At 41.2% G+C, this 72,089-nt stretch overlaps 2 protein-coding genes and 1 long non-coding RNA gene across 5 annotated transcripts in view; 2 read left to right on the top strand and 1 right to left on the bottom strand.

The window, feature by feature from the left end:
- The window catches only part of LOC146523683 (peroxisomal acyl-coenzyme A oxidase 3-like), a 34,864-nt gene extending 30,246 nt beyond the window's left edge, over positions 1-4,618 (top strand). Inside the window, exons 7-13 of the mRNA XM_085153993.1 lie at positions 176-298; positions 409-522; positions 2,251-2,366; positions 3,081-3,255; positions 3,335-3,402; positions 4,084-4,170; positions 4,365-4,618. Coding sequence (XP_085010119.1) covers positions 176-298; positions 409-522; positions 2,251-2,366; positions 3,081-3,255; positions 3,335-3,402; positions 4,084-4,170; positions 4,365-4,484 — 803 coding nt within the window. The 3' untranslated portion in view covers positions 4,485-4,618. The remainder of the gene's footprint in view (positions 1-175; positions 299-408; positions 523-2,250; positions 2,367-3,080; positions 3,256-3,334; positions 3,403-4,083; positions 4,171-4,364) is intronic.
- An 8,957-nt stretch (positions 4,619-13,575) lies between these two features.
- LOC146523682 (uncharacterized) lies at positions 13,576-17,066 on the top strand. Its single transcript, XR_014873109.1, has 2 exons — positions 13,576-16,698; positions 16,730-17,066. It is a non-coding gene; the product is annotated as an uncharacterized LOC146523682 (long non-coding RNA).
- Positions 14,652-58,110, bottom strand: nat16 (N-acetyltransferase 16). Of its 3 annotated transcripts, XM_085154003.1 has the most exons (6): positions 57,776-58,110; positions 30,643-30,818; positions 25,621-25,846; positions 24,334-24,558; positions 23,898-24,241; positions 14,652-22,879 (listed from the first exon to the last, which is right to left on the bottom strand). In XM_085154003.1, exons 3-6 carry the CDS (start codon positions 25,834-25,836, stop codon positions 22,651-22,653), a joined length of 1,014 nt encoding a protein of 337 aa, XP_085010129.1. In that variant the 5' UTR covers positions 25,837-25,846; positions 30,643-30,818; positions 57,776-58,110; the 3' UTR covers positions 14,652-22,650. The 3 variants fall into 3 exon arrangements, with proteins under 3 accessions (XP_085010129.1, XP_085010128.1, XP_085010130.1); XM_085154002.1 differs by lacking the exon at positions 30,643-30,818 and having other exon boundaries at positions 57,776-58,106; XM_085154004.1 differs by lacking the exons at positions 30,643-30,818; positions 57,776-58,110 and adding an exon at positions 25,972-30,628.
- Between the last annotated feature and the right edge of the window lie 13,979 nt (positions 58,111-72,089).

Below are 72,089 nucleotides of genomic sequence, written 5' to 3'. Positions count from 1 at the left end.
CTCTTCATGACCGGCTGTGTGTTTGGGCTCGTTGTCCTGCTGCAGAATACATTTGGGGCCAATAAACCATCATTTATATTTCTGAAAGCTTTTTTGTTTGCAGCATTTTTCACACCTGCCTAACACTTGTGCACAGTACTGTATGTATACGTCAGTGTTTCCTTTTTAATTTCAGTGAATCGGCTGGGTGATCTGCGTGATGACAATGACCCAAACTGCACATATGAAGGAGACAACAACGTACTGCTGCAACAGACCAGCAGCTATTTGCTCTCCTGGCTCCATGCAAAACAGCGTGGTCAGTCCTCTGTTCACCAATAGATTATAAATACCTGCAGTAAAGGTCAATAAATGGGCTGGGTCAGTCACTAACGCTTCTCTCTTTGGTGTTTGGTTATGGGGGGTCAGATGGTGTGCGGATTGAGTCTCCCTTTCACACCGTGGACTTTCTGGATGAGTCTCAGGAGATCCTCAAAAGCAGGTTCACTGCACTCACAGTGGACGACTGTGTGGATTCTGCAGGTACGTTACTTTCTGCTACAGCTTCAAATCAACTTTTACATGAGACAGTGGAATTTCTTCCTTTCAGATCCTCTTATATACTAAACCTTTTAAAACAGAGCGAGATTTGCAAATGAGGTAAACATATAATTTTCAACATGTTCCACAAATGAGAGTATAGTGAATTTTAGTCACTTAGCCCTAGAGCTGGGCGATATGAGATTTTATTTTCATATCACGATATGTTTTTTTTTTTCATTTCAGGTGATAACGATATATATCACGATATAAGCCAAATAACTATATTTGTAAGATTTAAATGTGCCGTTGCTCACAAGTAAAATGTGAAATAATCAGCAGCTTGTTTTGATTTAAATATTTATTTCCCATAATAAGTTCAACAGGGTAGATGTACTTAAGGAACATGAGACTTTTTCAGATAAATAAAGGCAAATATTGCAAACTACACAAAAGGCAGCCGCTAAAGCGTTTAAGTTTCAAAATAGAACAAACAAAACAGACTACTAAATTGTCAATTCCACTTAGAAACAAAATATTAATTCTAAAAATAAATCTTAGTTTGTTTTACAGAAGAACAGACAAAATTGACTAACTTTTGTCAATATCAAATAAACTGAGAACTAAAAGGAAATTCTCAATCTCTCCTTGTTGTATAGCTGAGCTTTTCAAACAGTTTTAACAGTTACTTTAGTCTGACAAAAGCCGAATGACGAATTAGCGCTTCCAGTCAGAGATTGAGCATGCACCGCTTTATTGTATTTCCAGACTTGCTTTCGGCACATTTACAGTGCACTACTCTGTTTTTGTCAGACTTGAAATATCAGAAATACCTTCACACTACGCAACTTCTTTGGCTCTTCCGTTCGACAATCTCTCCGGCGTTGGAACCATCATCGGTTTTCTCTTCGGTAACCTTCGGTCACGCTCTCGGTTGATTTTTCTCTAGTCGGCACACTCATTTCCTCCATTACCCGGGCGGCACGGCGGCTGGCTGCTTCCCAAAACAAATACACATGTGCAGCTTGACACTTGTGCTGTATGTAACAAGTCACGTGACGCTGCAGCTGTGATTGGTTCGGCTCTGCACTAGTTAATTTGGATTGGCTGTTCTTTTTTTTTTTTTTTTAAAGAGGACAAGAGCGGTGAGGCTTATCGCAATAGTTTAACTTTTCTATCGAGAAAAAGTTATTTCACAATACATATCGTTATCGTTCCATCGCCCAGCTCTACTTAGCCCTGATATTCAGCTTTACATTAAATGAACAAATGCAGTCTGATTGTGATCTGTTGTTTAAGTTTTGTTTAAAGTTAAACAGTTTAATTGAGCAAATTTGACAAACTTTACCACAAACACAAAAATATCAGTTAAGTTCATTTCCCTGCTGACCCAGTAAGAAACAGGCTCCCTCCTCAGGATCTGGGGTCAGTTCTCTTTCTCAGCCCTCTGCTGTGGGTCTGAGACGACCCCACACTGCACGCTGGTCCTAATCCAACACCATCGATGGGATTACAAAGGAGGGGAGGTGGGGAACATAAATAAAAAGGGGAACCGATAGAGCCGCATGTGTCTGCTTCTCTGCACTGTAAGCTGCCTGATTGTGATTTTTAATAGTTGGCCATAAACATGTAAATGTATCTGCCTTTCTGATGTGACTGGTTCAGCGTGACTACAGACCATATTATTGAAACCTTTCCAGTGTAGCTAACATCCTCCCCCTTGTCTGTCAGTGCCTTTGGCAGCCTATAAGTGGCTTGTGTGTTTCCTGCTGGAGGAGAGTCAGAAGAAGCTGGAACAAGAGCGAGCGTTGGGCAACGATGACTTTGAAGCCCGTAACAACTGCCAAGTAAGACCAATGACTGTGTGCAGACACACACATACACCAACTTCACATCCAAACATCTGATTCTGATTCAGCATCATCTGCAGCTTCACTGGCTGAAGTTTGGACAGAAACTTGATGCTTTTTATCCAAATCAGACTGAACTAAAGGTCGTTTGATTTGGATTCATCGAGCGGAGATGAAGTCTGAGACAAACTTACTCCAGACTGGCATGAACCCAGTATTTGAGATGACCTGTTACAGCCGGTGCTGCTGTCAGTGATGGACCTCTTAGTCAGCAGGAAGCTTTTATGGTCCGGGGAAAAGAGTATGAACACTCTAAGGTTTGTCTGTCCACTCCAACCTTATATCGTCTACTCAGGATGTAAATCATAGTAAACAGATCAGGTCAGAAATATTCATAGCAGGCTGTGCAGCACCACGATGCAGACATTAGCCTGTATCTGCAGTACTGTATATACTGCACCAAAAGTTATAGAAACCAAACGGCTTCCCTGATTCCTCGATCCATGGATCAGTCAGTAGTGAAGCAGTCGGTGTACTTGATAATATCTGAAATGTGACATTTGTCAACATCTCTTTGCAGAATAAATGTCTTTGTTTCTCTGGACAGTCCACATCCACAGAACACAATATTTACACTGTCAACAGAAACCTGATGAAATGCCCCCATTACTGTCTGCAGTCAGCACAGTTTCCTCCACTATCCGTGTACAGGTTTACTACTGCAGGTCACTGGCCATGGCCTACATTGAGCACACCTGCCTGCAGAGATTTCATGAGCTGACCACTAATCAGGACACACCAGCTGGTCTCAGACCAGTATTAAGGAAACTTTGTGGCTTGTATGGGCTGTGGAGCCTCAGCAGCCACATGGCGACACTGTACCAGGGTATGTAGTGGGCTCGATGCTGTATACACGGAGAAATCTTCATCGTAGTGATGTGGTAACACAGTGTTGTTGTTTCTAGGTAATTACTGGAGTGGACGTGAGCCTGCTGAGCTGGTCCAGATGGCAATCCTCACTCTCTGCTCCCAGGTACACGAGAAAGGATCAGTTTATGGCAGATATACAGGAATTTGCTCAAGTATATAGAAATGCATATACATTCCTATGTATAGGGCACAGCTTCACTAATTATCAAAGCAATTACACATGTGGTTGCTGTAACAAGCACACGTGTGCATTTCTACTGTCGTGTTTTTGTTCTTTATTCAGCTGTTTGTATTTATGAGTTAAGAGACGAGAATAAAAACACACGAGTGGCTCCTTTGACAGAGTAAAGCAGATAGTCTCACACATTGATCTTAAACTTGACATTTGACTCTTTTGGTACCATGAAAGTCAAAACTCTGGTATGCTTCAGGGCGTGTAGACATTTTGATTAACATGTGGACACGCCCAGAAGATTAACATGTGATTAACATGTCCACCGGAGAAGGAAGAAGTATCCTGGGTCTCAGTCAGATTTGCAATTCACAACATTTGATTTCTAAACACAAAGACAGCGAAAAAACTCAAAGCTTCAGAATCTGTCGGTGACCTCAAAGCGACTCCATCCATCGTTTGGACCATGTATGGTCAAACAGCGCCTTTTTATTGGTGTTATCCGTCTCACTTGTGCTGTCCTGTACTTTGGGAATGTCTTCATAGAACAGAAGGACATTGAAGAAATGATGGCTTGACCTGACTGTAAAATCTGCTCTGTCTCTCTCACAGCTAAAGGATGATGCAGTGGCCTTAGTGGACGTCCTGGCACCCACTGATTTCATCCTCAACTCACCTATTGGCTGCGCTGATGGACAAGTAAACACATACAAAGACAGAAAATCTAGTTGTATCGTTAAAAAATTTGCTGTCCGTCAAATTTCAAGGACATTGAAACATTTCACTTTTATTTATATTTGGCTACATCGCAACACAAGTAATCTCAGGTAATAAGCGTAAGAATCCGTGTTAAATAAGTGAAGAAACACTTTTCCTTTGTCCTCTTCCTGCAGATTTACAACCACCTGTGGTCCACAATAATGCAGGGCAGCAAAGTGCTGGAGCGTCCATCCTGGTGGAAGGAGTTCTGCTCAGACAAACCTGTGCTTGGATCTCTGCGGCCAAAACTCTAAAACCCAGTCGTGCTCTGCAAAGGATCTCTGCACGTCTGTCCAGTGCCTGACGTTTGTGTAAAACTTGACATTTACACAAACTTGAAATGTTAGGAAATGTTGAACAAGCCCATTAAAAACTTTACAAACTGTGACACTCGAGATTTCAACAAGCTTTCATGAATCCTCTGCTCCACACGCCGACATTTTCATTATCATTTAGTTGCACACGAGTGCTTAAACTTTAAGAAAACTGTGTGCTACTCAACAATAATTAAGATTAGTTGCAGCCCTAAGACCTCGACTAAGATTGTTGGTTGATAGCTGGTATATTTTTGTAGTTTAACCGTCTCTGCGTCCAGTTTTTCTAACTTCACACCAGAAATGTCAATATGCTGATTTTTTCCATCACATTTGTAGATCTACACACAGACTTGTGTACATGTATCACTATAACTAGATATACAAAGATGCATTACACAGTATATACATGTGTATATATCATCAAATAAAATGTGGCGTATCTTCTGTACGAAAACATCCCTTTTCACCCTTTGCTCATATAAATTTTACCCAATAAGAAGCTTAAAAAAAAAAAAAAAAAAATACAGTTTTTAAATGACAGTTTAATTAAGAGAAAAAAACCCTGAAGCCTGATTGGTTTTGTCACTTCATGCAGCAAAAACATGAGTTTTGCTCTCTAACAAAGAGCAGAACCATCAGTTCCTGCTCTGAGGCTCAGACGCACTCTGGCTATTCAACAGGACTATGAGCCGAAACACGCCGGCAAGTCCACCTGCAAACGACCGAAAAAACGATTTTGGCCAAAGTCTGGACTGAAATCTGAGGCTTTGAGCTGGAAAACACTCCAGGGTGGCTGATTTCTTCATTTTCTTTTGTGTCATTGCAAAGAAAACTAGACCTAAGTATACAAAAGCTCCTCCACAGTAAGGTGAAAGACTCTCAGCCATTGACTGACAGCACAAACAGTTACCTGGTTTAGGGGGTGTTGTGGAAGTTTTCCACTTAAATAAAGCCTGCAGACGAGCGGTAGCTAACATTCTTTAATCCAAGCACACAAAGAACATACAACCAAGCTTGTGGAGAGCCTACATGACCACGGGGCAGGGTCAGCAGAGTCTCACTGAGCCTAGCATGGCTCTCAGTTAAATACCTTCTCCAGGAACAAAAGGCAGCACACAGCTGTTTCACACCGGTTCACACTCCCTTGCTACCTCCCAGAGTCCTCGAAGAGACAAAAGATTCCTTCCTGTGGAGTTGTCTGCTTCCTTACTAGACCCCCACCATTTGTCTTAAGTATGAGTGTCAGACATGCTAATACAATAAAATAATGTGATTAATACCTAAGTAAAAGAAATTCCTATACAGGGGACAATTATTCTATTTTATTTTTTTTACACAGGCTTAAGCAAGTTTAGCTTTTTCCCTTTAATAAATGCTGTTAATTAACAGCTGCATTTTCTTGGATCTTTACTGTCTAATATTAAAATGTGTTTGATCTGGAACATCTGAACTGTGACAAATATGCAAAATATAGTATAAATATATATACATTTATATAAATGTATAAAGAAGAGCAAATACTTTTATAGCACTGTGTTTAAAAAAAGCTGTTTCTGTGCTGTGATGAGCTCTGAAACCTGACTGAAACTCTTCAAATAAACCATTCCTCTGCAGATGATCTGTTAGCTGTTTGACAACTACTCTTTCAAGGATGTTTGATATAAAGGAAGGTTGGAGATTGGCCTATAATTAGCTAAGACTGCTGGGTCTAGAGATGGCTTTTTGAGTAAAGGTTTAACTACAGCCACCTTGAAGGCCTGTGGTACATAGTCGATTATTAGAGATAGGTTGATCATATATAAGATCAAGGAATTAATCAATGGCAGAACTTCTTTGAGCAGTTTTGTAGGAATGGGGTCTAAAAGACACGTTGATGGTTTGGAGGAAGTAATTATTGAAGTTAACTCAGAAAGATCGATTGGAGAAAAAGAGTCTAACTTAACATCAGTGGTACTAAGAGTAGCTGTAGATAGCAATTTCACAGATGTAACATTGAGTAATTTTTCTCTCTAATGGTTCAAATTTGATTTGTTTGTTGCTGAGTAGCTATGGCAGTTAATCTTTGGGCGTTAAATGTCATTGTTTTGTGCTTGGCTGCTGGTAAGTAAGAGATTCTTAGGTTCTCGATCCTTCCATCACAAACAGATGCTCTGAGATACGAACCCCTTTCACTAGTAGCTTCTACTAGCCACCAGCTATAACAACTGCTTTAATAGTCGTTAAAAACGGCTGTAACAGTATCTAATGCTTAATTTTAGCTTTAATAGTAGTTAAAGCTCAAATTAAGCATTAGATACTGTTACAGCTGTTTTTATCTCCAGCTCTTTTCTTTCCTTTTTTACTTGAGCTTCTTTTTCCTGTAAAATTTGCTTTTATGATTTGGTTAACAGAGTCGCTTTCTCCGACTCTGCCTTTAAACGACCAGATGATGCACAATGAGACTACACTGTAGCCATTTTAAAACCATGCTTTGATCATAGTATATGTGAGAGTCACCGTTTCATTTCTTTATTCCGCTTCATTAATGCTGTTCTCAGTAATGATCAGCCATCTCGTCCACGTGGATTCTGCAAAGTCCTGAAAAGAAGCGTCGTTGAAACTTTAAAGCAAGGTTGTTTGATCTTTGTTCATTTTTTCTTCAGAAACCTGTTGAAGCATCGCTTTAACACTGTTCACAGAAGTCTCCAACCTGCCGAACTCAACCATTGGTTTGTTTTATCTTGAATGTCATAACCCCAGAACGAGGTGACATAGGATTTTAAAATTCATACCAAAGCTGCAGTTTCTAAAATTCTTGGATAAGTTCACATCTCAGTGATCTTGAAGCCGAGATCAGGGATCAAGTGTCGTGAAAATCTAGATAACTGAATGTAAATGTGATAACTCACAAAAGCTCACCAATGATTTTCACATTTATTCTGCAAGAGCAACCAGAACTTCAATGTTGAGGTTGCCATTCTCTTCAATGTGCACAGCGCAGTCCAGGAAAGGCGAACAGTCGTCCTTTGTGTCTTCCCTGGTGAACTTGATGTTTTTATCCACAGCGTTGATGTGCGCAGTGAAGGATTCCACTTCTTGTGCCTTGATTTTGACCCAGGTGTCGTCTACATATCTGTACCACTGGCTGGGCACTCTTCCTTTGTAAGAGCCAAGAGCCTTCCTTTCCACTTCCTCCATGTAAAGGTTGGCTACAATAGGCGACACCGGGGAGCCCATGGCACAGCCATATTTTTGCCTGTAAAAAAACTTGTTGTATTTAAATGTGTGGTGGTGAGGCAGAGGTCTAACAGAGTGCAAATCTGATCGGGGTGATCGGTTCTGTCTTCTTGTAGGCTTTTTCTCACGGTCTCCACTGCCTCAGTTGTAGGTATGCAAGTGAAGAGAGAGACTACATCAAAGGACACCACAGTTTATCTGCCTCAAGTCAAAGTTTCTTTACCAAACCAAAGCAACAAGTACTGAGTCTCCCTGTTAATGTTCCAACAGTGTCATGAGAAATGTTCATCAGCACCATCATTACAACTGAGCAGTCCTGTCTTGTGACATCACAGCTATCGGACTCAAAAACAGGTCATTGGCAGCTGAAGTCATATAACATACTGCCAAGAGATGAAAATACTGGAAAATGCAAAGTTTTCAGCCATGAGATTATTGTTTATGCAATTTTAGGAAAAGATAATTTGAAAAAAAAACTTACGCTACTGGGGATGGTAATACTGTTATTAAAAATATGATTAAAAACATAAAAACCGCTTGTCCACATTTATTTTTAAAGTTTATTTTAATCAGAGTATGAATAGTGTAAAATTGGAGCACTTGAGAATCAGTCTTGAATGTTTCTGTGTAACCATGATTTCATTTGATTTCATCGCATTGCATTAAAAAATACATATTCTGCTGTTTGCCATAAAATAACTGATTTTAATTAATTCAGTGATGCCACGTTAAAAAATACAGATATTCAGTAAGATACAGTTTTTTTTCATAGGTGTTTCTTAACTAGACAGAATGAGCAGTTGGCACAGATGCAAAGGAAATATGCAGCTGAACACGTTACATATTTTAAGGCTGGTTAATGAACAGCCTCCGATTATCTGCATCATACTCAAAACTCATTGCAAACCATAAGATCTTCAACATCAGTGCAATAAACAAAGTTATGATCGGTTTAATAGAATAGAACAAGATCCTTCTCACAATACATATTAATAAAAACACTGTTCGCTGAGGAAGGAAGTGCTCGTCACAGAGCCTACACCTAAATAACTCAAATGCTTCTTTTGACAGATCCAAGTCTCACAGTCATATAAGTCATTTAACTCTGTTGACTGAACTTGAAATTTCAAGTTAGCCCAGGCAGTCAGGAAGTGCTGTGAAGTTACGTAATTGTCACTCTTGAAGCAGAAGCTGGAAGCAGAAGCTACCAGTGCTCCAGCGTCCGGGCAGGAACGCAAACTGCTGCGTACTTTCAGTGTTTGTTTTACAAATGGCGAAGTCCTCGTGTTGCTAGCTGGTTTGTGTGCTGTTACTATCAGCACAACAGCTTTCACAGTGGTAGCTCTGTGATGCTATCACTAGCTGATTTTTAGTGTGCTAGGTAACAAGGAAATTACGTAATTCAAGGCTGGCAATGCTCACTAGAAATTTTTACTTATTTTACTGACTCAAAATTTTAACTTAACGTCAATTTTTTTTCTCTTAAATTTCTACTTGTTAACTTGAAATTTTGAGTTATTCTTGGAGTTACTCCTTTGTTTCCAGTAGCAGAAACCAGCTACCACAGAATGTTTCAGACTGGTGTCATTGGAAGTAGGGCTGGGTATCGTCACTGATTTCTAGAATCGATTCAATTCCGATTCCCAAGGTCCCGAATCGATTCGATCCACGATTCGATTTAATTCGATTCGATTCGATTTGAATCTGGGAAATTTTGACAGTCAGAAATATTATAATTCAGATCAGTACATTTACATATTTTTGTATCTATAAAAAGGAAGCTGACACATTATCAAAGGTGTGAGCATCACAGCAGAGGCCTTTGTGTCAAAGTAGCTGAAGATAAAACACAGAAAAACATGAAAGTGATTTTCCTGTTCTGGGATTTTATAAAAATATTCTGCAGTACATCAAAAACGAAAGAAAACCATTAATCAACACATGAACATTACCTCTGAAGTTACAGCGGTTTTATTAGAGACACGGCTAAGCGTTTTGCATTTTGCATAATTTTAAAAAGTTTAAATTTGTTCAGTATTGAACGGCAGAAATTTGGTTTTCTTTTCGGAAGTATGTAAAACGAAAAAACCGTCGGCTGACAGCGCTGTAAACAAGGTAGACTTGTGAGTAACAAGCAAGCGAATAATGCAGAAAACAGTACAGAGAGAGAGAGAGAGAGCTGTGCATCGTGGTCGAAGCAAAACAGTAAAAGTCAGAGTGAATACATGACGATGTTTATGTGACGCGTGGTTTGGATCTTCTTTTGCTGCTGGTTCGGTCAATATTATTTGGAGAGACATCAAACTAACAGCTTTAGAATCAGCGCATAAAGGGCGTGAACACAAAGCGCGGAGCCGCCGACAGATCAGGTAAAACTGCCCCTCATCCTTTGCTGTTGACTCACCTCTACAAATTAATTCATTTTTATACTACCAAATTTACAACAGCAGCAGCAACAGAATCACCATCATTTGTTGATGAACAGAATATAGATATTTAACAATATAGATAACAGACTCCGATGGCCCGTCTCAGCAGAGCGGAGCTCCAGCTGTGAAAGGGATTAGAGCAGGATCCCCCCGAACCAAGATGCTGGTGGTGGAGATGAAGGAGGCTTGAATGGAGCTTGAGTGATGAGAGGTGGAGATGAGGTGAATTGGACAAAATGTGTCTGCAAAAGACAGATGCACAGTAAGATCTCGAGAACACAGCATGAATGCTGATTGGCCTGGAGAAGGTGATTAGCCGAGACACACAAACAGCTTGACACTGTGGGAAAGTCAATGTGATAAACCTTAGATTCATCCAGCAGCACCTGAGAGCGGACAGATGTAGGCCATAGATCTTCCTAATTCAATTTACACATAAGCTTCATATATATTTGTCATACTTTTGGGGACAAGACATCCAAAAGACACTTAGAGCAGCCTTCATGTCGCCAGCGGCCTGGATGTCAGTCTTCCAGTGGCATCAGTTTCCTCACTTGACAGCCTCACAAACATGGATAAAATATCACAATTGCCCCCTAGTGGCTTGCTGCAGTATAGGTACGATTCTTTTAACACTGACAAAGGCTGAGACCCTACAAAGGGTCCAGCCACCCTTTGTAGCAGGGGCTCTAACTCCCGTCCTCGAGGGCCGCTGTTCTGCAACTTTTCCATGTGTCCCTGTTGCAACACACCTGAATAAAATTATTGCCATAAGTCATTAACAAGAGTATAGAACTTGACTGCATGCTGACGTGGCAGCCTCTAACCCTACTCAAGTAAATTTAAGTGTTAGGAAAAGTGAACTTTTAAAATACTTGCACCATGTTCATTCACTCATGAGCAAGGCAGTCTGAACTTTTTCCTTGGCCTCACCAAACTCCTCCCACACTCGAGTTTTTGCTTCAGCCACTGCCTGAGCCGCATTCTGCCAGTACCCATCAGCTACCGCCAAAGTCCTGTAGGCTAACCAAGCCTGATTCAACGCTCTCCTCAGCGTGATGGCTCCCTTCTCTGGTGTCCACCAGAGTTCAGGGGTTACCACTGTGACAGGAGCTGAGTGTAGCAGTCTCAGCAATGGAGGTGCTGATGGTCCGTTCAGTGTCCCCAGCCTCCATAAAAATACCACCAAAGCTCTTCAGGCCTCTGCTATAGCTTTGGACGTGCCACGCCTGTCCAGCGTCCTCCCTGCCACCCGATCCAACTCGCCACCAGGTGGTGATCAGTTGACAGCTCCGCCCCTCTCTTCACCCAAATGTCCACGACATATGACAGCAGATCTGATGATATGATGCCACCCTTATGTACAAACATGGTGGAAAAACTGTAGTTTCCACAGAAGTCCAATAACAGAGTGTGAAAGACGCACGACAGACACGACCGCCGGGTTTTTAAATGTGCTATATAAATAAAGTTGTAATGTATTGTATGCCGTGCGGGTGAGTCTGCCTCCCCTGCAGACCACGCCCTGCACACAGAGCACTGCTCCAGTTCAGATCAGGTCGGCCGTTCCTCCCAGTCACGCTCCTCCAGGTCTGATCCGATGCTGAGAGGAGAGAGGTTGGGGAGAGAAGGGGCTTTGGGGTTATACGCCAACATGGCAACAATGAGCAGAGACAGATATAAAACTACTGTGTGAGTCCACAGTGTTCGGGCGATGGCTGCTCCTCTTCCAGCTGTGGAGTCCCAGGGCAGATCTTATCTTCTCTTCCTCATGTAAGGAAACCCCAAATGTTCCCAGACATATTCTTTTATACTCATTTGCCCACATGCACCCTCGTCTCCCTCCTCCCCTCTTTCTCTCTGAAAGTCACATCTCCTCCCCTGACAATCAGCCAGTGTCCAGTGTACCAGTGTACTCAACTTGTGTTTTAAAATCATGTTAAAAGTCAGGGATTCTTACATCTTTCTGTCTTTTACAATCTCTCTCTCTAACACACACACACACACACACACACACACACACTGTCAGATTTATATTATTGGATTGTCATTTATGCTTAGAAATATTTACTCATATGTTCTTAGAGTTTTATAATCGATGGCATATTGATGCATATGCATGTAACGTCAATGGAAGAGCAGTGTTACGGAGGTCAAACGACACTTGGCTGCAGTCGGCTCTCCCTCGTGCACGAGCAACATAAAGAACTTTGCCTGCTTGTGTCTTGCTTTGCTGTTGTAGTAAAATTGTCTGGTTCCAGCGAGGGGTTGTGCTAGACCAGGGGAGGGCAATCTCAGTCCACGGGGGCCGGTGTCCTGCAGGTTTTATATCTCACCTTGGGTCAACACACCTGAATCACATGATTAGTTCGTTACCAGGCCTCTGGAGAACTTCAGGACATGTTGAGGAGCTAATTTAGTCATTTAAATCAGCTGTGTTGGTTCAAGGACACATCTAAAACCTGCAGGACACCGGCCCTCGTGGGCTGAGATTGCCCACCCCTGTTATAGACAGACCCATCACTCACACACACACACACACACAAACACACACACAGCATATCTACCATGCTCCCAAACACACACAGAGACAGAGACACATCGTTGCCATAACAATGCCAATTTTCTTACTCATCATATTTATTCTTTATTTCTTAATAATACTTTGATTAGATTTGAGCAGGATTAACTGTTGTCACGATCACATGCAGATGTTATAGCGCTCTATCACCTGTTGTCTCTCTCTCAGATGTAATGAGAGGACTTCTATCCCACCTCACTCAGCATACCCCATGGTCATTGCCCGGACACTTTTTGACTTACCTTTTGTTCTTTGCATATAATCCACTCTCCTAAGTTACTCCACTCTTGCTTTTTGTGTCCTGTATAAATAGCATTGTTGTAGACAGCTCTGGGTTAGTGTATCTACTCACATCCACCCTCTGTGTGTTGGTATACCCATTACGTGCCAGCATACTTTAATAAACACATCACCAGTTAGGTTCTAAGAAGTTTTTGTCCAAAGCTGTAGAAATCCCTTTGCAGGTATAAAAATACAACGTTATATCCATCAAACCTTTTTATCTTGTATTTTTTGTAGATTTGACTAAAGAAGGGAAAAATATGTGTTTTTGTAACAAGCTGCTTATAAGACTGAAAATTAGAAAACACAAACAAAAAGCAGCAAATGACCTTCAGAAAGCTTTTCCGTTTATAGATGTGCTTGATGTTTGTAGCCTTAAAATAAAGGCAGCTAAATCGTGTTTTAATTTAAACTCCTGTCACCTCGCTCTCTAAAGACAGGAAATAACACGACTCCTTCAAATGTGGAACTATTTCTTAACAGATAACAGCTATTAGCTAATCCTCAGATTATTTAAAAACTAGGGGTGCAATGATACTCGTATCGATATTGAACCGTTCGATACAGTGCTTTCGGTTCGGTACGCATGTGTATCGAACAATACAAATTTTTAAATTTATTTTATCAACTTTCCTTTGGACGATGCTGTCTGTGTTGAGCGCTCAGTGGATCTGCGCTCGACAGTGCAGCCTAGGCGGAGTAGTCGAACACAGATTCACTGAGTGCAGGGCAAGCTAGCGAGACAGAAGTTAAGCTCACCTTGCAACATGGCAAATTGAACCTCCCCCACCCTCATTCAGATCTGGCCTTTGGAACTATTTTGGTCTTCATGTGACATATGACCCTGAAGGTAAGCGCGTCATGGACAAAAGTAAAACAGTATGTTGGATGTGCCACGCAATGCTCAATTACATGGTGGGAACTAGTGCGTTAGCGCAGTTAGCTCGTTAACGTGTTGACCCCGTCCAGCCCCATGCACGGGGCGATCCGCGGTAGCTCGTTAACGGAGATTTGCCGTGTTGTGGCGTTAACGTCATTTCAGATTAACGCTGACAGCACTAGTGGGAACACAACGAATATGACTGCACATTTACTCCGACATCATCCTAGTGCAAAGACAAGTGGAAGCAGAGAAAAACAACAAGCAGGCATGCTACAAACTTTACCTGAGTCATTTAGACAGCTGTTAGCACATGATTCTCCTTATGGGGACCTGATATGTTTAATATGCTGCTGAGAATATAGCCCAGAAGAAGCGTATAGTAGAGCTTTTATTTTGGAAAGAGCCATTTCTCTGTAATAAACTCTCTTTTCCAAAGATGAGTGATTTCTCGATGAGATAGATTTTTTTATTTTTATTGCTTTGTTGTTTCAGCAACATTAAATTTAAAAACTGTACTTTTGAGTTAAAATATATATTTATAATTTTAATAAATGACAAATTAAAAAGGCATGAACATTTTTTTTGTATCGAAAAAATATCGAACCGTGACACCAAAGTATCGAACCGAACGGAACCGTGAATTTTGTGTATCGTTGCACCCCTATTAAAAACATCTTAAACAGAAAGAGAAAAACAACGTCAAAGAAAACACAGACTCGTTACTTGCCTTTACTTAAAATACAACAAATGAGAAAGGTTTGTTCATGTCATTCTAGAGGTCCCAGGCCTTATCATTCAAGACATGTTTAAGCAAGCAATATAAATGAAGCACAGGGAAGGCTGAAAAGTACATATAGTCAAGATTTGCATCACTGAACACATGAAAAGAAAAAGGATTTTTGAATACTACACATTTTTGCATCACAATTGCTAATCTAACTTCTTAAAAATGTATCTTATTTCTATGTTGCATGTAACATTATTAGTATTTCAAGGTTTCTAATGACGACACAGCTGTTAATGCACGGGAGTAAAAAGAATAATATTTTCCTCTGAAATGAAAACGTATTGGGTTTCACAAAATGGAATCACACACACATAAAGTAGCTACGACACTAAATGTACGAGTATATTTTGTTATCTCCTGGTTTTATAATAAACCCAAACCTGCATCATAGTTTCAGCACACGTTAAACAATGTTTGTTCTGTTAATCTGTTAGTCTGTTTAGAGAATAAAATATATGATTTCATTTGTATGCGTCTCCTGTGACGTGGCTCACGTTCGAAGGAACAGACTGACAGAGTTTTGACGTTTTACATTATGACGCTGTATCATTGTTTTTGCACATTGAGATGTGTGACAAGAACGTGAGGTCGAGACTGCTTTACATATGATGGGAGCTTAGCTATTATTGCCAAAGACAATTAAAGTGCATGTTGCTTACCCACTAACTTAATGGCATATACAGCAATTCATAAAACATACATTAATATAATACTTTGCCCTATAATGCCTTTGTCTTTGTTTATTTACTTGTACACTAAGTAAACAATCCTCACATCTTTAAGACAAAGTGATATAACTGACCTCAAATTAAATAGGTTATTATAGGTTATTTAACAAACCAGGCAAAGTTTAAATGAATTTTCAAACAAGTCTTGCATTGAAAACAACAACAACAACAAAAATCGCCGCTCTTTCATAAATTCATTCAGATAACCAGTCCAGCATGAAATTTGGCACTTTTTCCAGCGTTCCTGTTGCACACACGGTTCAGTCACGAGCACGAAATCGCCTGAACATATTCTGTGTTTTTGTGGTATTTACTGCGTAAATGAGTCTAAGCAAAGAAAAGGCATGAAAGCGATGAAAACCTGTCTGATCTATGACTTAGTCGTTTAATATACTGTCCCCGATTCATATCCTCAGGCTTGAAAGCAGCACAGGTGCTAACGCCAATCTTAAGCTGATTGAATTGATATTAAAATATTTTGTTCCTATTGTCCGAACAATTAAATATGTCACTTGATTTGTGCTTCCTGGTGATTTGTGCCAGTGTCAGCTGTAAAGTGTCGTATTCTTAAACTGACAAACGGCTTTTTAAATATCTAATTGTCCAAAAGTAGCAATGAACCACCGGAACATGGACAATGAAAATCCCTTAGGTTGTGTGTATGTTTGTGTATTTTTCTAACCTCCAAGCACAGGATCCTGCAAATCACTAAATACAAAATCGTATGTATTGACTGTGCAACCACTGTCTTTTACAGAAGCTAGCATACGGAGGAATCATGGCTGTTTTCTCAACAGCAACCAAATTGTTGTGATTATGTCAATTTAGTTTGTTATAAGGAAATACGTTTTAGGTGGAGATCAAACTTTGCCTAACACTACGCAGCTTTTTGTGTTTGCATTGATAAAACTGCTTCATTTGCATTTCCTATATGCGCAGTTTGAAGTTATGTGTGAGGTTATGCCCAAATCTGTACAAGTATCAATGAATTAACACCCCAAACTTTTGCATTTAAACTAATTGTGAGTTTGAGTGTATAACAAATTTGTTAGACCACCAAATGTCACGTTTATACCAAAGTCTTGGTAATTTTTGTTTTCTGTGTTTCTGTACTGGTCAGTCCACCAGTATGCTCAATCTGTGTAATCAGAATTATATTTTAAGTGTTAAAATATAATTTATGTTGTTACCCATGAGTTTTCAAATTTACTGGTTAACACAAAAAACAAAATAATAATAATGATGGTAATAATTGTTATGGACTTTTTTTATTTAGTTGCCAAATTACATTTTTTTTCTTGCATTTCTGAACAAAAGTTTCACTGGTTGAATATTATGATTCATTCATTTTAGACTTTTTAGGAAAGTCCAATTTGCTGGATTAATTTTGGGTATAAAAATGTTAATTTAGTTTATTATTATGAATAACAATATGAATTTATTTGTAAACAGGTTTCGACAGATTTCTAAAATATTTGTGTTTTGTTCTTATTCTGACAGGAGGTCGAATAAACTTGTTGCAGAGCTGCCCAGTTTGCTAATGCATGTGGTCACACTCTCTACAGTCGCTTTCCAATAAATACACGATTTTTTTCAGAGCCAAACACCTTGTTCAGATATATATATATATATATATATATATATATATATATAGTATATTTTTATGACTAAGCATGATCCGCTTATTTGCCTAAGCTAGCCCTAGTTGCTATTAAAAGATACATTTAAGCTTATCAAAATGTTTATTTGATTGTGATTAAAATACGTAGCAACTTATTTAATATATGCTTCAAAGATTTGAATGTCTCAGTGTGTATTTAGGACTATAAAATGAACTTATTGTTGTTTTTTTCAGTTGTTCCCTGCAATGACTTCTTGTGATTACAAAAATCAACCAAACAAACTGACTTCTCGTTACACAACAGCAGTAGAAAGTTATGGTACATTATGAAAAATAGTGGTTGGTTGAGTCACAGCTGGGAAACAAATTTCAGTTATTTTGATTTAAAAGTGGAGGAAATATGGAATACGGGATTATTAACCGGCAGTCAGCTGTCACATTGTAACAAAGTATTTCGTTCACCAGTAAACTACAAAGTGTCTTGTTTATGAGTAAGAGAAGCAGCAGAAGAGGCAGACGTTTATAGGGTTGGCCAGGCTGAAAGCATTGCTTACAGCAGTGTGAGACAGAGGGATACTGTCAACGTTACTCTCTTCTGGCACACTGGCTTAGCTTTCTTTGGTTACAACCTATCGAGTGAAAAGCTGACTGCCTGTTTTGTTAGAAATGTGCTGAGGATGTGACGACTCAAAAAGCAGGATGAATTCTGTGTAAAACTAAAGATTTCTCTTTCTTAAAAAACAGACACAGTCATCCTTTCACGTATATTTGCATACCAGAAGAAGAAGGTAGTCAGAGTCAAGATTAAAGCTTGCCAAGGCAAGGAAACTAGTTTTTACAAATGAACGTGTATTTCTAAAAAGATACACACTATTTACCTTGTCTCGCTCTCTCTCTGTATTTGGTCATTTAAATAGAGAAATATAGATATAATTCATGGAGATGCTGATGTAATTTCAATTCTGTTCAGTGAAGGATTATAAAGAACAGTTAGGCCATAAAGCTTCCTCGTAAAAATGAAATATGCTGTAGATAAAGCACTAATGCACTACAGACAGGTGAGACTCTACCAAATTTAACACATTTGTGCTGGAATTTGATGGTAAAGTAACATTTTAGACAAACTAGAGCAAAAAAACTTTATATGATGATGGCGCTGATTTCAAAAGCCAAAGATTTTTCCTTAGAGCACTTTTCAGGACAATCATGCAAACACATCCAGCAGAGCACACTTAAATAGCCTATAAAAGTAACACTAAAGCTGTTTCTCATTGTGGATCGAAACATTTCGCATTAAAAAGCAGTCGAGTTTGTGTTTAAAGTGTTGCGATTTTATCGGGCGAGGTCTAGTTGTACACAAACTAATATTATCTTTGAAAAAAATCCTTGAAGGCTACTCGACGTTAAAAATGTAACAATGTACTAAATCATTTGTTAACGCAAACGTTTACTTTCATAACGTTCCTCTCTGTTTATACAAAGCCAGTAAGCTGCACAGTCATCAGCGAAGTATTTTTGAAACATTAGCATTTTTGTTTGGCATTGTTGTAGGAAAGTACTCAAGCCTAAATTCGTCTTACCGTTTAAGAAGTTAATAATGGTATTGCAGCAATTACATATGAACTCAGTAACATGTGTTTAAAAGAAAGAGCATAAACCTACCTATATTTGACCTGTCCATTCCTGCTGTTGACATTCCCAAGGTAATGCTGGTTAAAGATGATGTTACCCAAAATTAGTACATTACTAAAGCGCCCTTCATAATGTTTGGGACAAAGTGTTGCTTTTGTACAACTCCACAGTGGATTGTTAATTTTAAAATATACTATGTGTGATTGATGAGCTGATCAGCTCTAATTTAAAGGGTTTAACAAAAAAAAATCATTGAGTTGTTTTTCAGAGGTTCAAAATTTCTGGGATAACATAAATTTATGTCTTAACATCAATTTTAAGACACTTTAAAAAAAATTTCAACCAATGTCTGCTTGAAGTCTAGAAACAATGGACATCAGCAAATGTTGTTTCCTTTGATCTTTACTCAAGACAAACTAGATTTCCCTCTATGTGGTGATATACCACTTTGGATTTAAGCCTTAGTTATTATGAAACTGTGGCCCTCTTCCACAGTGTGTCCTTAGCTCTGGCTCTCTCTCCTACCCCCTGCTGGTTGCGACAGATGGCTGTCAGTCCCTGAGCCTTGTTCTCCTCGTTGGGGCTTGCTCTATATATTTTAGGGTCTTTACCTTAACACTTAAAGCTCCTTAAGGTGGCTGTTGTGATTTGGTGCTTGCTGGGTTGAGATCATGTGACAGACTTGGGACAATGTCCCGTTTCTTTTCCCTTGAGAAACTGTTGGGTTGCTTTTTCAGTATGATTTGGGTCCTAATCTGTTTGCACTGTTAGTGCTGTCTGATCATTTTCTGTCTGAGCATCGTTTGGTTAGGTCTGAGCAGAGCATAGAGCGCTGCACACTTCACAATGCTTCTATCAGCAGTCACATTGTCAGTGACCCAGTTTCCCTGGCACGATGCTGGCTCCACCATGTTAGGCAGATGCTGTGTGTAACAGTCACGATTGTGTGGTGTCTCTTTAAGACAACTAAAATTAATGTTAATGATGTCACAAGTGTGCGCCACTGCTCTCTGTGGAGTGTGGGAGAAGTGTGCTTGCACACTTACGTATGGACTGAGATGGACCTCATATCTTTATCTCCTAACTCAAAGTAACGTTACAGGTTGTATGAACACAACTTGCCTCGTAAGGTTGGTGAAGAGTGTGTTTATTAAAGGATGAGCACTGTGGAAATCCCAGTACCAGTGTGCTCGTGAGTGTTTCTGCCTTCCCCTCTCAACCACTGAATACAACTCACGTTGCATGTGGCATGCTTTGGATCATCAGCTGTTTCTCTCCTTATCTATACTTTTATTTCCTCGTCTTTATGGTTCAAGTTAGTCTTGGCTTTTGTCCTGTCTTCCTCCCCTAACCCCAACCAAGGGCTCCTGAGCCTGGTTCTGCTGGAGGTTTCTTCCTGTTAAAAGAGAGTTTTTTCTTCCCACTGTCGCCAAAGTGTTTGCTCATAGGGGTCATATGATTATTGGGTTTCTCTCTGTATTATTGTAGGGTCTATATTACAATATAAAGCAGCTTGAGGGGACTGTTGTTGTGACTGTACACTGTGTAAATCAAGCTGAATTGAACTGTTTTTTGTTTTTTAACATGTTTTCTGGCCTAATGTAACTTTCCTTATCTTTAGTGTAATCATTGGTTTGCAGCTTGTTATAAACCATTTGTGGATGTTGACAGTGTGACCTGCCTCTTTGTGTTTTTGACATGATTAGATGCACTTTGCTGGGATGATCAGGGGATTTGTTCTTTTTAACAATGCATGAGCCACTTCTGGAATTAGGTTTGCTTGGATTTTTCAGCCTAATGTCGACCTTCGTCTTGACGCATGCTCAATCATCCAGGTAAGTAAATCTCCAAAAGTTGATTATGTTCATCTGGACGTAGCGTTTTGTGGGAGAAACATTTTGTCATCATCCAGGTGACTTCTTCAGTCTCAGCTGACTGCAGCTTTCAGTCTTATAACAGTACATTTGCATAATGACTGAAACCAGCACCACTGAAGGAACAATGGGCTGGGAGGTCATGACCATTGATCAACAACCACTGATCAATGTCCATGAGTCCCATTCACAGAGAGTTGGGGAATGGCTGCAATCACAGCATTGTAAGATGGTGACAGATGTACCCTTAGGCCCCCTCCTTGATTCAGAGATGGTCTTTCCCTTTTCACGTAAATGGCCTCCTTGACTCCGCCCTCAAACCAGCGTTCCTCCCTGTCCAGGATGTTACATCCTCATCATTGAAAGAGTGTCCACTGGCCTGTAGGTGTAAATAGACTGCAGAGTCCTGGCCTGACGAGGTGGCTCTTCTGTGTTGTAGCCAGAGGTTGTTTGGTTTCCCCGATGTATAAATCCTGGCAATCCTCCTGCACTTAACAGCGTACACTATGTTACTCTGTTTGTGTCGGGGGACCCGATCCTTGGGGTGGACCAGTTTTTGGCGCAGCGTGTTTTGGGGTTTAAAAGCCACAGAGACCTGGTGTTTCGAAAAAATGTGTCTCAGCTGCTCCGATACTCCTGACACGTACGGATCACTACAGGTCACTTAGTCAGCGGTCGTCCTTCTCTCCTGGATCAGCTGGAGCTTTCCAGCCAATTTCCTGCTATTCATAAGATTGGGGAAACCTGCAGTCAGCTGAGACTTTTCTCCCACTGAAAACGTCCAGATGAACAGAATCAACCTTTGGTAATGTCGACCTTCCTCACCTGCAAAATTTTGTTTTTAAAATTACAGTAAATTTACAGTGAAACACTTTGAATTATGATTAACCTTCAAATATTATGTCTGCTTTCTTTTTCACTAAATAACAGTGAAGCAGGCCTCACCCTCCCACAAAAGCATTTGTCAGTCAATTGTTACGTTTATTTTTGAACATCTGAAAGGTAGGGGGACTACGCCGTTTTATGCTATACAGCTCATGCATAACTTTTGTAAAACCCCTTAAATTAAACCTGAAAGCTTGCACTTGAGTAACATATTGATTTATGGAGTGATTTCCACCGTGGTGCTGTTTAAAGGCAAAGCTTGGTCTTTGCCCCAAACATTCTGGAGGGCGCTGTTTTGATCCCAAACGATTGATTCTCGTTATAATGTAGACACAACCTTCAAGGGTAGTTTTAATAAAGTGCCTTTAGAAATGTGCAGATTTGACAACCCAATTCAGCATCACACATATTTAGAATTTCCATATTTACACAGAGAACAGAATTGAAAATGAGCTGTTGCACTTTGTTTGCACACTTTTACTTTACGACAGTGTGCGGGAAACGTATCCTCACGTTCATCACGTTTTAATTTATTTTACATCTTTGTAGCTCAACTGCAATAGGGTCCGCGCGAGACTTATAGCGATGACAAAAACAGTTTGCTTTTTTTTCAGTGAAATTAAAGAACTTTTCTAACTTCTGATTGAATTCACGACCTCTCGTCAGGACCAATAATCCTCAAGTGTATTCGCCTGACTCTGTTGGACTCTATCAGATTTGATCATTCTTTGAAAATCATTTAAAATACAACAGGGTGTTTTAGTGCTTTTCCACAAGTCCGTTTTAGATCCATGGAAAGAGGTATTTGTGTTATTTTGTTCCTTCTCTTGTTTTTTGAGGAAACAACATGTTAAATACACCTCAGTAGTAAAATCAACGCGTCCAGTGTACCAGTTAATTATTATAAACTTCATAAATTCGGCATTAATCATAGACCTATTGGAGTTGATTACATGATGTAGATGATTTTAAGTTCCCATCATGTGTCTGTGTATCGTTAGTTCTTCAAGGTTTTGTTTTGTATCTAAAACTACATTTTGTTTACTTGATTTTCCTCCTCAGTACAGAGTGTTGTGTTTATTTGTGTTTGTAACTGATTTGTGTTACTTCCTTGTTGTTTAAACCCTTGTCTTCCTTCCTGTCATGCCTCGACAACTTCTCCTTATTTCCATCCACCTTCTGCAACTAGATGAGATCACACTCCACCACGCATTGCTCAGTATACTCTTTCACCAGCTCCACGCTCAGGGTGTTGTGGCAGAATTCAGCCATGGCCTTCCAAAGCGGTGGGTCTAGGAACATCTGGCACATCACGTGACCCTTCAAGGTGGCAGTATGGCGCTGCAGGTGGTACAAGAACTGCTGTCGAGCCAGGGCGAGGTCTTTACCAAACATGTCGATGTTCAGGTAATACCTGGTTAAAGAAAACATCGTGACTGTGTGAAAACAGTTTCCCATTCTTAGCAGGTTGATTGTAAATGTAATGACCATATAATAGAAACAACACGTTCTCATCCCAAAACGTAACGTTCGACGCCATGTGACAAATCGTCGGTATGTTACAGAGTCGGAAACATGAGAACCATTTGGAATGAAACATGTAAATTTATTTTGCTTTCTCATCATTAATCGCTTTGGAAACACTATCTAATACAATTAAGACTGTGGTCAAGGTTAGGGCTGGAATACACGGCTGGAATGTGTGTTATCGCTGGGAGCGTCATTCCATCCACAATCCGGTGCATATCATAGGTGCTATGGGACGTGACAAATCGTCAGTATGTTACGCGTTGGCAGTGTTGGGGAGTAACGGAATACATGTACCGCCGTTACGTATTTAAAATACAAAATATGAGTAACTGTATTCCGTTACAGTTACCGTTTAAAAAGGTGGTATTTAGAATACAGTTACTTTGTTGAAATAAATGGATTACACGCCGGTACTTCCCTGTTTCATATTGTGGCGGGTCAGGACTGTTTGGGTTTTGTTTGACAGCTACGTTCTGTTGTTCCAGGCAGCAGCGTTATGGTTGCCATGGTTACAGGGTGACGCTCTCTCTGCAACTGTGTGTTTCCTGGGTGAGAGAGCGCCTTTTTGTTGTTGTTATGCTAAGCTAATATTAGCTTAGCATTGGGCAGAATGCTAAGCTAATATTAGCTTAGCATTCTACCTGTAGAATGCTAAGAATGCTATCTGTAGCATTCTGCCCAATGCTAAGCTAATATTAGCTTAGCATTGGGCAGACTGTGAGCGCGAGGTGGGAGAAAAACTGAACAGAAACTATCTGTACCATGTAGAAAAGAGTGAATTTTCTTGTGCTCCCTATACTATTAAAAGTTGCTATTATAGACAATGGTTCGTGTTGCTGTCAGTACACTTGCTTCAGCAACATCCATTTAGTCTTATCAATAAATGAAGAAGGAACATTTACCAGTCATCTCCAATGGGGACCCTGAAAGGGAAGGTACAGAGGCTGGCCACAGTAGGATTGGACATATCATCCACCATCCAGTCAATCTCCTTCTTTAGTAGGATTGCCATGTTACTGGGCAAAAGCTTGAATGGCTGCCAGTCTTGAATGATGGTCGCGTTAGGGAGGACCCCGTGCATCAGGTCACTGTTTAAGTAGAGCTGCTGGATTGCTGTATGGTCCAGACGCACTGGAGGAGGACTGGAGCAAAAGGTGGACAAAGTGGATTCATTGTCTCCTTCTAGACCAAATTCAGAGAGATGCAGCTTGAGGTCTTCAGCTCTGAAGCGCATCAGCAGGATTCCCTGGAGAGAGAAAAGGCAGCATTGAAAGCATGCGAACAGCCCACAAAGGCTCATTTAACATCAGGACAGATCAAAACATTTATTTACTCTACCTGCTTAGTTATGATGCGGTACTTTTCAAAGTCCTTTGGTCCAAGCTTATCATCACGGGTCAAGCGGCATACTTTGACCTCTGGATACCTAGATTTAACCAGCTCAGCACAAAAGCGTAGCAGAACACCCGCCACGCCCTTGCCCCTTTCCTGGGGGGCAACACGGAGACCTTCCACCAGCATGGTCTCCCCATCATCGATGACACAGACAGACTCCAGAGCAATCTACCAAGCAATCAAACAAAGGAAGATAACAGATAAGAAATTATAAGCCATCACGCTGACACGGATACCTTTAATTACTTATTTATCTAAGGCTACGTTCACACTGCAGGTGAAAGCGCATCAAATCCGACTTTTTTGACCCTATGCAACCCATATCCGATCATGGTGTGACAGTGTGAACGGCACAAATCCGATATTTTCAAATCCGACCTGGGTCACTTTTGTATGTGGTACTGAATCCGATACATATCCGATGTTTCAGAAAGCGACTGCTGTTTGAACGGTCGGGTCGCATTAAATCCGTCTTTTACGTCACTGACACAAGACAGACGCTAATTATCAGCGCCCGATAAGACATCGCGAACGCTTCCTGGCCATCCGGTGAAACTGTTGGGAAGACAACGTGAACATTTTATTTGTACTGTATAATCTGCAGATTCTGACAGAAATCTGCAACTATCCTTTGAAGCACCGCTCCTCTAAAACAGCAATAAGGATCATTATTAGGTTATTTACATTATTATGTAAATAACAAAATAACTTAAAGCAAAAATTGGGAAACGTAAAGTCCGAAGTCTTTATATTAAGGGCCATCAGTCAAACAATACTGTTTGCTCTGGGTCTAAACAGAGCGCGTTGTGTGTGACGTCTTCTTTTGCGCATGCGGGCCGCTTTGAGCGTTCACACTAGAGCACATTTGCTGTCGCATTTTATTTGTAGTGTGAACGAGCAGACAAAAAAATCGGATTTGAGCCTTAAGACCTGCAGTGTGAACGTAGCCTAAGGGGCTAACTCTGCTAGTTTGTGAGGAAGTCATATCTAGTTGCCGGGTGTTTTACTCAAGCTCATAGTAGCAAGTTTGGCGGTTTGTTAATAGGAGAGATAATTTACTTAATTATGTGCTCGAATCAACAAACAGCATTCAGATATATGTTTTGTTATGTTTTATATGTATAGTAGATGTATATGTAGACCTGCTGAGGTTTCAGGCTGGCTGCATCAGGGTGATGCTTTACAGCCATTTATCCAGTGAACTGAACTTTTACTACTGAGTGAACTTACCACTTTTCCATGTTTGCGTGCCAGTATAACTGTACGGTTGGTATCCTGCAGCCAGTTAGTGTATCTAGTAGGTAGATAGTCAAGGCCTCCATAGATGTCCTGGCTCATAGCCATGATTTCATCAAAGTCCTCCTCAGTTGCCACAGTAAACTGAAGGCCTGCCTGGGACAGGGCCTCTGGGAGCTGGGGCATATTCAGGCTGGTATCAATCTTCATCTTGGAACAACTGATAAGATAGAAATGGAAGAGATATTATTGTGGACTATATTAAATCATATTTTGTGCTTCAGAGCGGGATGTCATTCTCGCGTAATCAAAAATAATTAGCCACAGATAAGTAAATCATTTTACCATTTTCTGAAAGCAGAATATAACAGACCTCAAGGTGTATGGCTGGTGAACCAAGTTCACCGATTCCATCCTTAGCAAAGGGGACAAAACGTTAAACACTTTAGTATTAACCACACCAAGAGACACACATTCATTATTCAAAGGCACTAACCAATAGGAAATCAAACATACATGAGAAGAAGAATTAGGAGCTGATTGCTTCTGCAAATTGGATTGCAGGTTTTTGCATTAGTGGAGAGGCCGTGCATGTAAAATAGGAGGTTCGATCTCGGACAGAGGCCAGAAGAGTCATTAACCAAATTATTTAACAGCACATGTTTTCTTTCTCACAACACTGTGGGAAAGCCCCCAGTTTGGACCGGGTCTATCGTTGGTTCCATTCAAATACAATCAGTGCTCAAATGCTTTATGGATCACGTCTCTGATGTTAAGTAACACATTTTTCAATTCAATCCAATTTTACTTATATTGCAATAGTTCACAAAAACAGGTACTTTATATTAGAGAGAGAACCCCAGAAATCAGCTGAGCAAGATTTTGGTGTCGGGAGAAAGAACTCCAGTCGAAGAAAAGTTCAAGGAAGAGCCTGCATAGCATCAAATTATTATAAAGGAACCTAAAAAGTGCAGATTTGGGGATGAAAGGTTTTGGCCATTGCAGCACAAAATCCAAGATGAACATGTCCTACTATGCATAGTAGGACTTAAAGACAATAAAGCCTTTCTTTTCAAATTACAGCCCCACTTCAAAGACTGAAATATCCCTCTTTTACTACCAATGAAACATCAAGGAATGTGGAGAACAATAGCTGCTAAGAGGTGATCATGAATTGGGACGTTTGCCTTACATCAACCTAACATCAACCACCTCGGTAGACATACCATTGCATGTCAATTAGTGTAGCAGTGGGTGGCAAATACAAGACTGTGGCAACAGCAAACCACAAGGCCTCAAACACCAAACCACAAAGGAAAAAAGAGGGATTTTGCCGCATGTTCAGAAGACACAGATTGTGCAACCTCTGAAAGAACGTGATTGGAGCAACTTGGTCAACAATCTGCCAACGGTTGCCATGAAAGAAGTGTTAACGGGGTTTTACAGGTACAATAACATACTCGCAGCAGAGTACAGCCCAAGGCATAGACTGCACATCAAACCACTAGCAACTACACTGAAGAAAATTAAAAGATCGTCGCCACAGAGTTATGACCCCAACTACAGACACAGAAGTAGTGAAATCCTGTGGTTCTGAAAACTCAAGTCCAATTCAACCACAGTTGTGGCTGAATAGAAGGGCAATGTTCTAAACCTCATAAGTTTGTAGTGGCTGTCCTGTGTGGACCACATTACTACAACTTTTTCAAGCTTCATCTTATCTGCATCACACATGTTGGCCGAGGAAACTCGTCTGCTATGAATCTAAATTGGTGAAGATCATTTACTGGCTAATGCTCTCTGTGTTCCCATCTGAAGCTTAGATCCTAACTGATCTCAGAGCAGTGAAAGCAGATTCAGCGGCAGCTTGCCAGGCATGCCATCATGTGCAAGCCACCAGGAAAAAAGCTGCTGGCCTCTCAGCTTGCACCGCTCCAGTCATTGTTAACAGGAGATGGACAAAAGCGTCAAAACACAGAGAGCTGCAGTTTTCTATGAGATTGAAAGAAGCACAGTTTTCAGTGGCAACAACCAACTGTGGCCACAACATGGCAGTAATGTTAACTGACAGGTTAATATTACTGACAGCGCTGTGTGAGATGAAAGGAGATAGATCGCTTTACTTTGGTATGTTTTAATTTATGTCTATTTTTAAACATTAGACTTTTGTATGACAGAGTTTTGGGGTCACATTAAGAAAAAATATTATGGATCATTCTGAGAATAAAGTCAAAATGTGGAGATTATACAGTTGTTTCGACGGCTGCTGTACCCTCTGAGTTCAGAATCGGTTTTAGTAACCAGGAAGGACGTTGTTTCTCTTTTAGCACATAAACACGGGGTGTTGAAAAGTATAAAGATGTTGAAAAGATGGTGAAGCTACGTGTGGTCAGACGGGGAAACCACACAAACCTGGTCGAGTGTCTGATTTGCTTCACTGACTCGTGTAAACAAGTCATTTTGTATAACGACTGTGACGGTCTGTAATCTGCATGTTTCAACTTTTTCTCAAAATATTATTTAAACTTTTTTTTTCAAAATATTGAATAAATTGAATAAATTTCGACTTTATTCTCAAAATGATCAATAACATGTTTTTTCTTAACGTGGCCCTAAAACGCTGTTGTACTATCGTCTTGCAGTATCACAAATTCTGAAATGTACAGTTTACAAATGAAGAACAGTTGCAAACTTTGCATAACAACCCATTGTAGACTACAACTTTTCCACAGTAAGTTTTAACCTCAACCTCAAAGTGACAAAATCACACACAAAGAAAAAGAAATGACATTTGATTCAATATCTACCATTACAAAAATCGATATTTATTGTTCAATGTGAATACATAAGAACGCCATAGGGGCACTAAGGAGAAGCAACAACCTGTCCACATATTTCAGCATCTGCCAAACACAAAGCTGCTATTTTAAGCGATACATTTGTCTTCAGCCTCCACACACCTGCAGTACATAACTCTGTACTACTAGAATTGCTCACACTGAACACTTGTAATTATAAAATGTCAAAAATGTACAAAAATGGCCCAAGAGAGTCAGATAACCTTCGATGAAAATTTAAAGAAAAGTAAAAATATATGGATGAAATGTATAAAGACGTAACTCTGAGAGAATCCTGGAAAGTAAATCCTGCTTAATTTGTACGCTAACGATAAACAGTGCCTGTAGTAAAACGTTGCACCGTCATTAGGTCGTGTTTCTGTGTAACTGGATGTTTGTTTGTGGATTAATTCTAGATTTGAACCCCTCAGAACTTTGTGTACTCAGGTTTCTTCCATTAATCCAAACACATTCATGTTGTTGCTGATATTTTTAATTAAGGTCGATGCAAAATAATTACGTCTTTAATGGAAGGCAGACTAGAGAGACTGAGACTAAAGCATGATATACATATCAAGCCATATTAAACAATTTGTTGTTGTCGTTATTGTGGCTGAACTGGGTTATTATAAGTGTGTTTGTCTGGGTTTGTGATGTGCTGAAGCACTGGAGTGTGGACAGTTCATTGGGGAATTGCAGGCTAACACAGAAATGCTAAACATGTTCCTACAATCTATTAATCGGCCATGTGAGCTGCAAGGGCATTTGCAGTGAAAACACTGTCTGGTCACAACAGATTGAAATGTACACATTGGGGACGCTGGTATTTTTCCACCATGCCTTTGAAGCTGTGAGATGAGCTGCCATGCTTGGCTGAGTATCCTGGTCCTACCAGTGAGAGGAATGCTATTTTATTTTTGTCTTTCTGTCTCTCAAACACTTCTCTCGTGCTCCTAATGGTTCTCTCTCAATGGCTGGCAGTGTTCTCCAGACAAAATGGAATAGGGCAACACTGACTGACCATCTAACGTGCAACTATCAGTGCGGACCTACGTCTAGTTTTTGTCCGAGCTGCCCAAAGGAGCTTTAGAACTGGTGGTATGAAAACACAGCGGGAAAAAATGTAACCAAAAGATTCACAAAAACAAGGACCAGACCATGATGTGACTTTATTGGTGAGTCATGAAGAACACGCATTATCCAGTAATTTCAGTTCAGCAAAAAAAAGCCTGCTGTTGGAAAATGTAGGCAGTGTGCCTTTCACTCACAGAGCAGTAGTTGTGGTTATAATAAACATACACAGCATTTTAACCAAGGTGACAATAAGTTGAAAAGACTATTCCTGGTATTAAATGTCTTACACTGGTCATCTTTGGTGTGAACCACAATGTGAACAAACTTTATGCTTTTATGCATCAATGATGCTTAACAGTGTGTACAGCTGCAGCTGTACTGAGCTTTACCCACTGTTGGGAGTCTCTATGTGTTATTCACTCAATTCACGATTTTAAAGCATGTATAGGCTGTCACATGCACAGGTGGCAAAAACTGGAAAATGCTGAAATGCCACCGAAGCACATCGCCCTCCATAAAGGCAAGGACAGCAATAGCTATCATTCAGTTTATTAGTGCTGTCAGCGCTAAGCTTGTTAAAATGCCGTTAACGCCGTAACCACAAATCTCCGTTAGCAAGTTACCGAGGCATCAACACGTTAGCGCGGTTAGCTCGTTGTACATTTCACAAATGAAGAACAGTTTCAAACTGCGGTCATGGTGTTAAAGTCATTTTAACGAGATTAACGCTGACAGCACACATTTTTATACATTTTCTATGTGTGAACATATTCAGCTCTTTACAACGAGCCATGTGCTCAGTACACGTTGTTGTTGTTGTAAACATGCAGCCTCCTCATTGCACTCAACTGAAAAAGTACACTGACATTCTTTAACAACCTATGAAAAGTGTTAGCTCACATGGTCAGTACACTCTGGTGAAGTCACATGTCACATACATTCATAATGAACATACCATCTTTTTTCTCTGCTAAGAAGCAAGAAAATATATTTGGAATATGTTTCCAGCTTTCTTATTTTCTGTTTTGCACCAGTTAAACACATAATTGTTTGGGCCATCACACTGAAAAGAACTCCAAATAGTACAAAACTCAAAGGAACACACCATGGATTCAGTTGGTTGGTCAAGTGATGACAACATGGACACCAAAATGATTCATGTCTCCTGGGTGCATCTGTGGCTCCAGTGCTTCATGCCAGTAGCCTCCATGTTGATGCAAAGACATTAGCATATCAGTCTGTTGCATGATAGCAGGATCCGTTTCTCCCACGCAGCCCCGCCTATACATGAAACACACCATTGACACAAAGGCACCAGAAAATCATTAGTTTGTAAATCTGTCAATAATCATTCTGTGCTTGTTGTGATGACATTAAGACAACTGTGTCCTGCACTCAAACTATGTCACCTACACTGGCTGGTTCTGTGTAGGATTGATAACAATTCAGGTAAATGAATAAAGTAACTGCACATTTCTATGAATCATAGCCACAGCTAAACTGTGGAGAACCTCGTAATCTGGTCTAGTCTAGACTACAGAGATTAATGTATTTTAATAAAAGTTATTAACAAAGGCAGTTGCATATTGACACTGATGTTCCTGTCCCTCAACAGACAAATGACTAGCGCTCTCATTTTGTGGTTGTGAGGTGACTATATAAAGAAAAACATTCAAACAGCACAGCCAGTGACCGAGCAGTCTCAAAGATCAATAGTGATTTCTATCGTAAAACTATGAGAAGTGATGATCTGAAACTTCACTTTCACAAATTATATTAAATGCAACATTTTTCTAAATAAAGATGAAATGATCAAAAAGCTTTTTAGATACTAAAGTGACCCAAACTGAATTCCAAAATGTATCTAAGAGCCTTCTGAGGGCAGCTGTACAGTTTTTTAGGATAAATGAATTGCAGTGCAATAAAGATGAATCCATATATGGGATTATGGAAACTGTTAGATTTTTTTTTTTTTTGGAGATGACAGAGACTTTGTAAAAGCCTCAGCATTTTTCAGTAACTATTAATTATGTTATTTGTGTATTGAAGGCATGAAAACTTTTGCTTTTTCTTACGGTGAGCTGTTTGAAAGTGTTTGGATATTGGAGAAGTCTGATGAACCCACTAAGTAGGTGATAAGTTGGTGAGGTAGAAGTAGACAGAAAATCCCCTCTGCTATATTTAACAGCATACCTTGCACACACACATATGTGTTTGTATGTGTGTGTGTTTCTTTAGAATTCTCACTGAAGGCATCAAAACTATGAATGAACACATGTGGAATTATGTAGTAAACAAAAAGTGTGAAATAACTCGAGTTTTATATCTTAGATTATATCTTGGTAATAACCACCCTTTGCTTTGATTCCTGCTTCGCTCACTCTTGGCGTTCTCTCCATGAGCTTCATGAGGTCGTCTCCTGAAATGGTTTCCAACAGTCTTGAAGGAGTTCAGAGATGCTGAGCACTTGTTGGTCCTTTGCCTTCACTCTGAGCTCCATCTCATCCCAAACCATCTCCACTGGGTTTAGGTCAGGTGACTGTGGAGGCCAGACCATCTGGTCAGCACTCCATCACTCTCCTTCATGGTCAAACAGCCCTGACACAGCCTGGAGGTGTGTTTGGGGTCATTGTGCCTTTGGATGGTGGTAGCCATGATGGTTCAGTGCGCCTTCAATTTTGAATAAATCTCCAACTGTGTCAGCAGCAAAGCCCCCCCACACCATCACATCTCCTCCTCCATGCTTCACAGTGGGAACCATGCATGTAGAGACCATCGTTCACCTTTTCTCCGTCACACAAAGACACGGCAGGTGGAACCAAAGATCTCAGATTTGGACCCATCAGACCAAAGCACAGATGTCCTCTGGTCTAATGTCCACTCCTTGTGTTTCTCAGCAGCTGTTTGACCATAAAGGCCTGATTCACACAGTCTCCTCTGAACATGCAGAGATGTGTCTGCTACTGGAGCTCTGTGTGGCATCTATCTGGGCTCTGATCTGAGCTGCTGTGATTTCTGAGGCTGGTGACTCGGATGAATGTATCCTCAGCAGCAGAGGGGACTCCTGCTCTTCCTTTCCTGGGGCGTCCTCATGTGAGACAGTTTCATCGTGGTCTTGATGGTTTTTGTGACAGCACTTGGGGACACATTCAAAGTTTTAGCAGTTTTACAGCCTGACTGAGCTTCAGTTCTTAAAGTAATGACGGGCTGTTGCTTCTCTCAGCTGATTGGTTCTCGCCATAATATGAATTCTAACAGTTGTCAAATATGGCTGTCAGCTGTGCACCAACCTGACTGCTGCACAACACACCTGATGGTCCCAACCTCATTAAGAAGGCAAGAAATTCAACAAATGAACCCTGACAGGCACACCTGTGAGGGGAAACATGTCATGTGACGACATCATGAAGCTCACAGAGAAGGCCGAGGGTTTGCAGCGCTGCCCACAAAGCAAAGGGTGGAACCTAAAATATAAAACATATTTATCACTTTTGTCTTTACTACATAATTCCATATATCTTGCTTCATATATTTGATGTCTTCAGTTTGTATCTACATATGGCAAATGGGGGTGTGTGATCTCTGGCTCTGTTGCTGCTGTTGCACAGAGGATCACCTGGCCACGGCGGACAACTAACCCACTTCTGTCCTATCTGCCTTCCCAGGGTCCAGAAACAGCCGGCACTGTTCTTGAGCAACAGGGCAGGAGTGCTAGAAGTGTGGGCTGCCAGGACACCTGAGGCCTGACTGTCCGCTGATGGAAGTGGGATAGGTGTTCCCCATCGCCGGAGCTCCGGCACCCTCCCCCGGTCCCAGACGGACTACCACATTCTGGTAAGGTGTCAAGTGGGTATAGACCAGGCTTTGGTAGACACAGGCTGCACGCAGACTCTGGTCAACCAAACTTGTATTGTTAGAGGCTGAGTGGGTGGAGGTTAGATGTGTGCATGGGGACGTCCACAAATATCTCATGGTGCCGCTGCTGATTAAATTTAAGGGCAGAATGCAGTTATATCGCATCCCTGATTTTGGGAACCTTTTGGGGCTGTGGGTCAATGATTCACCCCCACGGGAGATTTCCCACCGGAGCAGTCATGTGACCAGTGTTGGTCAAGTTACTTGAAAATAGTAATTAGTTACTCATTACTTTTCCAAGAAAGTAATCCTGTAATCCCATTCTTCATATTCCAGCATATAAAATAAAATGGAGGTCCCATTTGAGCGCGTTGGCATGGACCTCATTGGGCCATTTCACCAGAGTGTACGTGGCTGTCGCTTTGTACTAGTTCTGGTGGATTATGCAATCCAATACCCAGAAGCAGTGCCGCTGTGCACCTTTTCTGCAAAGAGAGTGGTGCAGGCGCTGTTTCAGGTATCCCAAAAGAGATACTGACAGACCAGCTCACGTCGTTCATGTCTTGCACACTAAAAGAGCTGGACGAATGATTGGGTGTTAAATCAGCGTCTACCATCATCAGACTGATGGGCTGATGAATAAGACTTGAATAAGACCCTGATTCAGATGTTCGGATGTTGCTGCATTGCAACAGAGTTTTGCAGATGTGTTCTCCGCCTTTACGATGCTCATAGAGCACCATTTTGAAACGCAGCCTGGCGTCACTGGGAGTTCACAGCCCTTCAGGTTGCCTGAACATAAGCAACATTTCAGCCAATTCAGAAAGAATTGGCTGAAATGCTGAAAATGGGAGTGATAGAAGAGTCACACAGCACTTAGTGTAGCCCCATAGTTCTGGTATGAAGAAAGAGGGGTCTATACAGTTCTGTGTCACTACCACAGGGTGAAAAAAGTGTCACGGTTTGATGCCTACCCCATGCCCTGGGTCGATGAGCTCCTGGACCGATTAGGTAATGCTTGATTTTTCACAACACTTGATTTAACCAACCAGAGTCGAAGGAAAACACTGTCTTCTCCACTCCGTATGGTTCGTTCCAATTTGTCACACTTGTGTTCGGCTTGTTCAGAGCCCCGGCCACTTTCCAGTGCCTCATGGAGCTAGAGGGTCTCAATGCCCGGTGGTATCTAGTTGTAAAGCCAGACACCCCCGGGTTCGGCTCGATGCAGCTCTGACGTCAGTGGTGCAGTGGGCTGCAGTGCCAAGGAGGCTGAGGACCAGGTAGAGGGGATTCAATTAATCAATGCTCCTCTTTTTGTAGTGACACTGAGGACCACTGTGTGTGTGCAGAGACAGAGCACTCAAGGTGCTGACCAGGAGAGAGAGATATGGTCAGAAGTTTTCATGCAGTCATCATTGGCATGAATATCATAGCATTAGATCTGTTAATTATTTATTTGAACTGTTCTGTATGTTTGGATGGAATGGTACAGCGTGCATCTTTAATGAGTTAGTTTACATACAGGCTCATATAAACACCTAATATTTGGTTAAATGTCCCTTAGTTCAACCAGATGTTTTTGGTAGTCATCAAGAAGCTTCTGGCATAATTCTGGATGGATATTTGATGACTCTTCATGGGAGAATTGGAAGTTTCAGTTTATTTCAGTGGACTAGCTCATGAAGTTTGTTGGTTGGTTTCCTAGCACCGGTTTGGCTTTTAAGAATGGTCCACAAATTTTCACCAGGGCTGAGCTCAGGGCTTTCCAGGTATTCCATAAGCCCAGTGTTAGTCTGTTTTATCCATTCATTGTCCGGTTGGAACTCCCAGCTGTGTCCGAGTTCCCACCAGCTAGCTGTTGATTAATGCTGATGCTCCCTCCCTTTCGTGCTGCAGATCAATCCCTCGAGCACCTGGGCTATGGGACATTTTCTCCCAGCAGGTGAGGGGGGTTTCACCCAGAAACTGTCATAATGGGAAACACAGTACAGTCACAGACAATCCAGTGGGTAGCTGACTTCCTTTGCTATTAACTCCTCGGATGCTCACTCATCATGCCCACACTGGCGATGGGGTTTGTGGCAAGGTGTGGTGGTGCAGGTGGTTCCAAGGCATTGCCAGAGGAGACTGGTTGAGCTGGTAAAAACTGGCAGCTTCAAATTTTAATCAATCAAGAATGTGTCGATGTCTTTTGGAGCAGGATCTTCTTCCTTGGTTGGTACCCTCTCAGTCTATGGGAATCTAAAACCTGCTTCCCTACACAATGACACTGGTGGTCCAGCAGCTTCCAGTTAATAGCAGTGTTTTTTTCCTGGATTGTTCTGAACCATCCCAACATTTCTTCACATCTTATGGTGGCAGTCTGGGTCTTCATCCAGACCCAGCAAAGTGGTGACACACCTGAATAACTGCTACAGTTTTTTATTTTAATTTTGCAATTATGGTCTTGGAATCTCCAGTTATTTAGAAATGGCTCCAAGAGGTCTTCTTAGCTTGTGTAAATCTACAATTGTGCTTCTTACATCTTTTCTGAAGTATTTGGAGTTTCCCTTTGATCTGAGCATTGGTCAACCAGTAAGTACTGTCAAAAAAAATCCTTCTTTATGTTGGCAAAGAGAAGGAGTAGTTAATCTACCAGTAGTGGCACGGTGGTTAGCACTGTTGCTTCACAGCACTGTTGCCCTGGACAGGGTCTTTCTGTGTGGAGTTTGCATGTTCTCCCCATGTTTGTGTGGGTTCTCTCCGGTATTCCAGCTTCCTCCCACGGTCCAAAGACATGCAGTTAGTGGAGTTGGGTTAACTGGTAATTCTAAAAAACCCTGTCCAAGGTGCACCTGGACAGGGTTTTTTCTCTCGCCCTATAGTAGCTGGGATAGGCTCGAGCCCCCCCTGCCACCCTGACAAGGATAAAGAGAATGGATGGACAGAAAGACATTGTAAAACCTTTAGCACCATTTCTTCAGAGTGTTGAGTAATATATATATATATGTACTAAATAAATTCTAACTTTTGCCCCAATTAATTTTTTAAAATAATTTTTAATTTAGCTTTTAAAGGTGTATGCTATAATCATTCCAGCGAGGAAATATAAAAGTTCAAAGAAATCATTAAAAGCATAACTACTATGAAATTCATGCCCATCATAATTGTATGTAAAATTCACAACTGTATATAATGTACAAATTAAGTACACTGAAACATATCAGTCTGTTGACATACCAATATATGGACACATTGCGTCTTTTTTTTATATAGTTCTCTTGATTAAACAAGTACTCACACTGCCTGTGACTTTGTTCATGTTAACCACACAGAGGTCGAACTTAAGCAACTGTAACAAGAAAAAAGGTTTACTCCAATCCTAAAAAAAATGTCTTTTTAATTTGGAAATTTCCTCAAATAACTACCTATATGAACATAATATCAAAACCAAATTGCAGTTCTTACACTTACCCAATAAATTATTCTTTTGAAAAAGTTTGCATCTGATGAATTTAAGCTATTTGTTCCAAAAAAATTTGGAGAGTTTAGAATCATGCAGGCTCTGTAGGCTTGACTGGGGAGTAAACAAGCCCCAAATTTGCAAAGCGTGTTTAAATATTCAGCAACCTCATGCAAAAGGATCAGGAAAACAGTTTGATATGAACACATGCAAAAACTTTGAGCATTCTTCGTCCTTCCGTCTGCTCAGATATGTCTGTGTGTGTCCACGTCACAAGCATCGCTGAAGCACTCTTTCCATGCAGTGGAGTTACACGAACTAGCCACAATATTAAAACCACTGAGAGGTAAAGTAAAAAATAATTGAACATCTCACCGTAATGTTGTTATGTTCTGCTAAAAAACCTTGGTTTCTGGCAGTGTTGTGGATGTGACTTTGACATGTACAATGCACCTTAAGACTATTGCAGATCAAACACACCTCCACATAGCAACAGTGCCCCCTGATGGCAGCTGTCTCATTCAGCTTATTCACGATGCACCTCCGCTGGAAGAAAATGCAACAAAGACTCCCCAGATCCTGATCTAATCAAGGATCTGCAGGCTACAGCAGAAGACGTTCAGACACAACAAACACCCCCAACATCTGTTGCACCCATGCTCTGACTGCTTTGACAACACAAGCAGGTCTGTGCAATTTTAAGCAGGTGGTTTTAATGTTGTGGCTGATGATCATTATTAAAATTGACTAATCATAGGCTCTAATACAGCGGTCCCCAACCCCCGGGCCTCGGACCGGTACCGGTCCGTGAGTCGTTTGGTACCGGGCCGCGAGAGTTGAGGCTCAGGTGTGAAATGTAGTTTTCAGGGGGCTTTTTATCGGTTTTCAGCGTTATTTTGTTATGGTTTTTATCGTTTACTCAGTTTTCCTGGGTCTTTTCACGTGTGTTATGAATAAATCTTCTTTTTTTTTGGTACCGGTACTAGTTTTATTTTGTTGTATTTACACCTTAAAGGGCGGTCCGTGAAAATATTGTCGGGCATAAACCGGTCCGTGGCGCAAAAAAGGTTGGGGACCGCTGCTCTAATACACTTAGTTTAGCAAACTTAATTTGTTTGCTGATGTGACAAAAGTTAGGGCTTCACCTCCAGCTGGGTAACTTGTTTTAATGTTTATGTGGAAATATATCACTGATGGTCAGCGGTAAGAACAAATAGACACATCTTTTGCTCTTTCTTCCTCACCCAATTGGTTCAGGCAGATGGCCCCGCCCCTCCCTGAGCCCGGAGGTTTCTTCCTGTTGAAAGAGAGTTTTTCCTTCCCACTGTTGCCAAGTGTTTGCTCATAGGGGTCATATGATTCTTAATATTTGTCCATATTATTGTAGGGTCTACCTTACAATATATAATATACCTTGATGCGACTTTTATTGTGATTTTTTTTATAAATAAAACAGAATTGAAAAGAAACCTCAAAAATGTTAAAATAAATGTAATTTTTCTAACAGATTCAATTTGGACTGCAACACATTTTGCCACATTGTTTCAAATGCTGGTGGACTACATCTTGGAGTTCCAGTGGCAGTAGTTCCTTACACTATCACAGGGCCATCCCATATGGAAAAGATATATATAAATCTTATAAAGTTTGTATCTGTCTTGTGTGAAACTTGTATGAAAAAGCATACAAAAGTGAAAACAGATATAAGATCCCTTGAAAAATATAATGAAACTTGTATGTTTTGGATACTTACTAAAACAATATATGAAAGTAATGAGAAAGTGGCCACTTTCATGAGTAAATCATGTAAGTTTTTACTATTTCTTTTCCATATGGGATAGCTTGGCGCCTGTTAGCAGAAAGAGGGCAAATTACAATGTAGTAGTTGACTATTTATTCCTTTAAAACCAGAGTAAATGACTCTGAGGGCTCCTGGCTATGAATGAAATGTTGAATGAATGTCATGTGTGCTTTTTGAATTGCTTAAATAAATGTGAGAAAAAGTATAAAAGACTCCAAAACATTTTGTGTTTAAAAGGTTGTTTTTAATTGATTTTGGTAACAGAAAATAGAACAGCAGCTTTTATTATGTGTAAGGTTTTAGGGGCTCATTAACAATGCATCCGTGCTGTCTCTGTCATCTGGATCCATGCTTGAATGGAAAAGCAGTTGCCCCTGTTTTTTTCTGGAAACATAGAAACACATATTATGCTATGAATTTTGACTTTTGTGATCAATTAGTTACCACATATAAAAGTAAAACATGCACTTTACTGAATGTTCCCTTACCTGGGCAAGGACTGCAGAAGCCTTTGACCAGCATCAGAGAAAACACCATTCCTCTAAGCTTTCACTGAATCCATCTAGCATGTGCGATTAATGGTTTAAGCCCACTACCTGTACAACAAAGCACTGGTTATGAATGATGGGATATTTAAGACGGCATCGATAATTCAGAAAAGGTTTTCTTGGGCTCTACAACCTGATTAGTTTAGATAAAACATTATTTTTCTGAGTTACAAAACACAACAGTAAAGAATATTTTTTCTACTTCTTGTTTCTTGTGAAAAAAACTTCACTTTTATTAAATGATTTGTTGTTCATTTCAATTGTTGTTCTAGTGTTAATAATTTAATTAGACCAGAATATGTAGGGTTTTACTTTTTCTTTTCTTTATCTCTCATCAAACAGAAAAAATAGAGTTGAATAGATTAACTTTATTTTCCACATCAGTAGAAAATTGTCTTCAGTTGATGAAGCCATAAACAAATCAAGCAAATAACTTCACATCAACCTGCATTCACACTTCCACACGAGCACACAAAACATACAACAACAATAAAAACACATCACAGCGTCTCATTATTCAGTATACCGATTGCTCTTTGCACAACTGACCCCTATAAGGTCATCCTGTGGGCACTAAGTCAGAATAAAGAGTGTTCACAGTCAGCAACAATAGACCGAGCTTCCCTGAAAACAGCCTCATGATGCAGCTTATCAAGCGAAGTTTGTTGTCCGCTAGTAATTTTCCAGCAGTTCAGACAATCCTGTTTAGTTCTTACTTGCCACAGTTGGGTTACCATACCAGACTGAAATACTGAACATAAGGATGCTTCTGATCTAGCTCACTTAAACTCTTTCCAACACGTTGTGCTTCCAAAGCCTCCTGATAAGAAAGAATCTCTGATTAGCTTTCTTTCATAAATTGTGTCAGAGACCGGTTAATGTGATCGCCACGTGCCAAAAACGAGAGGATCATCATCTTCACACAATTAAACCTGCATAATAAAACATAAGACCTGCTATGGTGAACACTGTCAGCAGCATATAGCCACACCCCCTCCCCTTACATGTCCCATTTTGTGAATGCAAAACTCTCCAAATCTCCAGCTCCTGTGGGATGTTCCTGGTTTGCAATCCAAAGTAGTCCAAAGAAGGGCAGTGACGAACTATTAAAAGTGTCGTGGGTGCATACGGCTTAATTATTCACGTGGGGAACAAAGGCTGGCCTGTGTCGTCCATTTCAACAGATGTGCTACTGTGGTTCAAATTCCCCAAAAATGTAATGCCGCTTCTGAGAGAAAGGTATCAGAAAGCACAGTAACCCCAGGACATGTTGGAGAGATTACATCTCAGGAGTAGGTGGTGAGAGGGAGCTTCTCTGCTGCTGCCCCCGTGACCTGACTTGGCTGCATGACTTTTTGTTTTGATATTTTAAATTTGAACTTTGGTTATGAATCTTCAAACAGCAGCATCCTTCATAATGCACAGCAGAGTGTACTACACTGTGTATTTACAATTTTTGAGCATATTGTCATATTTTACTAACACGTGAACATCTTTTGCAGTGACATGCTTTCAAATTATATTTAACACGATGCGAGGTGCCACGCAATTAATTGGAAAGATTAATTTTTGAAGAATGTGACGAATGGGATAAAATGCCTTTGTTATTAATTTTAGACATTTTCCATTTAATTGTTCTTAAATGTAACAGAATATTGAGTGTTTCTTAGCTTTAGATTATTCAGTTAGTCTAATTTGTTTTTCTCAATAAGTCGGCTAAGAAATTAGTTGCCGGGAAGTTGCGTAGTCAATAGTACTGAGCGCTGCACTGAGGTCTAGCAGGACAAGCACAGAGATGAGTCCACTGTCAGAGGTCAACATCATTTGTAACCTTCACTAAAGCTGTTTCTGTGCTGTGATGGTTTTACGGAGGCCTTTTTTATACGGCAACAATATTTTTCTGGGCTAAATGATCCACCCTTCCATCCATTTTCTTCCTCTTATCCAGCGCTGGGTCACACGGGTAGCAGGCTAAGGAGAGGAGCCCTCCCTCTCCCTGGCTACCTCCTCTAGCTTGTTCAGGGAAACGCCAAGGCCAGCCAACAGATATCATCCCTCCAGCCTGTCTGCCCTAGAGCTTCCACCCAGTGGGACATGCCTACAACACCTCACCCAGGAGCCATCCCTGTCAGATGCCTCAATTGGTCTATCAAAACCTGTATGGTTACTACAGCTGGATGTATGTTTGATTTTATAAACGGATTTATTGTAAATGGTCTGATTCTTATACAGCACTTTTCTACTCAAAGCATTGTATACAACATGACTCATTTACCCAATCACACCCATTCCCACAAGCACTTTCTCTGCACGTAGTGCTTTCCAACTACATTCACACACATTCATAAAATGTGCCAAACACATTCTAAAGACTAATGGAGAAGTGCATGAAGGATATGCATTTGAAAGAGGTGCTAGTTTTTTCTCAAATTGATTGTGTTCTCTAAAACCCTGGACAATCATGAAGCAAGATTGTTGGAGGTCCTCACTCATTTCAGAGTTCAGATTAAAGTTATCACCTGAAAAGTGTGTGTTTCTCCAGACCTCAGTGCGGTACCAGGGGCACGTAGTGTCCCAAAGTGGAGCTGACACATCCAGAGAAAATCTCTGCCCTTTGTACTTGGAAAGTCCTTCGAGATCTCGGAGAATTGTGATCTTTTCTTGGATTTGCTGGATATTATCGAAGGTCTCTAAAAGACTATTCCAGCATTGTGAAGTCCCTTAATGATCTGATTCATGGTTATCCTCAATCTACCAAAAGGTTTAGATCAAGAGTCAGCCAAGACCAATATCACCGTCCCAAAGGGCTTTTTGGGAACCGCTGGGCATCAGCTTGCCAGCAGGCATTTTAGTTGCTAGAATGGCCTCTGATGCAGAGAGGGAAATAAAGACCTGTGGTAGATTTGTGCGCAGAAAGGCGTTCCCTGACAAAGCCACACCGTTAGGCAACATCAGTACTACAAGGCCACTTGAACTCTCTGTATGGATTTCATCTCTCTCAAACCAGACGAAAGTGGAACCAAAGACATCCTTTTAATGGCTGATCACTTTACTAAGTATGCAATTGCCATAGCGACGTGCAATCAAAAACCCAGCACATACAATTCCACCAAGACTGAAATGATTGGGTTTGCAAACTTATCTTTGGTTGTTACCTCCACTCCTGAGACTGCATCAGGACTACTGCCCTGAGGCTATCTATCCACAGAGAGTAGTGACAAGCCTGTGAGGCAGACACAAGGACTTAGGCCAGCAACATGTCTCAGACTCTGATCAATAATATCCAGACCAAATCTCACAGACTGACCAGTCATGTAACTTCCCTGTTGACAGTCCAGATTTAGTAACTCTTCCAGTATCTGACAGCCATCGTCGTGACACACGTCATCGCAGACCAAAATCCACCAGCAGAGCTGCAGACTGAAAGAGTTGCATTTTAAAGTTTCAGATGTGTCCTTGATCCAACACAGCTGATTTAAATGGTTAAATTACCTCCTCAAGAGTTCTTGAAGTTCTCCAGAGGCCTGATATCGAACTAATCATGTGATTCAGATGTGTTGACCCAGGGTGAGATCTAAAACCTGCAGCCGGCCCTTGAGGCCTGGAGTTTGACACCCCTGTGCTAGACGTTCAACTAGGGATTGAGAACAGCCGAAACGCGTTCAGTATGAGAAACCTGGGCACCCACTAATAGCTGTGGTACAGTCTCTGTTTCAGGGTTTAACCACAGTTTTTACATATATTTTGGATGAAGGTTATCATTCATTTGATTGGCCTGTTTAGTCCCATCAGATAGTAATTACCCAACCATTGCCATGCAACGTGGCATGCATGAGTTCAATGGTGGAGGTTGTAGCCCAGCTAGAAAAAAAGAAGAAGAATTTAGTCATGTTAGTCATTATTTTCTTTGAGATCTTCATAATGTGCAAGTCCAGTGAGCTACAGTGAGTTGCCAAATGCAGCTAAGTGTTAAATCTAGGAGTTGTGAACATCGTCAGGCCTTCAAGTTGATAGTTATAGCTCACATAGAAGGATATGATGCTGCAGTGATACACGGATACTGATTGTTCACTCTGAATGTTCTGAGTACGTGAGACTGTATCACAACTGTATATGTGACTATATGGATCCTGTGACCTGTTTATAGGTCAGGTTTTTTTCCATCTGGTAAAACAATGACTCAACGGCTGAAGCAGTCTGAAGCAGGCCTCCACTGAAGAGTAGTGATTCCATACGTCCAGCTACCTGCATGGCAAGCCACTCCAAGAGTGGATAAGACTGCTTTATTGAAGGCAGAGCTTTGTTTCCATCACATGACAGACAGAAAGCAACAAGTGAGGCTGGGGGAGATCACCTCTGAAACTTGGTCCCTCAGTATTGGTGCCCCTCAAGGATGTGTCCTCTCACCACTACTGTTCTCCCTCTACACTAACGACTGCACCTCCAAGAACTCGGCTGTTAAACTCCTAAAGTTTGCAGATGACACCACCATCGTTCAGGATGGTGATGAGTCTGCATACCGGCAGGAAGTTGAGCGGCTGGTACTCTGGTGCAGTCAGCACAATCTGGAGCTGAACACTCTTAAAACTGTAGAGATGACAGTGGACTTCAAGAGACATCCCTCAACTCTGCTCCCCCTCACCATATCAGACAGCCCTGTGTCGACTGTGAAGACCTTCAAGTTCCTGGGTACCACCATCTCCCAGGACCTGAAGTGGAAGACCAACATCAACTCCATCCTCACAAAGACCCAGCAGAGGATGTACTTCCTGAGACAACTGGGGAAGTACAGTCTTCCACAGGAGCTGCTGATCCAGTTCTACACTGCAGTCATTGAGTCTGTCCTGTGCTCCTCCATCACAGTCTGGTATGGTGCAGCCACTAAACAGGACAGGAGCAGACTGCAGCGGACTGTACGGGCAGCAGAAAGGATCATCGGCGCCCCCCTGCCCTCCATCCAGGACCTGCACCTCTCAAGAACCAGGAAATGGGCAGGGAAATCATCACAGACCCCTCACACCCTGGACACAGACCTTTTGACCTGCTGCCCTCTGGCAGACGGTACAGAAGCCTGCAGACCAGGACCACCGACACCGGTTTCTTTCCCCTCACCATCTCCCTTCTAAACAGTTGACCTGTCACACTGCTCCCACTGCCAGACTGCAACTGCACCTTATGTACATTCTGTAGTATTCATTCCACCGCATGTGTAATGTATATATAGACACGTGTGTGTGTGTGTGTGTGTGTGTGTGTGTGTGTGTGTGTGTGTGTGTGTGTGTGTGTGTGTGTTTGTGTGATTTACATTGCTGTGCTTGAGAGCCACCAAATTCCTTGTATGTGTCGGCACATATACTTGGCCAACAAACACGACTCTGATTCTGATGGTGGGACAGATACCTGCAGGACTTTAAACTTTCCTTCTTCACTGGAGTGTGGTAGGACAAACAATTAAACAAACACAGACCGGGCCCTAACAATCCGTCAGTTATGAGATATTCATTCATACGTTTGACTCAGAGACTCCGCTCTGCCCCCTCTTAACACCACCCGAGGCTGCTACACACTTTCCCCCTCTCCCTGTGACCAATCACACCACCCCACCCCCTCCCTGAACACTCCACTCCATGTGTCACTTCTACGCCTAATCACTCACCACTTTACTCCCTCGCCAATGGCACCCCACCCCCTCCTTGAGTGCTGACAAGGTGAGGAAGAAACTTAAGCAGTTCAGAACCAGAAAGGCAACAGGCCTGACGGTGCTGAGCCTTATTCTGGAGAAGGTCCCAGTCCAGTGGAAGACTTCCTGTGTGGTCCCAGTGCCATAGACTGTATGCCCCAGGGTGACTAACCACTTCAGACCTGTGGTCTTAACTTCCCACCTGAAGACGACCATGGAGAGGATTGTTCAAGATCACATCCAACCTCTGGTGCGCATGCTGCTGGACCACCTGCAGTTCGTTTCATGTGGATGATGCAGTCATCTTCCTCCTGCACAGACCACTTTTACCGTTGGATTATTAGAAGCACAGTGAGGGCCATGATTTTGGAGTTCTTCAGTGCCTTCAATACAATCCAACCAGCACTGCTGAGGGAGAAGCTGGAATCAGCAGGGGTTGACTGTCAAATGACTGCATGGACATTTGACAGTCCATGCAGTCTGCCAACTGGTATACAGCACAACCTGGAGGAAGGTCATCACCGACCTCGTCATCTGGTATGAACTCAGCCACCTGCACATAAACACCAATAAGACAAAGGAGATGGTGGTTAACTGAAAACCAGCCCCCATCGCACTGATGACCATCCATGGATTGGACATCGAGGTAGTCGACATGTACAAATTCCCAGCTGTTCACCTTAACAATAAACTGCACTGGCTACACAATGTTGATGCTCTGGGCCAAACGTGGCTCTATCTGCTGGGCAGGCTGAGGACATTCGGGTGTGAAGAACACCACTAAGGACCTTTAATGCCACTTTGATTACTTCTACTATCTTTTATGTGGTTGTCTGTTAGGGAGGTGGTAGCACGAAGAGGGACAGGAAACAGCTTAATAGACTGATGAAGAGGAGCAGCTCCCCTAGACTCCATAGAGAAGGTGGGTGAGAGGGGGATGTTAGCCAAGCTAATGTCCGTCATGGACAACAACATTCAACCTGTGCATGAGACCGTGGAGGCCCTGAGACGCTCCTACAGCAGTAGACCGTTACAGCGCTACCATAGATCCTTCATCCCACAGCAATCAAGCTGTATAATGCACACACAGGATACTATTATTATGTTAATTCGGGCGATCGTGGCTCAAGAGTTGGGAGTTCGCCTTGTAATCGGAAGGTTGCTGGTTCGAGCCCCGGCTTGGACAGACTCGGTCGTTGTGTCCTTGGGCAAGACACTTCACCCGTTGCCTACTGGTGGTGGTCAGAGGGCCCGGTGGCGCCAGTGTCCGGCAGCCTCGCCTCTGTCAGTGCGCCCCAGGGCGGCTGTGGCTACAATGTAGCTGCCATCACCAGTGTGTGAATGGGTGGATGACTGGTTGTGTAAAGCGCTTTGGGGTCCTTAGGGACTAGTAAAGCACTATATAAATACAGGCCATTTACCAGTTATTGTTTTTCTAGCATATCTCTAATTCCCCATTTCCTCCTGTAACTCATGCTGCTGTAAAGAGTAAAATTTCCCCAGTGTGGGATTAAATAAAGTCTGTCTATGTTATCTTTCTGTGGGTCACCTTCAACACCAGCCTAATGCCAAATCACCAGAAGGTGCCCCCTGCTGCCCTCTTTGGCACCCAGAAGTGTTCTGTCTCTGCACCTCAGTACCAATGACAACAATCAAGCTCTGAAAGAAAAGCATCTGGACTTCTTTAAGTTTCCTTGAAGACGTTTCGATCAGCCAAGGTTTCGGGTGAGCCCACTGTGAAACTTGACCTCACCCTATCATGTGATTTACTGAGGTCAAATGGCCCAGGATGTGAGTGGGCGTTAAGGCATCTGGGAAGGATCTCAAAACTGGATTATAGATGGCAGACAGTTGGTGTCGTAAGTCCCGCCCTCAGTTCAAAGATGGTCGCTCACAGTGGACGTAAATGGCTTCTTCCACTCCTCTTTCAAACCATCTGTCTTCTCTGTCCAAAATGTGAACATTGGCATCCTTGAAAGAGTGACCTTTGACCTCTAGATGCAGATGAACAGCTGAGTGTTGCCGTCACACACTGAGGTTAATTATGGCGTTCCAGTGCTGAGACCCATTTTATTTACATTATATACATTTTGATGAATGTTTAGTCATCCAGGTAAGAAGAAATGTTTGTCCTGACATTTTCAGTGGAAGAAACATTTTATGACTCAAATGAATCAAATGTAACAGAAGGAGAGGATATTTCCCCATATTGACCTCTCTTCTCTGCTACCTGCACCCCAATAGAGCACGTGGCTCTCAGACTGCAGGATCACTTGTGGTTCCCAGGACATTTAAAAGTAGAATAAGAGGAAGACCAGCTCTCTTCTGTAGAACCAGTTTCCAGTTTCGATTTGGGAGACAGACTCTCTGCTTTTAAGATTAGGCTTAAAACCTTCACTGTTCAACTCTGGCTCTCTTCCACGGTGTATCTTTTGTCCTATATTCCTCTGCTTTCTTCTTCTCACCTCACCCCTAACTAACCCCGTCAGTTTATTATGCCTGCAGAATCAGCCAGCGACAGAATCCACTCATGAACAATTTTATAAAAGGAGACGTTTTTTGGCACAAGACCGGCATCACCATTCAGTACCTATGATAAGCTATTACACAGAGTCACAGTAATTAACTACATTTGATTTTCTGTTTTCTGAAGTATGCATGGATATTTTGGCGTGGAGGAAACCACCACCCATATTGCTAACAAATGTATTACTCTTTCCTTAGTGGATTATATGTCTGATGTACACACAGCACTAAGCAAATCCCTCTGTCACTTCCTATTCTTTGTCTTGAGGGTGATCATAACCTCTCCATAACCTCACATTAGCAAAACCTTCAAAGCAATCAGAAAACCTCGTGAACAAAACGAATCCTTTCGACTAATAATGAATAACTGCCTGTCTATAAAATGAATGAGGGTCAAGGGGAGGCAGCGATTGGTGTGGGGGATGGGCTTGGATTATCTGTGTCATTACTGCCGCAGCTTTCAGTGGGTGTTATAAATACGATGAAACACTAGAAGGTGAGAAAACTGCAGGAATGACAGCTTTGTGTTTTGTATTTCTGGTCTGCTCTGTCCATTTTCAGATAAGAGTAAAGGCGTGAGTTAAGCAGTTTGCTCAGTTACGCACACAGTTTCAATAAGCACTGTTTCACAGTAGTACATCTCGACTGAGGGCTATCTGCAAGCAATGAAAACCTCTTTTCTTTCTGTTTAAGTCTTAATGCTTATCTGAAGTTCATACTCTGTCAAACCTCAGCTTTCCCTGAACCATCTGTTTAGCTTCTTTAAAAAAACCTCCACTCCTCTTCCTTCTTGCAATCCTACCCGTCCTCTCTTTTTTTACTTCTCTCCTCTTTCACCCCCTCTCATCTTTCCTCTCTGTTTGACCAAGCTGCACTGCAGCACATGTGCAGTCATTAATTTCCAAGGACAACGCTGCGCGTGACTGCGTGTGCGATGGCTCTGACAGGTATAGTAGGGAACAGGGAGCTAAGAAATAGTATGCACAGGTATACACAGGAGAGGCTGAGGAGAACAGGGGGAAAAGAACCACAGAAACAAGATGAGAAAACAGGGAAAAGGTAGGTATGAGTACACATAAGATAATGCGGGAAGAGGAAGCAGGTGGGAGCACAGCTGGAAACTATAGACATAATGAGGTGGGGGGAAGTAACAACACAAGACGCAGAAAACAACATTACAACAATAAAACAGGAAGAAACAACTGAACAGGAAACATACCTAACTTAGGGATGAGAATCGAGAGCTGGTTCTTGTAGAAAGCTGGCACCTGCTAGTCCAATTATGAGTCTGCCTGCCTATCAATCCCGCTTATCGTGTCAGAGGAGGAAAATAGCGACGCAGTCTAGAGCATGGATATGGACATTTATTTTTATCCATCCATCCATTCACTTCCGCTTATCCTTTTCAGGGTCCCAGGGGGTGCTGGAGCCTATCCCAGCTGTCTCAGGGTGAGGGCAGGGTGAACCCTGGACAAGTCCCCAGGCTGTCGCAGGGCATTTATTTTTATTCCATAAAAAAATGAGATACATGGTAAAGTGGAAAACTGCATCCAGGGCAGAAACAGCTGCATTGTGTTCCTAATACAACTTTGGTTCTTTGCAAGCATCTGCCAAGACAGCATGCTAACGCTAAGCTAGCCAAGAACCCAGAGTGAAAGCTGAGTGAAAGCTGAGTGAAAGCTGATCCCAGCAGCCAGGTCCTTACCCAGTCAGGCTGCAGTCTCCCTTTCTACCTGTTCACCTTTCTAAAGCAGAATCACCGTGGCGACAGCTTTTATCTTTGCTTTGTGCGGTCAGCTTTGTATTCTACTAAGAGAAATATCTTAGAGTCCTCATTAGGGATTTGTGTTGTTGTGTGGAGTTGTAGCCTCAGGTTTATATTGTTAAATGGTGATTATGAGACAGCGTCTCTAAGTAATTAAGTAAAGTACTGCATTACATTTAAGGAACGTGTTCTGTGTAATACGTGTAATAATTGTGAATAATGACTCCAACATTGATCACAACATAGAGGGGAAACACCTCAACAATCATGCACAAAAATTTGACCCACAGCATGCATTTAATTTGCATGAATGTAATGTCTTTATTGCTGATTAGCGACGGTGGTGACAAGAGAATCGATAAGGAATCAGAATCACTAAATTTGAATCAATTCTCGTGAAACAAAAGCTGTAAAACAGCCAACAGGTCAGGAAAAAACACACAAATCTAAAATCAACACAAACAGTTTTGCAAACACAAATATCTACACTAATATCTAAGCCAACTCATAGGGTCTGCATTACGGAAGAGGATTAGGGCCACTGGAAAAAAAATCTGAGAAAAAAGTCAGAATTCTGAGAAAAAGTAAGAATTCTGAGATTAAAGTCAGAATTCTGAGAAAAAAGTCAGAATTCTGAGAAAAAAGTCAAAATTCTGAGAAAAAAGTCAAAATTCTGAGATTAAAGTCAGAATTCTGAGGAAAAAGTCAGAATTCTGAGATTAATGTCAGAAGTCTGAGATTAAAGTCAGAATTCTGAGAAAAAAGTCAAAATTCTGAGAAAAAAGTAAGAATTCTGAGAAAAAAGTCAGAATTCTGAGGAAAAAGTCAGGCTTCTGTGAAAAAAGTCAAAATTCTGAGAAAAAAGTCAAAATTCTGAGATTAATGTCAGAATTCTGAGATTAAAGTCAGAATTCTGAGAAAAAAGTCAAAATTCTGAGAAAAAAGTTAGAATTCTGCGAAAAAAGTCAGAATTCTGAGATTAAAGTCAGAAGTCTGAGGTTAAAGTCAGAATTCTGAGAAAAAAGTCAAAATTCTGAGATTAATCTCAGAATTCTGACTTTTTTCTCAGAATTCTGACTTTAATCTCAGACTTCTGACTTTAATCTCAGAATTCTGACTTTTTTCTCAGAATTCTGACTTTAATCTCAGAATTCAGGAAAAGAAGAAAAAAAAAAGACGTGCCCACTTTTTTCCCCCCAGTGGCCCTAATCCTCTTCCGTACTGCATAGCTTATGACTCTAGACAGAAATGTGCTGATTTCTTGTCACCTCTTCATCGTACTTTCTTCTGCCAATTCAACAGCTTTCATGCAGCTGTTCGGCTGTTCTAAACCTGCCAAAGAGGTGTAGCCTTATGCAATTGTCCAAGTGGCTACTTTTGTGTCTTTTGCAGTTTTCTGTTAAGTGCTTTAAGTCCCGTACACCTGTAGTGGTCCAAAACAATTTGGCACCAGGACAAATCAACAGCAGACACATAATGCAAAAGAAGGCATTGCTCACACCACATCCAGCTAACCAACTTCACTTGCTGGAGCACTTGAAGTCGCCATCCTCAGGCAGGCAGTAGTGAACGAGTGAGTGCCCGTCCTTCTTCTTCAAGTGCCTCTGCTGTGATGATGTGTGAATAACATTGAATTGTCCAATCAAATTCTTAAACAAGATAGGCAGTTCATGCCAACTGGTCAGGGATGCACAAAATTGCAGCCCGAGGGGCAAATTCAAAGCTCCAACAGACACTCAGGCTCAGACCCCCATGACTGGAAAATACTGCAGTCTGTCCACAGACTCCCATTTGGCTGTTACATAATCATATTATTTGCAAGAACGTAACACAGAATGTAATCATGTTTGGCCAATAGGGCAGGAAACATGATGTACGAGCAAACTCATTCATTGCAAACTTATTTTTATAGTTGTTAGTAATGGATTTTTTTCTCGCAATATTTTTATGGGAGTGGCGTCCTAGCGCCCTCTATTGATGAGCCAACATTGCTACACAGGGGAACTTGGAAAAACAATGGACAAACGCAGGAAAGACTAGGACACAATGCAACACAAAGGGAACTAATGAAGAGAGCCAATCCGGTCGTTAAGTCTGACGTCACTAGTCGTGTCTGGGCCTAAACTCCGCTGCAGGTCCATATATCAAACGATCACTATGGCATTACTGAGAGTTGAAAAACTGTCTAAAGTCTTTCATCTTTAATAAAATGATCAGCGTTCTGCTCTACCAGGTGTAACAATTGAGTTTAACATCCAGGCATCCATGAAAACGGAATTTATGACATTTAACGGAGTCAGAAGTTAGCAGGAAGTTAGCTCGCTAGCTTCTATCTAAATACAATATAGCATGTCCTGACTGCGTGGTTTTGGAAACAAATTCAAACGTACAGCTCTGCTATCACTTCCAACATAAATGAAGACAGAAAACTAAACAGCAGTGACGTTTGTAGGGTTACTGAAGTTTGGCTAGCTGGTATATAATGATGTGCTACGTGACCGCTAGCAACACAGCTATGTTAGCATAAGATAAACAAGCTAACTTTTTTTCCACTGGATAAAAGTTAACGTGAGTGTTCTCGGTGGTCAGGAACAAATGTAATCGCATGGCAGGATGCTGTAAAAGGACCAAACTTCAGCCAGGAGAACAACTGAGATAATCCATCCACAATACGAGGTTAGTCATTCATATACTGCTGCATGGGCTGGGCTGTAGTTACATCCTAAGGTTTTAAAAACTGAGCTTAAATAAATGATTAGCGGTAATAAAAGCCGAGGGAGGTCAACAGTGATCACTGACTGTTTTAGGAGCTTTTTGAGATTAAATAGAAGAAAATACAAAACATTAAACATGTTAACAACACAAAAGCCATATTAAACGCAGACTACTTTAGGCCCGGAAGTAGGATTCATCACGTCATCACTTAAAGACCGGATAGAACACAGCAGCCAAAATACAACAGTCAGACGTCGTGTGATGTTCCAACACGTTCTGTCTCCCGAAGTGTAACATTTACATACGCTGGGTGACAAATCGACGATATCTTACGCTTCTGGGTACCCAACACGTCCCTCGATTACAAGATCGGGAAAACAAGGAAACATGAGAACTGTTTGGAATGAATCTAAATATGTACGTTGATTTTACTTAAATGTCTTGGGAAAACACCATCTAACATCATTAAAGTGCTGGTTAAGGTTAGAGTTTGGGCTGGAATACATGGCTGGAACGGGTTTTACCGCCGGAGCGTCAGTCAACTGGATTTCATCCATAACCCGGCGTGTAGCATAAGAACACGGAAGGTCACCTTTTGCGTTTCTCAGGAACGCCTCGGGACGTGACAAATCATCGGGATGTTACACCTCAGGAGTGAGAACAGGCTGGATGTTCTGTGCTGGGTTTTTGTTTGTTTGTTTGTTTGTTTGTTTGTTTTCCTGGGCTGTCTTTCTGCTTAAACACCTGCAGCAGGACAATGATCTAAAACCCAACAGTAAGTCTACTCAAGAGCCCTGGTCAAACCCAAAACCCAGAAAAATCTGATTGAGATGTTTTGACATCACCTTACACAGGATGTAGAATCCACTGCAGCTGGATTAAAATAACTGTGATAACTATAGTGGGACAAAATTCATTCAGACACGTGAAATATCAATTCCCAGTTATAGCAACTGCTTGACAGCCAAGAGCAATGCAACCACTTTATAGGTTTACTTTATGACTTCTCACAGTTCAGTTTTTAGCTTTTTCCATTAATAAACTGCATTTTGTATTTGCTCTGGTTATCTTTGTCTAAAATTACAAATTATTTGATGATCTGAAAAATGCAACTTTTTCACAGCACTGTATAGTGCAGCCTCCACCTGCACTTTTTAGTTGCATCTTTGTGAGCTGCTCAGCTCAGCAAGGACATGACTTTAAACTCTAAAGACTCCGAACATCAATAATGTGTAAGCACTGTTATGCATGAGGTCTCTGTCGGCTAATTGATATTATAGAGGTCTCAAAGTCCTTTGAAACAAGCACAAATCCACTTAGCCCACTTACGCAAGAGCCGTGTAAATAGTCACGTGATTAGTTATGAAACATACAACAAGCACACAATCAGACACTAGATTGGAATCTTTGGTGATGAGTTGGTGAGGAAGCAGCACAAGCGTGAAGTATAAAGCCTATCACTGTGACGAGCTGTGCACACTGACTTAATCACCTGCTCACGCTCAACAATCTGAACCCGGGGCAGCAGACTATGAGCAGATCTCTGTTCACATAACCGTCCCGTGTTGACGTCCACTGCCTTTGTCAGAGAAACAGTGTTAAAAAGATTGTTGACAAAAGTGGACAGAAAAGGATGTCCGTGTTGTGTTTTCTCTCACTTGCATGATTAATACAATAATGCCTCCTCTCTTTCAACTCCAAATACCAAACTGTCAAAAGAGATCAGCTCATATCAGAACCTCTCTCTCTATTTAAATCAGCTGGAGGCGCCGTGTTGTCACTGATCCTTTTATTCTGCATGTGTTAAGTGGAACATGTCATCGTTGACGGTGTGTTTTAAAAGTGCGAGTGTTGAGCCATACTTTACTAAAACCACCGCATGACATGCACACTCTGTTGATTCGTCACAGGGTGTGTTTGTATTTGGTGATGCAGAAAATGTAAAAGTGTTTTTATAGATGTTTCCAACCTTCAGTGTCTTTGACGCTTGTGCAGCCTCTAGAGCACAGAACACACACCGTTAATTTTTAAAAGCATGCATTTTAAAGTTAAAGTAGAGCCTCCCTCATTAGAAATAAACAGCAAAGTGCATGCAACGTTAAAATAATTAATTTAACTGAAATATTTATTTCACAAATCGTGCTAGTAAACGATTTTCTGCAGCATTATTCTCATGTGCAGCAGTTTTGGATTTTACCATTTTATTTTTAATGTTTTTGAATAGTTATTACCATTTTATTATTACCATCTGTGATTGAAGTGGGGAGCATTAGCATTAGTGATCATGGATGTTTTAGTATTCATTTAATACCATGTAAATTCAGGATCAATATACTGATGATGGCACCAATACTTTCAACTTGTTAAGTCATCTTATGCGGTCATGATACGTGAGATGAACCATCATCAAGTCTGAACCCATTTTAATGACCATTATGTGATTTTTACTGTCCAGAATAATTACATAAACCTTTCAGCTAGCTTGTATTTTTGGAGCCCTGGAAAGTATTCAGTTCAATTTAATTCAATTCTCTTTATATAGCAACAAATCACAACAACAGTCACCTCAAGACACTTTCTATTGTAGTGTGACAACCCTACAATGATGCAGAGAAAACCAACAATACAGGACTTGGCAACAGTGGGAAGGAAGAACTCCCTTTTTAACTGGAAGAAATCTTTGGTGGACAAACTGAAGAAGAGAGCCAAAGATGATTAAACACTAATGATTAAACGCAGAGTGGTTCGTAAGCTCACAGAGAGTCAAAAATGTAAGGGCAACAAACACCTGTGAAGCCAGCAGTTTAGGCCCATTGCAGCGTAACAACGGGAGGATTCTCGATCATCTGATCCAGCCCCAACTCAAAAAGGAACATTTTAAGCCTAATTGTGAAACTAGAGAACGTGTTTATCTCTTAACTCCAAGCTCATTTCACAGAACAGTGTCATGAAAGCTGAAAACTCACAAGTAAAGTCTTAGAGCAACCTAGCTCCACTAGGGCGATCCGAACACGACTCCAGGATTCCTCAGTGTTATTGGCAGTGAAGTTAATTCCAGGCACAATAAGTATCTGGTTGGACACAATGACCTCAGTTTATCTAAATGTAGAAGCAGGAATTTTAGAGGTCATCGAGTTGTCTTTAAGACATTTCTGCAGTTTAACTCATTGCTGTGTATCCTCCGCCGCTTCCTAAGGGACGCATGCATAATGTAATCAGAACTGGTCCCATCATGGGATCCTGTGGAATTTAATTAGGTGTGTGACTTTACTTGGAAAAATGAAAAGGAGTCTGTTACATATGATTCAAACCACTGCACCTTTACTTCTTATGGCATGCTCTACTTTATATACTAACATACTTTGGTTGACAGTATCGAACGCTGCACTGGAGTCTCGCAGGAGAAGCGCAGAGATGAGTCCACTGTCAGAGGCCGAGATCATTTGTAACCTTCACTAAAGCTGAATCCTGATGAAACTCTTCAGATAAACGATTCCTCTGCAGACGATCTGTTAGCTGTTTAACAATTCTTTGGAGATTTTGGATCATTTTTAACAATGAGCTAGATTAAAAAGAAACAGAAAAAAATGCTATGACCTTTGATGATGAATTTAATTAAGGTAGGTTTATCAACCTGCTATAATGCTGATTTTGACATGGAACAGTGGAGCTGTGCACACTCGGTCAGTTTTATTTTATTTATTTTTTAAGGGTTATTTGACTCAGTATGCAAAATGAAAAATGAGTTGTTTTCTTTTCTGCTTTTTTTTTTGTACACAAAATGCTTTTAAATATTTAATGAGAAAAAATAATGTTTCTTAAACGTACACTTTGGCGGTTTGGTTCACCGTTATCACATCAACACTCTTCCTTTACTCCTGAAAGAATAGAAAAATCCAGAAAACAAACCTTTTGAAAAATGACCAAAACCTGGTGGCAAATCAATACTACGTAACTGAGTCATGAAGTAGCTGTGCTGCTATATATTACTCAGTAATGAAAGGCCACACCTTTTCAGCGGAAGCCTTAATTTGGGTAAGAGAAAAACCCAATCCCAAAAACGAAGCGTAGATCCCTCTCTGAGATGTGTGACGGTAGATGAGCTGGGTGAAAATATAATATAATATCATCCTGCTGTTTACTAAGGTCCTTCTGTTATAATAAAAACTTCCCCTCCTTTTGGCTTCTCTCTTTAGGAGTTCCCAGAGCAGATCATCTGCATCTCCATCTCATCCTATTCCCACCATCCTCTTCTGTCACACCAGCCCTCTGCATATTCTCTTTCCCTGCATCTCTGAATCATAAACTTCTCTGTCTTCTGCCTCCATCTTCAGCTTCCTACATGTCCAGTACGTCTCTGCACATGTCCGAACCACCTCGGCCTTGCCTCTCCAAAATGCTTGACCTGAGCTGTCCCTCTGATATACTCATTTCTAATCCTGTCCATTCTGGTCATTCCCATTGGTCATACCCCTGACAGCTCCAGTTCAGCCTCTGGTTTATGTTAGTCCCACCATCTCTAAAAACCATCCTAGCCCACAGAGAGTCCAGCCTGGCCTCTTCTGTATCACCACTGTGAACCAGAAGGGGCTCAGAGCAGATCTTTGATGTAATCCCACCTCCGCCTTGAACCCAACTGTCCCTTCTACATACACCTCATCACTTTCCTCCTGCACCAGCCAGACACATGTCTCTGACACTTCTCGTTCCCGCATGCCTGTCTTGGAGTGATTTCTCAGAGCCACAAAGACACTGTGCAACTCCTTCGGACCATCTCTACACTTCAACACTCAAAGCAATTATCACATTTGTGGGGCTCTGTCTGGGCATAAAGCCGCACTGCTAATTACTGCTCATCACCTCTCTTCTTAGCATAGCCTCAACAACTTTTTCCTCGATGCGATGAGTCATAAGCTTTATCCCACGGTACATCATCCTTGTTTTTGAAAATTGGTACCAGTAAAGATATTCTCCATTCCTCGGGCATCCTGTCCCTCTCTAAGACTATGTTTAACAATGTGGTCAAAAGGTCCAATGCCCACTCTCCTGGGCATCACGATCTGGATCAACCACTTTTCCATCCTTCATCCTTTCCAGAGTGATGAAGAGTGGAAAGGCTTTCACCGTTTATGAATGTTGAATTGATTCAGTTTGATGTCCCTTAATAAAACAAAAAATGTTCAAGAATATTAGCAAGAAAAGCCCAAAAAGGTCTACATAAAGTCACTCACTGTCATTTTTAAGGATGCAGATTGTGTTACTGTCAGAACTTCTCTGTTCCTCGCTGTGAAAAATTAGAATAGGTCGTCTAAAAGATGTGAGTAGAGATAGCAGGTTGACACTAACGAAGTCCTAAAGCTCGTTTTATGTTTGAAATGTGACAATTTCTCAAAATCAGATGAATTTTCTAAAATTAACTATAAGGGCTTTTATTTTGAAATGTTCAGCGCGTTACAGCATAATACATTTTTCTGCTTATGTGACGCTGTGGATTAATAAGTAAACCCTGGCCTTAGATCATGCAGAGAAATTATTACGAAATTCCAAAAGAGAAAAACGTAATCACAGTAATAACAATGGTATTACACATTCGGTATAACGGGAGGACATATGCGTCGAGGGACAACAATAACAATAATAAGAATAATAATAACGCAGAACACGATGCAGTTGTCTGTTTTGCAACAATACTACCAAAAATAGAAATACTGCAATACTGCCCATTAAAATAACTCGCATCCATCAAAACGTCATCACGAAGCGAGCCGGCCTGCTGAGCACCGCGCGCCCCGCAGCCCGTATAGGATGGTAGTATACGCTGGTAATTTTCCTTTAGACAACATATAGGACAGCGCTGAGCCAGCATCTGCTGCCGAGCCTCCAGCCCTACGCTGTGCGGGTCTTACCACAGAGGATGGCCAGGAGTAGCGTCCTTAGAGTCGGTGTTCGGAGGAGTCAGGATGGCTGATGGTGGAACGGCTAATTTGGGAGCAGAATAATTCCACCGATGAATGAACGACACAGACCAGCCGGTGTCGGTGATCCCCGGAGATTCAATACGAACCCCAAGCTCCGCCCATCCCAGTTTCCTACGTCAGCATCCATACTGGGTTCACTGGAGCGGCTCAGCATCCCCCTCCCCCTCCGCTATTTCTGTGTGTCCGTTTGCGTGAGTTTGACACCATCACGGACGTGCAGAGAATTCCGAGCAGGAGCAGCAGTGAGCCATTTTGCATCAGTGTAGCGGACATGTTTGTCCTTTGCTGGCTCAAAAATGAACTCAGGTCAAGATGCGCTGCAGATAATCAGGTGCGAGCTGTGGTTTCTCATCTCACGCTGCAGGAATGTTCGCATTCCCCAGTGTGTGACAATTAGAGGGTTTTTGTAACAGCGTATCACTACAGATCCCCTTAAATGTTTAAGTCTGTTACTGTTTCAGACCTTTCACGGTCCGAAGGGTCCTCACTAAGGAAAGTGACCCGGAAGGATCCGGTGGCCATAAGAACTGTTTAGTTTCTCGGACAGGACATCCAGTCATGTTCGCCTCGTGTAGCGTGGAATAAAACACCGTCTCAGGATTCATTCATTCAATTCATGAAAACAGGCGACATCAAAGGATCAATAAAGTCACACAAATGTTAACAAATCAATTCTGATTTATTTTGAGTTTTTATTTTCTGGAGTTTCATTCATTATAAAAAAACATTATTGTGGTTATTTAACACTTAATTATACTTTTTTTTTACTAGTTAGTATTTTTAGCATTTTTTTGTAATTCTGAGTCATGACTGTGTTAAAACACTATCTCAACAAAACTAAAAGAATATCTTTTTATTTCTAACAGAACATTCAGTGTATTACCGAAATGTGTTATTTAAAAACAAGTAAAAACCAGAAATTATATCCTTGAGAACATTAATACTGGATTAGAATAAAACCGGGTTCCACAGTTTGAGGACAAAGTCCCTGAATAATCAGTCCTGTGTGTGTTTACCTGCTAGCTATGAAGAAAAATGCACAAACAGTATGGATGAAATAACTAACAAGCAGCCAAGATATTCTTTCTTTATGTTTGATATTTATTATTATTCTGTGTATCATTATTATTATTCTGTCTTCAAGTGTCATAAGTCCTTTGAGTCATGTACCAGCTGAGGACTGTGCATGCCATATGTGAGTTCTTCACTCTTTGAATCTCTGTAATAATTGTAGTGACAGCAACATTAGCATAACTATCGACCATAAATTATATGTATTTAACAGGATTTTATGTGATCCAACACAAAGTAGTGCATAATTGTGAAATCGAAAGAAAATGAAGAACACTGTTTATAAGGTTTGTTGGGACTTTGCTTAGGCGAAAGACAGTGTTTATTTACAGTGAACAACAAACACCAAGTGGATATATGCAATGTGCAGGGGGAAAGGGGTCCGGGTCTCCAAGGTCCGTGGGGAAACGGGGGTCGATACTTTCTGTACTCCAGCTCCTCTCGTAGTCCATAACCAGGATTTAAGAAAGATCTACACACACAAAAGGTCAGAATAGCAGGGCAGTCACAACACTCACAGATACAGGTTCAGGTTTATTTCTGAGGAAATAACAAAAAAAGGTAACGTAAAGGAGAAAAACATGTTTAAAAGCTTGTTAAGAATCATATTGTTTGTAATTACTGGGTGTATTTTTTAGGGCTGGGTATCGTCACTGATTTCTAGAATCGATTCAATTCCGATTCACAAGGTTCCGAATCGATTCGATCCACGATTCGATTGAATTCGATTCGATTCGATTCACTTCGATTTGAATCTGGGAAATTTTGACAGTCAGAAATATTATAATTCAGATCAGTACATTTACATATTTTTGTATCTATAAAAAGGAAGCTGACACACGCAAGACTTTGTCAAAGGTGTGAGCATCACAGCAGATGCCTTTGTGTCAAAGTAGTTGAGGATAAAACACAGAAAAACATGAAGGTGATTTTCCTGTTCTGGGATTTTATAAAAATATTCTGCAGTACATCAAAAACGAAAGAAAACCATTAATCAACACATGAACATTACCTCTGAAGTTAAAGCGGTTTTATTAGAGACATGGCTGAGCGTTTTGCATTTTGCATAATTTTAAAAAGTTGAAATTTGTTCAGTATTGAACGGCAGAAATTAGGTTTTCTTTTCGGAAGTATGTAAAACGAAGAAAAAAAAACGTCGGCCGACAGCGCTGTAAACAAGGTAGACTTGTGCGTAACAAGCAGAGAGAGAGAGAGAGAGAGAGCTGTGCATCGTGGTCGAAGCAAAACAGCAAAGGTCAGAGTAAATACATGACGATGTTTATGTGAAGCATAGTTTGGATCTTCTTTTGCTGCGGTCAATATTGTTTGGAGAAACTAACAGCTTTAGAATCAGCGCATTAAGGGTGTGAACACAAAGCGCGACCCGCCGACAGATCAGAATCAGCGGGCTGTCGGCTTTCAGCCCCGACCGTGAGAAAGGCGACATCTAACTGATTCTGATCCGCGGGTCGCGCTGTGTGTTTAAGTCTATGTGCAGAAAGAATCCATGTTCCTGCTCTCATTTACTGTCTTAGCTGTTTGGTGGTTGTTGAAATTTTGTGAGATTTCACCAGAGATTCTGGCATTTCAGGCAAAATACATTTATATTAAAAAATCGATTCAGGATTTTAATGAATCGATTTTACGTTATCCAAGCCAGAATCGATTTTAATCGATAAATCGATTATAAAAACCCACCCCTAGTATTTTTCTAGCTTTTATTTTTACAGTATAAATATATTCTATATGTCAGAGCTGTGGATGGATGAACAAGGACGAAGTCACTTTGTGCAGCAAATAACGTTTTCTCTTAAAAATAGAAAACTGAACTCAACTGAAGAGCAAACAGTGTCAGAGCTGAAAAATCTGCCTTGAATTGATATATTTGCAGCACAGTGCACCTCTCTCTCTCTCTCTCTCTGTGCTGATATGAATGAATGGAGCTCTGTCTCTTTTTCTCATCTACTTGACAGTAATTATTAAAATAATATATTTGTTTTCATAGAATATTTATTCAATTTAACTTTGAATTCCAGTGTTTAATGATGGTTCTTCACTATAAGATAAGGTATTGCTTTCTTTTCCACATGCACATGTAATATATAGAAGTGATACTATCAGAAACAACATAAAAATGTGATTCCCGTTGCCTCGCCCTAACCCTAGAAGCAGCATCTGTGCTGTATAACATAATATGACTGATTGGAGATACAAGTGTTCTCTTTAAAACTCTGAATGAGAAAAAGAAAACAAAAAGCAGCAGCTTCTGTGCCTCAGTCCTATCAGAGGAGGCTGAGATCTCAGCTAAAGACTACTGACCTCATCTTTTATAAAGTTTATCAAGTTACTGCTGTAAAAGCAACAAATCCCTCATGTGTGACCTTAAAAACACAGTTTTGATCTCTAAGTTAACGTCCAACAGTTATAAGAGTGTGTTAGCATCACAAGCACAGCCTCTATTTAACTCACTTTGTGTGTTGTAATACGTTTTCCCAAAAACATATCACACTTACCTTTGCTCTTAGCATGAAGCTTCTTTCTGACAGCTTTTGGGGAGACAGCCAGAAGAAGCAGACACGTATAAATGAGCCCATGTTTGAACTCAAACTTGTTTCTTGGCAAAATGTTAAATAAACTGCTCCTTCCTTACTGAACGTTAAATAGCCAGTTATGGCCACTTAAGATGAGATTAGCTGAGTTCAAACAACTAATTTGATTTGAGAACTAACGATTGTAATGATGGGAAAGTTTAATGAAAACCACATTTCGATTTACGTCTGTTGTTGGATGAACACAATTTAATCATGGCACCTTTTTCCGCGTGATTTAACCAAGTACAATAATTTTTGACCATGTCAAACCAACACATTTGGTGGTTTGATGTAATCAGATTACGTTGGATCAACGTAGTATACATACGATGACTTGAAGTGATTTATTTAAGTGAAATTTGTTTTAATTCATTCCACACCAGTTAACAACTCCAGGAAAACACAATGAAATCTTGTTGTTTGTTAATCAAGGCAATTACTGCTAGTCTTCCTCAATGAACCAATATGCGGGTTGATGATTTCATAGAGACAAACAACCATTTGCACTTATATTCATGGGTAATTTAGAATCACCAACTTAACTAATTACACAGTGCAAAGCAGCCAGGTTGTGGATTTGAACTGTTGTGGAAGTTTTTCCACTTAAATAAAGTCTGCAGACGAGCGGTGAGCGGTAGCTAACATTCTTTTATTCCCATGCACACAACATACAACCAAGCTTGTGGAGCCCCCATGGCCGCGGGACAGACGGTCAGCAGAGTCTCACTGAGCCAAAGTCAACCTCTCAGTTAAATACCTTCTCCAGGAACAAAAGGCAGTACACAGCTGTTTCACACCTTAAAGTTCACACTCCCTTGCTACTTCCCAGAGTCCTCAAGAGACAAAAGACTGGTCCTCTGGAGTTCCTGTTTTCCCCCAACATCCTGACTACACCCCCTACCATTTGTCTTAAGTATGAGTGTCAGACATGTTAAAACAATGAAATAATGTGATTAATACCTTAGTGAAAGAAATTCCTCTACAGAACCCAGGCCCTTCTTGCTGTGAGGCAACAGCACCAACCATCACACTAAGCTGTCGCTCCAGGCTTAACAAAACTAGGAAAGCTGCGATTTCAAGGCTTGATGCAGCATTTTCTGTACGTTTTTGTCCTTGACTGGTTAAATCACAATAAATAGCAAACACGTGGTGTGGGTGTAGCTGTCTGCCTCTTAAAACTCCAGTGATTTTCCTGCAGTTTGACATCTAATGTGATCTTGTGAATTTCGTGAGTCCAGGCAACGAACCACTCTGACTAGATTGTATCAGGTCATCTCAACAAGAACAAATTAAGTTGCAGAATTTCATGCAGATGCTACATGATTTAATTATGATCACCATAGAAACATGAAATTTCGTTCAAATTATACGTTTGAATCTTGTACATGTAACAACCACCCAATTTATTTTTTTGAGTATACTGATGCTCATTTCCTAAGTCCTCCCACCCAACTTTCTTTGACCTTAATGGTCAAGGAAGATAAACAGAAAGGACTAAATATAATACATCCCTATGAGCTCTGAGGTTACGTGAATGTCGCTTAAAGCTACATTGTATAAAATCTCACCATTAGATGTCACGCTGGACGGAGGCCAGCAATAGACAGAGCGGAGGCAAGAGAGCGTTTTAACACAATTTATTGGTGAATATATAATATAGGTGAAAACACAGGGACGTGACAAACTGTGGTGTGTAAACGTAGCCGTGAAACTATTAGAGTGGCATGAACGTGAGGACAACTGGATCTGGGCAGGTAAGTATTGGTCACACTGGGGAGAGAGGAGAGCAGAGTTAGAGCTGGGTTAGTATAACAGTTTTTCCAGCTTACTTGCAGGAGGTGGAGGTATTGAGGGGGAGGTGAGGCACTTCCTTGGAATTTGAAAAAGGTGAAACGGCTGACCTGGGGTTTGTTGGATCCAAAGTGGTGAGTGAGCAGGAGGGCAGGCAGGTGAGGTTTGGAAATATTTCCCAGTGAGGTGGAAAGGAGCTGAGTGGTGAGCAGCAGTCGACACTGGAGAAAAGGTCCTGAAGCACAAGAAACTTGAGAACAGCAGCATGAACGTGAGAGCCGGTTACCAACATCAGGTAGCTGACGACCAGCAGGGAGGAGATGACAGCGCAGAGCTTAAATCCTCTTTGGCCTGATGGCCCCAGTTAGCTCCAGAGGCGTGAAGCTGAGGAAGTCCTGCCCACGGGCGGAGCCAAGGGTGCTCCGGCACTGATGGAAATGCCCGTCTGCTCACTCAGACCATGACATTAGATCACTTTGAGTAGATTTTTATTTTTGTTATTTCAATTATTTTAATCTTTATTTAACCAGGAATAAAATATCCATTGAGATTATAAATGTCTTTTACATGGATGTTCTGATGTTTAGTTAAGTAGCTTTTAATCCAACTAATCTGATCTGTACTAAAACCAAGCTTTTTGTATAATACTGATAATATAACATTGATCCAAACACCTTGTTGGGTCAATAAACAATGCCGAGCAAAAATGTTGATTTTCAAGTGTTACAGAGGATCAGGAGGACAAACAGAACAACACTGTTATCACCGGTTTATCAGAGAAACATCCCAGCAACACACTAAGACACAAACTGGTTCATCCCAAAGACAAAACTGCTAAACACAAACTTAACAATGTGGTGTTTGCTGAAAAAGCTGGCCTGTATTTATATAGCGCTTTACTAGTCCCTAAGGACCCCAAAGTGCTTTACACATCCAGTCATTCACACAATGGTGATGGCAAGCTACATTGTAGCCACAGCCACCCTGGGGCGCACTGACAGAGGCGAAGCTGCCGGACACTGGCGGCACCGGGCCCTCTGACCACCACCAGTAGGGAACGGGTGAACGGCCGAGACTGTCCAAGCCAGGGCTCGAACCGGCAACCTTCCGATTACAAGGCGAACTCCCAACTCTTGAGCCACGATCGCATAGTTTAGTCAACCAAGACACATCAAAGACTACATCCCTGCTATGGATGGTGTGTTCTAGCACTGTTTATAGGGATGCAACGATACCAATTTTTTCAAACCGATACGATACCGATACTTGGATCTGAGTACTTGCCGATACAGAGTACAAAAACCGATACTTCTACCACACACACACACACACACACACAAATGCAATGAATTGGAAGACAGGTTTTATTTTATTCTCTGCCGATAATAAATAATATCTTAATAAAAATGACCACAAAAAAAATTTCAAGTGAAAAAGAAGCACTTCTGTTAAATTATTGCAGAGTCTCCACATTGTAATTTAACAAAGTATCACTGAACTATTGGCACTGTCTCGAGCTTTCAGAATAATAAATAAACACTTCTGTTTGGAATAAAATAAATACAAATTAGGTTTGAGAATAAAATAAACTTTTAAATTGTTGCAGAGTGTCCATATTATAAACAAACAAACTAAATAACGAAAGTATTTGGCATTGACGAACGAACTCCCCATCTGCCCGTGGATCATCAGTCCACTGTGCCGTTAAACCAAGGACTGACATCGCGCACACACTGCTTGTCTTTACCTCTTCAGAAAGTTTTGGCACCATTATCTCCCTGATGTGTGGGCGGCTGGGAATTTCATATCGCAGCTCGAGTATGCTGAGAAGACGGTGCAATCCTATGTTTTCCACGACTGGCATTGGCTGGTCATCCAGAGCAATAAAATGAGTCAGAGCCTCTGTTATTTTAACTGCCCGTGGATTTTCTCTTGACATTTTTCTTCGCTTTTCCAAAACCTGAGTTAAAGTTGGCTGGTCCACACTGCTGACATTTTGTTTAGCCTAGCTGCAGCAGCCTCCAGTTTCTCTTTTTTATCTGGAGCTGCCAGTCTCACTCGTCTAACCCTGCGCCTGTTTAGCGCGGGATGTCCCCCTAGTGGCCAATCTAAAAAACTACAACAAATATGACCAGCCACCCTCTGATTAATGAAATAAGTTAGTATCGGTTCATGGTATCGGTTAACTTTTACGAGTTAACCGATACCACATTTTACAGTATCGGTCCCGATACCGATACCAGTATCGGTATCGGTGCATCCCTAACTGTTTATGTATAAAACCATTTTGTACACACTTTATTTTAAAATGTTTTAATAATGTCAACATTTAACAATCAGTTTAGCAATCAAATGTGTAAATTAAATATGTTGCAATTAAATTTTTACCCCTGAGTCACCTCAGAAACTCGGATCATCATTCATCTGTGATGAGTCAAGGCTCAGCTGTCAGTATTTACTCTGGCTGTCAAACTTAGTGAGCATTAGTACGACTTTCTTTCAAGGGGATTTAAAATTGTTGAATTGCAGATAAGCTGTCATATTATGTGAGAATGTAAACAAACTGTCAGCAGGAAACTGTTTTTAGGACACTCTAGCCTAACATCAGCTGACATCATGTTATATCCATCTGTTGTTGTTCTTTAGCTGGTTCATTGTTGGCTGTCCAAAGACGGGAAGTAACTGCATCGATATTTGGAGTAAATGAGCATGTTTATAGACATTTCTGTGTAATAGAGCCATGTTTGGGTTGTTGAGGTGTGACTTTACAAACCTAAGCCATGTGAACACGCTCTTCTTGGAGAGAAAAGGCTTTCTTTGATAGCCCTTTTAAACAAGCCATACTTTTTCAGCCGTTTTCTAATTGTACTGTCATTAATTTACACAATTAATTTGCTTCATGTGGTCTGTAATGTCTGAAATTGACTCTTGGGAGTCTTTTTTCTGAGTCTAATTGACTCTGGCATTGTGCCAACACACAATAGAATAATTCAGACCAACAAACTGCCACAACCTATTTTTATAGATGTGGTCTCGCAGCACTTGCAGATGTTCAGATAATGAAGTGCATTTCATGAACAACACTTGGAGTCCACTGTAGTGATGATCACTGTTGTTTACATTCCTCTGATGCTAACTCAGGCCTTAGACACCTAGGCAGTAGCATTAGCAACCAGCAGAACCACTATCCTGACGCTGTGCTCATCATTGCAGGTGACTTTAATGATGCAAGAATTAAAAGCAGCGTCTCCTAAACTTCACCTGCACGCCAAGTACGCTAACAGAGGAGCTAACACACCGGATCAGGTCTATTCAAGCGTCAAGCTGGCATACAGAGCTAAACAACTAGCGCTGGGTACTGATTTCAGTTTCTATAACCAATTTGATTCCAGTTCTGATTCAAAAGGTTCAATTCAGTTTTTACTCAGTCAGTCAGAAACATTATTATGATCATTTCTCAGTACATATCTATATTTTTATATCTAGCCTGTGTATGAAAACAATCAGCAAACATCAGATGTGTGAGCATCACAGCAGATGCCTTTGTGTTAAAGTAACTGAGGATAATGTTGGGTTCGTTTTATGAGAGAGGAAAGACAAATATGCTCAAAGTGCATTTTCTTACAAATGCAATTAGAGGATCATCAGGAGGTCCTTTTGTCCCTCTGCGGGGGGACACTCCCACTAGGTTTAAATCTGGGACTCTCCACCATTTGACCTTAGAACTGAAGAAGCTTCTTGGATGAGAGGTGAAACGTCTTCAAGTAACTTAAAGAAGTCCAGACGCTTTTCTTTGCAAGCTCCTTTGACTGCGATGACCTGGATGACTGAGAACCTTCACAGACATATTTTCTTACATGTATTAAGCAGTTGAAGGTTCAAGTTTTAAAAAAAAAAGCTGCCGTGTCTCTGCTCACTGAGGAGACCCAAACAAACAAAAAGCCCACACCCAGACAATAAGTGCTTTTTATTATGTGCGATAAACACAAAAACAGTTTAGAGTGACCTCAAGTCTGATGTCAGCTCAGGTTTCTTCTTCTCCAGCTTCCTGGCCACTTCACCATGGTAACCACCTCTGACCCTCCTGGGACCTGCATAAAGGGTGCATTCCATAAGAGCAGATTTATGACCGAGGCCCCATTCCTGTGAAGGCTCCCAGTCGTGTGTCTGTTAGTGTCAGAGTAACAGTCTACTTCCAAAACCTCTCTACAATACAGTGTGTGCAGGAAAAAATAAAACACACTTTGTGCTTTGTGTTTACATTTTTATCTCATCTTGTCACCATCTCACAATGCTGTCATTGCAGCCATCCCCCAGCTCTCTGTGAATGCTACTCATGGCCATTGATCAGTGGTCTTTGATCAATGGTTGTTGATCAATGCTCAAGACAATTTGCATATTAATGACCAAGGAACTGACCTACCAAACCACTGTTCATTCAATGGGCTGGTTTCAGTAATTATGCAAATGTACTGATGTACTGATTGTGGTTGAACATACGTGAAAGGAATCCAAGTGGGTTGTGATCAGTGTGCACGACAATAGGCAAAATACTGGACCCCAGGTAAACGTGGAAGTGCTGAAGAGCCTATAACAAAGCCAGAGTTCCTTTGCAATAGTGGGATAATTGAGCTGATTCTTGTGGAAGAAATAGCAAATGGGGTGGTCCAAACCCTGCAAGTCTTCCTGCAACAGCACTGCTCCAGCCCCAACACTGGCATCAACCTCCAATTTGAACGGTCGAGTCAAAATAGGTGCAGCTAGCACAGAGGTGTGGCAAAGGGGAGATCTGACACCTTCAAAAAGCACCGTGACACTAATCTGAACAAACAAAATCAATCTAAGCAGATTAGTTAATGGTTGGACTACTTAGGAGAAATTCCTGTAGAAGTTCTTGTAGTGACCCACCACTCCCAGAATCCTATGCAGCCCATGCCTTGTTTTAGGTTTGGGATACTCATTAATCACCACACTTTCGTCATTAATGGGCCGTGCATGACCATGTCTCACTTCCCAGCCCAAGTATGTCACAGTGGTCTTGGCAAATTCACACTTTGCCAGGTTGAGAGTCAGAGTGGCATGGGCCAAACGGTGAACTACTTGGTGCAGGGTCTGCAAGTGATCTTGCCAAGTTCCAGTATAAACTGCCAGATCATCCAAATAAGCACTGCAGTTGGAGAGGCCACTCAGAACTCTGAAAGGTAGCAGGAGCATTACACATACCAAATGCCATGACAGTATACTGTAAAAAGTCATGTGGTGTCACAAAGGCTGAAATGTTGGGGACTGGCCAGTAACCTTTTAGTAGGTCCAACTTGGTTACATGCCTTGCAGCCACATTGTGTCCACACAATCTTCAATTGTTGGGAGAAGATAGGAGTCAGTGATAAAGCGAGGCGAACCATCCGACTGGGTTTCTAACAAACAAGGTGAGCTCCAGGGACTGTGACTGGGCTTAGCTAAACCAAAGCAGGTATTCAGCTTCCTGTTTCATCAGTGAGCGCTTTATGAGATTAGCACGATAAGGGTTCTGCTTGATGGGCTCTGTGTTTTGGACATTTATATCATGTTCCAGCACCGTAGTGCGAGTTGGTACATCACCTAATAAGCAGGTGTGTTCATTAATTAGAACAGTTATTTCCTCTTGGTGTTCTGGGGACAAATAGCCAAGCTGACTCTGCGCTGACTTTAACATCTCCGAGTTTGCAAGACTAGGCTGGAACAGAGATAATTCATTCTTAACTCATCAGTATCACCTATACTCTCCACGTCTAGTCGACTTGAAGCTGCGATGGGAGCAGACACTCCATTCGGTTCTAGTGCAGGTCAAGAGTGGTGCAAGCATGGTTATGTAGCAGACATGCAACTTGCATCTACCATTACGGGTACAGATTACATGATCATTTTCTTCTATTTTATCACAGACCTCAAAAGGCCCATCATACTCTGCAGACAAGGCTGAGCCTGGAACAAGAGCAAGCACCTGCTCTCTTAATAGAAGAGAAATAATTGTGTTTTATGCTCCACTGTGAAACAGCCAGATGCTTTTTAGCTAGAGTGTTGCCCAACTCAAACCTTCACAAAAGTTTTGCACACTTGTCTTGGAGCTCTTTCAGAGCTTTGAATGAGGCGTGTGGCCAATTACCAGTTTAGCTGGACTAAAACCAAGTGACTTCTGAAAGGCTTCACGAGCAGCAAATAACACAAATGTGATCCCCTGATCCAAACTCCTTTAAGCCTCGAGGCAGTTCTTGCCTACCATTGCTTTTAGGGTCTGATGCCATCGTTCCAGTGCACCTTGGGACTCTGGATGGTAAGCAGAGGACACAACATGTTTAATATTCAGGGATTTAGCTACTTGTTTGAACAACTTTTACTGGAACCTTGATCAGTTTGTATGACCTTCAGCAGGCCAAACGCAGAAAACAACTTTGTCAACGCTGTAACAGCCGCCTTTGCTGTAGCATGTGTAGCAGCATACATGATGGGGAGCAGATATTGATTTCCCAACTTTATTCTCGGTAGTGGTGCAACACTCTACTATGACATGGTCAAACGGCTCATCCACTACGGGAATAGGACACAAAGGGGCAGTGGGTACCACCTGATTTGGTTTACCAGCAATCTGGACACATGACTGCAACAGAACCTAGAAACATCACGCTTCATACCAGGCCACGTAAATGCTTTAACAAAAGCTGGTATGCTTTTTTTGACCGCTAGTGTCCAGACCACTGGCCGTCATGAGCTAGAGACAGGACCTTAGATCTATATATAGTTGGCATAATAATCTGATTTACTTTTCTCCAGTCTTCATCTTCCGAACCTGATGAAGACTACTGATGCAATAAAGCATCCTGTTCTACTATAGGCTTGTTGTTCTTTACTGGCTTGATCAGCACTTACCACACGATGAAAAAAATTTCATAATGTTTCGTCAGCTTGCTGGGCTGAAGTGTTTTGCTGGTCAGGGGAAGCGTTCTTCAAAAATGGGTCAGGCTGCTCTGGATCCACAGAGTGTGGGGATAACAGAATATTGTTTTTGTCAGGTTGTACATTTCCCTCCTCAGAAAAACATCAGCACAGAATCAGAGAGTGAAACTTCAGCATCTTCACTCTGAGTTGAGGAAGGTAAGACGCTAAAGAGGGTGACAGTCTGGGAGCCTCCAGCGTCCCTCAAAGTACGTACTGGTTTCTGACCAGAGGGATCAGCTGTCAGCGATTCCAAGCTATAAAAAATGACAGGTTCAAAACAACAACAAGTCACAGACCCTCAGCAAACAGCCCCAGGCTATCACACTTCCCCTTCCATGTTTGACAGTCGATGCCACACACTGTGGAGCTTTCACCTACCCAACAGTGCACAAAGATCCCAAGTGATGAACCGAAAATTTCAAATCTTGATTAATCAATCATAATACCTTCTTTGTCTTATTCTGACATCTCAGCAATGGCTTTATACCTGCAGCTCGAAGTCTTCTCTTCACAGTTAAAACTTGTATTCTAAGACAGCAGTCCCCAACTTTTTTTGCGCCACGGACCGGTTTATACCCGATGATATTTTCACGGACCAGCCTTTAAGGTGTCGCGGATAAATACAACAAAATAAAACTAGTACCAGTACTGAAAAAAAGGAGATTTATTCATAACACACGTGAAAAGACCAAGGAAAACCGAGTAAACGATTAAAAACGATAACAAAATAACGCTGAAAACCCTGAAAACCATACATTTCACACCTGAGCCTCAACTCTCGCGGCCTGGTACCAAACGACTCACGGACCGGTACCGGTCCGAGGCCCGGGGGTTGGGGACCGCTGTTCTAAGAAACGTGTCCTCTGACTCAGTCGTGTCTTTGGGTCTGCAGACCTCTTCCTGTCACACTTTGTTTCTGAGTGCAGAAGGAAACTGGACTCACTGACACCTCGACTTTGTTTGCAGTCTCTCTGTAGCACAGACCTGCATTTATAAGTGTTATGATGGTCTGTCTCTCTTTCATTGTTAATCACCTTTTTCTCACATCACTCTACTTTCTGCAGTACAACAATGTTCAGCTGATGCTGACGAGGGTTTGGTACCACAGTGTGTCCAGCACTGCTTTATGCAGACAGAGCTGGAAGTAACAGCTGTAGGAGTAGCAGCAGCTTTAAACTGTTAGCCCATGTTGTTCCTCAAAAAGGCCTTTTATATAAGAAATGTACACAAAAGTTACATGTAAAACAACCCATTTGATTTGAAAAAATTAACAGTATTCTTTTTTTTTTTATTGTAAACCCTGTTAGTAATTTTGCAACAATACTTGGACTTTTTATACGAGTGGTATATTATTTTATGTCATTAAATTTCTTTTTTTTTTTTTTTTTTTTTTGTCATTAAATTTTGACTAAATTTACATGATTTTGATCCCTGTTTCAATCCTTGGCTGCTCCAGTCTGCCAGAGTATCTTTAGGCAACATAGTGAACTTCAAGTTACTCTCTGAAGTGTTCATAAGAGAGTGAGATTAACCGAGAAATCACTTAGGTAGAAAAAGCATTGAAAAAAAGGATTTTATGAATGGGTGAATGAGGCATGTTGTATAAAGTGCTTTGAGTTCTCAAGTTGAGCAGAAAAGTGCAATAAGTTAGATGGAAGCACAAAGAGGGCTAACCTGATAAGGAACAGAGCGAGATTCTGGCGATATGTGTACACACACACAAGGGAAAGTGAAGGCACAGGCCACAGGTGGGACACAGCTTCTTCTTTGGGTTTGGGAGGCTCGATGCAACAATGCCGTATGCTGCCATCTGC

This window comes from Neolamprologus multifasciatus, chromosome 3 (genome assembly GCF_963576455.1).
Source record: "Neolamprologus multifasciatus chromosome 3, fNeoMul1.2, whole genome shotgun sequence".
Taxonomy (NCBI): Eukaryota; Metazoa; Chordata; class Actinopteri; order Cichliformes; family Cichlidae; genus Neolamprologus; species Neolamprologus multifasciatus.
The sequence above is the reverse complement of the archived record's forward strand: the minus strand, read 5'-3'. Positions and strand labels throughout refer to the sequence as shown.

Coding starts and splice junctions, on each gene's coding strand:
- nat16 (XM_085154003.1), bottom strand. CDS start 25,836: ATGAAGATTGATACCAGCCTGAATATGCCCCAGCTCCCAGAGGCCCTG. Junction 24,242..24,333: donor ACCGCATCATAACTAAGCAG/GTAGAGTAAATA, acceptor TTCTCTCTCCAG/GGAATCCTGCTGATGCGCTT. Junction 22,880..23,897: donor GTCCCCATTGGAGATGACTG/GTAAATGTTCCT, acceptor TTCTTTAACCAG/GTATTACCTGAACATCGACA.